Source organism: Bidens hawaiensis, unplaced genomic scaffold (assembly GCF_021521415.1).
Source record: "Bidens hawaiensis isolate Kalapana, Puna unplaced genomic scaffold, B.hawaiensis_p1.1 tig00056705_1, whole genome shotgun sequence".
Classification (NCBI taxonomy): Eukaryota; Viridiplantae; Streptophyta; class Magnoliopsida; order Asterales; family Asteraceae; genus Bidens; species Bidens hawaiensis.
In genome coordinates, this window is record NW_027500205.1 from 15,462 (window position 1) to 87,550 (window position 72,089).

Below are 72,089 nucleotides of genomic sequence, written 5' to 3' on the forward strand. Positions count from 1 at the left end.
TATGTGCAACAACTCGGAACTTAGAACAATTTTGGAAAACAGGACAAATACGGTAAGAAAAAGGCATCGTGAATAACCGATGGTACATACTATATATAAGTATCCTTGCCATACATCCCATTTTGTGGCGTTTTTCGGTTTATTCCAATACCTGTGTTATTTATTTTCTTATTTATTTATTTTTCATATATATAAAATTTGTCAAAACCTTTAAAAAGTCCATATTGTGGTTTTCTTTTTTAAAATTTTATTTTTATTTTAATTTATGGACGAAATTACTAAAAGTTGTGGATCTTGTAACATTCGTTGATTTTCAAAACCGAAAACCCGATCCGTTTTAAATTTTCGGATTTGTTTTTATTTATAGATATATTTTTTATAATGTTTTGATTATCTTGGTTATGACTCCATTAACATCTCTTAATCAGTTTTCTATGTTACAACTTTTAATTTATGATTTTATTCAAAGTTTTAAAAACATGTTTAATTCTATTAACTTCTTTGACTAATTTAACCAAGTTGAAACATCCTCGACTATTTCTCCTATAAATTGAGCTTCATATTTTGCCTTTCACCAATTTTGGTTAAAGATCATTCAATTGCATTCATTTTTGCTAGTCTTATGCTTTTTGACTAGCCACTTGACTAGCCATCAAATTAACTTATTTTCACTTTGTTTTTAACGATTTTTTGTCTATATAAACACCACTTCACTTCTACAAATCTTGCACCGCAACTCATTCACTCCCAATTATGTTCTACCTCTCTAATTTGTGTAAAGTCCAAGTATGACCAAGAAAAGTCAAACCGCCCAAGTTCAAGTTTATTCATTTTGCCTTGTGTTCACTACTCGGGTTAGTATGTTGATTTTTTCTGCGAGTTTAGTTTGTTTAGGATGTTATGCTATATTAAAATATTTTTCAAACAACATTCGTCCGACTAAAAACGAACGCAGCTCGCTTATGTTATTTGGGAAAAAGTTTGGTTATTTTACTACATAAAACTTTTGAAACATAAACTACTAAATTTTGAACCTACGGAAAATATTTTTACCATGACGGAAACAAATCCGACATAAAAACCGGGTTTGGGTCTAACTAAAAATGAACCACTCGCTTAAACTATTTTCTTACTTCTTACGCCGTTTAACTTTCTTGAACGGCCAAACTCATAAAATTTGATTAACAAATATCGCAGCCTAAATTCTTAATAAATTTTACCAACTTGGGTATTTTTATGTCAAAAATACTACTAAACCAATTATAGAGGGAATAATATATTTTTCGTTCTAAACTCTAAAAAAGTCAAACTTTGAACAAAACCTATCGCCGTCTTTGATATTTTATGTCCATTATTTTGAATCTAGAATTTACTTTCTATGACCACTCGATGAACCGAACTTGTCCCCGTTCAGCTCGCTTGAACACTCAGTTCTCTTTCACTCGCTCACTTTAACAAGTGAATTTTCATAATCCATTTTTCATCTTTAACATTTTGGGGTGTAATACGTCACAAATGTTCATTGTTATTTCATGTTTCATATTGTAAATCAAAATTCACATATGTGTCTCGTATGTATTTGTTTCATATCATAATGCTTGTAAATTATGTGATTACATGCTAGTTGTTTACTATTTTTGTTGGTGGAAGTGACTCAAACGCATACACATACTCATAGTGGGAGGGTCTTACGGGACGTACCTGCGCCGCCTATTTATTCAACTTATGTTGGAATGCATGTTAGTTTTAATCTAATACTCCTAGTAGGTTGGCGAACAGGGTTCCCTAATAGATTTGGCTTATGTCAAGTAAACAGGAATATCATCTATTTATTATATTTTACTTTATGGTTGAGACGTTATATCTTGACTTGTGAATTTTCTACTTTTCATATATATACATATGCAAAACTTTATGAAAACTCACCAACATTATTGTTGAAAAAATGTATTATTTTAAAACGTGTTGCAGTTTGAAGTTTAATTTAAGGATTGAAGACGAGATAGTTGGACCATTAGGTTATTAAAAACATATCATAATGAAATTCAAAGTTATTGTATTGTTATTTGATTAATGCCAAATTATGTACTTGTGATTTAATGAAATAAAGTAATTATATTTGTCACGTTAATAGTGTCATGAGCTTATAAGCAATCATTATGTATCGCCCCTACATATTCGGCCCTGCCATATTACACCCATGGTTGGGGTGTTACAACAGAACCGGTCTACCAACACATGTTCTTGAAGTGAAAGTAAATTCTCCTATTATATTACCAAGAAACCTCAACCCTAATGATGGACTTTGTAATGGCACACGACTAATAGTGACTCAGTTGTTACCTGCAATCGTGGAAGCCCAGATAATGACAGGAGAGTTTATAGGTCATAAGGTACATATTCCAAAAATATCGATAACGTATAAGAGCAAAGCACTACCATTTGAATTCAAGAGGAAACAATTCCCATTACGACTATGCTACGCAATGACGATAAACAAAAGCCAAGGTCAATCTCTAGACAAGATAGGAATCTACCTACCACAACTAGTATTTAGCCATGGCCAATTATACACGTCGTACTATAAAAAGCAACAACACCACACTCCCGAAAAATTTTTATTGTACCACATGGTGACGATGATCCGGCTTCAACAAGAAATATTGTATACTCAAGGAAATAGATAGTACAGCAAACTAGACTAGCAGATAACACAGCTATGGCACTTAACATATACTAATTATACACAAAAATATATGTTTACTTCATACATAACTGGCCAATGTTGTATACTCATAAATACACATAATATTCACTTTGCTTCTATTGCTTATACCTATGACTTACATTACAGCATGACAGACAATCCAATTTCGTTGTGTAACAACTCGGTTTTCCACGTACTGATTCAAACCCGTTACTCGACCTGTTTTATATTCGGAAATTTTATCACTGAAAATAATCATGTTTATCAAGAAATTTTATTATTATTTATATTTGTTTATTATATCTATTTAATATAATTTAATTTTGGAAAATATACGTTTTTAGCCCAAAAATAAACTTTAATCCCTTATTGTTCCCATCTCCAATCTATAACGACTTAAATTGCAATTGCTGTAGAATATCTTTATAACTCGTTTAACCAGACCCGTAACCCGTTAAACCATGACCCGTATACCCAATCCACGACCCATTTAACTTGCTTGAGCCTCAATTTTCATTATAAACAGGGAATTAAATTAGGTTTGGGTTGGTTATTGCTATAATCGGCCAAAACAACTCAATGAATTAGGAAACCAAATCATCTATAATGCGTATTGATATGTTAAGTTGGACTGACTCAACCTCGAACCAACTATATAACCTAGGGTTAATCATAATTCAATTAATCTTGTCTGCACATCTATAGTCTCAACGCCAACTGAAGCCCCATGTTTAATTGAATTATCGTCGTCTTCGTATATCCTGTTCGTCATCCTCATCGCCGGTTCTGTCAATCTCAATTTGATCTGCGTTTAAACATCAACCAAGGTAATTAAGATTTGCAACAGGTTCGTATCACAGTCGTAAACGCTAACACTAACATTAATTAAACAAAAGTTACACCGGTTGAGCAATTGCAGGATTAGGGTTTTTATTCAAACTTGGTTTTGTTAAGTTTCTGTATATAATGAATTGTTTACAACTCTTCACCAACTGACACCCTAGCACAGTTGGCTAGGGTGTGTGTGTTCAATCTAGTGAGCCGGTCGTCCACGCGGATTCGAGTCTCGGCCAGCGCTGTTTTTGGGTATTTTTACTTTTTATTGTTTTTAAATTGTTTTAATGATTTATAATATATTATAATTTAATATTGAATATTAAATAAAAATATTTTATTTAAACCGACTTCATGAAGTTAACGTTTCGTGTCAATTAGTATCATTACAAGTTTTTGTGTATATGTGTGTGTGTGTATATATTATTAATAATAAATCATCATTATTTTATTAAAAACTGACACTAATATGGATGTTTCTCGTTGTAAAATGTCTTTATGAATTTGCTCATATTTATTAGGTATATATTATATGTATATGTATATATATATATATGTGTGTATTATTTTTAAAACAAAACAATAATAAACGTATTAAATGTATTACACGTGTTAACTATATTTTTACCATCAAAATCCGTTAAGATTTCCAAAAATATAAATTTTATGATAATTATATTATTAAGTCTTTATCATTATAGGACATCGCAATTCCTGTTTATTCAAACTAATTATTTGGAAGTTCGATTATACGATAAACAATGATTTTTATAATTAAATGATTACAATAATCCATAGAGATCAATCGTTCAATCAATAACGTACCAATCATAATTGTAACTCAATCCTCATCGAAATCTTAAATTCATTATACGTATTATATCCTTTATAATTCATTCATAATATTATTAGGATTCTTGTCGGTACTTCGAGAAAGAGTGTGATTATCGCTTTCTTGTCGTAGTCATTCTGTTTGGATTATTCGATCAGGTGAGTTTATCATTCCCCTATTTTACAACTTTTCTAAACGTTTTGGGGACATATGCGTACGTATCCATATTTCATACTATATATATATATTCAACCAAATGCATAAGTGTTGTTGTGAGTGAATTTAATCAAACATACGTGCTACTTGCTTACTTGTTTTGCCATTCAATCAATCGCATATTGGGATTACTATTCAATCAATCATATAGCGGGTGTTCCTGCCGGTGACCAATGCCCGATTCGCTTGGCGGCGGTCTACATACTTGTTTATGGTATGATTTTATTTACCACACTTATCACGTCATGCTTATTTATATTGTTGTGTCAAAACTGGTGATATTTTCACTCAACTTTACGTTGACAAAACTCCATTTTATACGCATATGCAGGTTGCTTGTAATGAAGATTGAAGTTTGGACACGTAGACAAGACTTTAGGATATAATCAAGTTAACCTTTATTTGAGCTTATGTTTGTATATTTAAATTGTGTATTGTATTTGGAAATTGTGTGTGTAATTGAAATCAAATAATTAATTAGATATTGTCACATTTATATTATGATAATATCTTCGAGCTGTGAGCAATCGGATCACGTCCTGACATTTCCGCCTTAGGGTGGGGTGTGACAGATTGGTATCAGAGACGAAGGTTATAAAATAGGTCGTTAGAAATTGTCCTAGACATATGCATAGGACCCTATACGTGCTTATCTAAATTGCCTTATATGCTATTTAATAAATTCTTTACAGCTTGCTTAGATTAATTATTTAATCGTATTTATCTTATTTATTTATTGCACACACACACACAAATTCCGAGGCTATGCCTCACAATCAAAAAGTTTTTCTAAAATTTTTATTTTGGTATATTATCTTTTGTTGTGGGAAATTTCATAAGAATTCCTGTGTTTTGTTGTTCTCTTTCACCTTGAAGCATGGGAGTATAACAAATTTCCTACAACCATAACTTTAAGTGGTACCCGTAATCGGCTAAACGGTTGCGTGGTAAACATAACCGGCTAAACGGTTATACTTCCAAATTGTTGTTTTATTTATTTTAAATTTACTTGATTCGTTGATTCGATATTTAGTTGGGTCGGTTAAATGAATGTAACACTCATGGTCCGAACAACTCCATTGATTCGATAATTCATTAATTAGTTTGGTCATTTAAATGCCATGTAACGCTCATGGGCTGACCAACTTAATTGTTTATTACTCGTTAATTGAATTGGGCCAGCAAATTGCCATGGAACGCTCATGGGAGGCCAATTCACAAACTTTATGTTATTTTATTTAGTTGGGTCATTCAAATTGCCATGGAACATGGGAGGTCAACTAGTTTGATATGCTTGATTATTTTATTCTTGGAAAATCTTATAAACGTTGTTCATTTACTTAAATGCTTCGAACTCATATATATTATTTTAAGTCATGACTCGTCCTCGAGTCTTCAAAAAGCACTAATTCATATGCATACGTATACATATACATATACATACGCATCCCTATTATTTCATATCAACTCATTCCTACAACTCACCTGTCATCTTATACATTTTCATTGTTGATCCTCGTAGAATGTCTTCTCACTCTCATCATCGTAATCACCGTCGTTCATCGACCCTTCATGATCGTCGTCTGGCTGCTAGAATCACTAAGGAGTTCACTGCTACTTTACCCGTGGTCGTGGCCCAACTGAAAAATATCAACTTCCAATGGATCCGCTACTTCGGAGACACCAAACCACGATCACTACAAGAACTTCACGAGTGCTAAATGGCCTCCTTATCTGGCCGAGGAGAATGCTACTAAGCTCTTCTGCTGGTTTGAACAAATGGAGAACAAGTTTCCACTACGAATGTCCAGAAGATAAGCGTACTAGGTTCGCATCGAGCGTCTTTGAAGAGCGAGCTCTCACTTGGTGGAACTCTTATAAAGCCCTATGCGGTGTTGAAGAAGTTTTGGCTATGTCCTGGGAGGAACTCAAGGACACAATGAAGAGAGAGTTTTGTCCCGAGCATGAACTGCAAAGGCTCGAGACGGAGTTTTGGGAGCTCAAACAAATTGGTGGTGACAATTCAACTTACTCGAACCGTTTTAAGGAACTTAGCCTGATAGTACCTCACCTTGTAACCCCTTTGGCTTGTGGTATTCGCAAGTACATTCGTGGATTGCTGACGATCTTCCGTGATGTTGTGGTTAGTCGAGACCCTCTCTCCATCGAGGAAGCTATTACTCTTGCTGCTTCACTGTCTGATGACCATGTTAGAGATGGAACCCTGCCTAGTAAGGATGCTAAATCTACCCATGACAACTCTAAAACTGATTCCTTAACCGATGCTAAGGCCGAACCCAAATCCACTAGTAATCCTTCTCACCACAAACGTAAAGCCAACCACCACAACTATGATGTTAACAAAACCAACTCACAACTCTCCAACCAAGATGCTCCTAACAAGAAGAACTATACTGGACCTTTTCCGTTATGCTCTGTTTGCAACTACCATCACCCGCCTCAAACTCCATGTCGTTTGTGCACCAATTGCAACCGTTATAGTCACCTTGCTAACATTTGCCGTGCATCGTCCGATACTCAAACTACCCCATCTGCCCAACCCGGTGTTCCTAAAACCCGTACTTGCTATAATTGTGGAGATCCTAGTCATCTTTGAAATGTGTGCCCTCGAATTGTCCATGCACATCAAGCTCAAGTTATGCCTGTCCCCTACTACTCCACCAATGTTCCTCAAGCCCCGACCCATCAACCATATCCATTGTAAGCTCCTATCACCAACATGACCCAGCCTTATCCAACTCTATACCCGCAAGCTCAAGTCTTCCCAATTCATTACAACCCAGCCTCACTTATACAAGCTATCCAAGTTTAACCTATCCAAGCTATCCCAAATCCATCTACCACTGCTGCTCAAGTCATCATGGATCCAAGTACCTCAAGTATTCAAGTCAAGGAAATCAAGCCAACCGTAACTGAAGATCTTTGAAGAATTTGAAGTTTTTATTGCTTTATTTATTTCCATTTAAAGAGTATCTTATCTTTTCTGTTTTTTGGTATCGTATAGACTCTTTGGTTATTTGTGACGTTGAGTGATTTTAAGTTTAACTATGTTGCATGTTTCATTTTCTGAATGACGTTCCTTCTATACTTTGTTAGGCTTTTGTACTCTTACCTTAATCTCTCATTCATATCCATCATATTTCGTTATAGCGTTTGTCTCAAGAAACCTATTTTCTTTCGATCTTCCAAACCTTACTCTTAATAATCAAAGGATATAACAAGAATTACATGGTTTTATTAATCAAACTCGAACCTTTATCACCTTTTGAATTTTAAATTATCAAAATGTTTGTTTCTTTCAAAATAAGGATTTTAAATATCTTATAACCCACATGATGAAACGAGTTATGTGGACCATCCGACGATAAGAGTAATTATGGTCCAGAACATAATTATTCAATTCCTCGCATGGAAATCATAATGCGTAAAATCGTGTGTCATGATTTAGAATCTAAGGTAACTTAGGTAACCGCCGCTGGTACATCCTATATACAAGTGTCCTTATCGGATTGTCATTTGAAGCGTTGCTTTGGCTATTAGAACTTCTATGTTATGATATTTTCGTTAAAAATATAATTGTTTTCAAAACGATAATGTTGTGGTTTTCCTTACTTTCGGGACGAAATTCCCTAAAGTATGAGAGACTGTAACAACTTGGTTTTCCACGTACTGATTCAAAACCCGTTACTCGACCCGTTTTATATTCGGGAAATTTATCACTGAAAAAAGTCACGTTTATCAAGAAATTTTATTATTTTTTATATTTGTTTATTATATTTATTTAATATATATTTAACTTTGAAAAATGTACGTTTTTAGCCCAAAAATAAACTTTAATCCCTTATTGTTCCCATCTCCAATCTGTAAGGACTAAAATTGCAATTGTTGTAGAATATATTTATAACCCATTTAACCAGACCCGTAACCCGTTAACCCATGACCCGTATACCCAATCCGCGACCCGTTTAGCTTGCTTGAGCCTCAAAATTTTCGTTATAAACAGGGAATTAAATCAGGTTTGGGTTGGCTATTGCTATAATCGGCCTAAACAACTTAATGAATTAGGAAACCAAATCATCTATAATGCGTATTGATATGTTAAGTTGGACCGACTCAACCTCGAACCAAATATATAACCTAGGGTTAATCATAATTCAATTAATCTTATCTGCACATCTATAGTCTCAGCAGCGCCAACTGAAGCCCCATGTTTAACTGAATTATTGTCGTCTTCGTATATCTTGTTTGTCATCCTCATTGCCGGTTATGTCGATCTCAATTGATTTGCATTTAAACATCAATCAAGGTAATTAAGATATGCAACAGGTTCGTATCACAGCCGTAAACGATAACCCTAACATTAATTATAAAAAGTTACACCGATTAAGCGATTGCAGGATTAGGGTTTTTATTCAAACTTGGTTTTGTTAAGTTTCTGTATATAATGAATTGTTTACAACTTTTAACCAACTGACACCCTAGCACAGTTGGCTAGGGTGTGCGTGTTCGATTCCTGACCAGCGCTGTTTTTGGGTATTTTTACTTTTTATTGTTTTTAAATTGTTTTAATGATTTATAATATATTATAATTAATATTAATATTAAATAAACAATATTTTATTTAAACCGACATCATGAAGTTAACGTTTCGTGTCAAATAGTCTCATTACAAGTTTTCGTGTATCTATGTGTGTGTGTTTATATATATACATATATATATATATATATATAATACTAATAATAAATCATCATTATTTTATTAAAAACTGTAACATCTCGGATTTTTCGTATCAGTTTAAATCGATTCGAGAAGGTAATTCGGATCTTTGGAACTATTTAAAACTTGTGTTTATTGGTTTTTAACTTGGTTTAACTTATTTTATAATTTCATAACTTTTAATAATGCCAAATAGTCCTAAAAAACCTTTAAAATCGCTTAAAACGGCTAAAATCGCATTTTCGGGAACTACAGGGACTAGTTTTGCCAATTGTTTTTTTTTCTGATTAAATTAACGAAACTTAAGCTCCAAGACATGTTAACTAATATTATAAAAATTACAATTTCGTTTTATTGCTGTCCAAACCGAAATCATTAAATTATTATACCCGATTTTGTCATTAATTGATTTTTCGGTTTCCTAAAATAGTTATTTCCTAATAAACAAGCCTTAAACCTTAATATTTAAACAAGCCATATCATAAAACCCTAAATCACCATCCCTATATCCCATAAAATTCCTTTCCCCATTGTCGGTTTCTTCAAGAATTTATCAAGTTCGTATTGCTTCGTTGACTTTCAAGCTTCAAGACCCTTTAATCTTGATTATCTCATGTTCCATTCATCTTTCGGGTAAGTTGTCTTCTTCAATATTGTAGATTTTTATTTGTAGACCAAATGCCCTCAAATCAATTTTGCTGATTGAGGGAGTCTCGGTGATTAATTGGACTCAAACCCGTTTAAGGCATACTAGTCAACAAGTTTGACTACATGTTTTCTCATAATTCTGTTCGGATTCAACGTTCGGTCCATAAGACTTTTATTCTCGTAACGAAATTTTAAGGCTACTGACCAAAATCCTACTTTCGACTCGCTGTTCGGATTCTGGTCAGTACCAGCTCGCTTAAATCTTAAAACAAACATAACTTGAATTCTAAACGTCCGTTTGGATTGATTATAGCGGCAACAAGTTCGTTTTTATTTATATTATCATATCCTAAAATCTCATATTCTGAATTATATATATCGTTTGACATGTAGTGGACGACTCGCTTATTCATTAGCTCGTTTAATTGCATTTAATAATCGCTTCAAGTGAATTTATCATTCCCCTATTTTACTCAATTTTATAAATGTTTTGGGGACATATGCGTACGTATCCGTATTTCATACTATATATATATTCAAACAAATGCATACGTGTTATTGTGAGTGATTTAATCAAACATACGTGCTACTTTCTAACTTGTGTTACCATTCAATCAATCGCATATTGAGATTACTATTCAATCAATCGCGTAGTGGGTGTTCTTGCTAGTGACCAATACCCGATTCGCTTGGAAACGGTCTGCATACTTGTTTATAGTTTGATTCTGTTTACCGCACTTATCACATTATGCTTATTTATGTTGTTGTGTCAAAACTGGTGATATTCTCACTCAACTTTATGTTGACAAACTCCATTTTATACACATATGCAGGTTACTTGTATTGAAGATTGATGTTTGAACACGTAGACAAGACCTTAGGATATAATCAAGATAAACATTATTTGAGCTTATATTCATATTTGTAAATTGCTTGTTATAATTGGATAATGTGTGTATTATTTGAATAAAATAATTAATTAGATATTATCACATTTTATATATGATAGTACCTTCGAGCTGTGAGCAATCGGATCACGCCCCGGCATTTCCGCCTTAGGTCGGGGTGTGACAGATTGGTATTTGAGCCGAAGGTTATAAGATAGGTCATTAGAAGTTGTCCTAGACATATGCATAGGACCCGATACGTGCTTATCTGAACTGACTTATGTGCTATTTAATAAATTGTTTACAGCTTGCTTATATTAATTACTTTGTTGTACATATCTTACTTATTTATTGCACACACACACAAATTCCGAGGCTATGCCTCACATTCAAAATATTTTTTCTAAATCTTTTATTTTGGTAAATTATCTTTTATTGTGGGAAATTCCTTAAGAAATCCCGTGTTTTGTTGTGGTCCTTCACCTTGAAGCATGGGGGTATGACAAATGTCGTACAACCATAAATTTAAGTGGTACCCGTAATCGGCTAAACGGTTGCGTGGTAAACATATCTAGCTAAACGGTTATACTTTCAAATTGTGTTTTTATTTATTTTAAAATTATTTGATTCGTTGATTCGATATTTAGTTGGGTCGGTTAAATGCCATGTAACGCTCATGGTCCGAACAACTGCATTGATTCGATAATTCGTTAATTAGTTGGGTCAGTTAAATGCCATGTACACGCTCATGGGCTGAACAACTCACTTGTTTGCTACTCGTTATTTTAATTGGGCCAATAAATTGCCATGGAACGCTCATGGGAGGCCCAATTCACAAAATTTATGTTGCTTTATTTAGTTTGGCCATTCAAATTGCCATGGAAAACTCATAGGAGGTCAACACATTTGATATATTTGGTTATTTTATTCTTGGAAAATTTTATAAACATTATTTATTTACTTAAATGCCTCAAACTTATACACATTATTTTAAATTCCGACTCGTCCTCGAGTCATCACTTGCACAATTCTATTACACTTCTCTATTATTCCTCATTAACTTATTTCCACAACTTACCCATCATCTTATAAAGTTTCATCTTTGGTCCTCATAGAATGTCTTTCCTAAGAATCAATCATCGTAATCAACGTCGTTCGCCTGTTCGTCGTGATTGTTGTTCGACTACTAGAATCGACAAAGAGTTTGCTGTTGGATTCCGTGAACCAAACGACCACCAATCTCGACAAAACTAAAATACCTCGAACAAGAAAATCTTATACTAACTCATATCCATTAAAATATTATTTGAATCATCTTTTCTATTTATTTCCGTATTCTCAAACTATAAATTACTAAGTGCATTTAAATCCTTCCTCAACTTTAAACTATAAATATTATTATCTATTGTTTTTCCTCATGTTACTTTTCACAACTTACTTTCCATAAATCGTTATTAATAAAATTCAAATATTATAAATTTTATCGATATTAAACTAAAATTTTCATCATCCAAATTTAATTCTCATTATTAAATTAAATCTTCCATTAATTAAATTACCATTAAAATTGACTTTTTGATAAATCTCCAATAAAAACCATCACTCACTTTATTTATTGGTTAAGTTCGTTAATTAGTTGACACTAAACGTTGACTCGTAAATACTTCAACCCCCTACTTTGATTTTGATACTTTAAAAAGTTTGAACGTTTTAAATGATAAATTCGTAGTTGTTAGAATAGTTATGGTGGTTCATGCATATCTAGCCTTGCATTTATCTTATTTTATTATACTATTTTACACTTATTTTTGGTATCACGATTAATTTAAAATTTGTTATTTACTTGAAATTCCATTATAAACCATCGATAATTCAATTTACATATTTCCTAATATTTATAACGATTTTGTGAAAAAGGAAAAATCCACGAATTTCTAAGTTAATCTAATTTAATATCTTCAATTACCCACTTTATATTTTTATCTACTTTTAAAATATTTAATTGGAACAGGACTATTTCGGTGATTCAGGAATATCCGCTTCCCAATTTAATCTATTAACGATTTATTCAAATACGTATATTTTCGCATTATCATTAATATTTAAATTATTAATTACTAATTATAATATTTTAGAATATCTTAATCGAATTAATCTCATCTCGAAATCACAAACTTTAAAAGTTATAACTTTATATTAACTTCTCTTCAACCTCATAAGTACTCAAATTAACCAAACTCGACTCATCAATATTTTCCTTAACTATGTTTAAACATATATTCTTGACTTAAAAATTCTATTCCTAATGATTTCGATCTTTAAAAATTTCACATGTTATTAACTATTTTAAGATTTGTTATAAATTAAACTTTTGCATATATTATCTCATGAATCAAGTTCCTTTACCTATCAAGGTTAACTTCATATAATATTCCACTCTTAGCTTATTCTCGATCATCATAATTCATTTCAAATGTCTGTTTTAAGAAATCCATTTCAATCTCCGAAGTTCATATCTTTGCCATAAAAGACGTTTTAGAAATTACGCGGTTTTAATAATTCAACTCGAACATTTAAGTATCTCCTAAGTTATATTTAAATTTGTCAAAACGTTTGTTTCTTTCAAAATAATGGTTTTAAATGTTTTATAACCCACATGATGAAGCGAGTTATGCGAACCATCCGACGATAAGAGTAACGGAAAATAATTATTCAAGTCCTCGCATTGAAATCATAATACGTACAATTGTGTGTCATGATTTAGAACCTAAGGTAGCTTGGGTAACGGTACGAATGATGAGATGATAAGGACATGGTGACGCCGCTGCTACATCCTATATATCGCCGCTGCTACATCCTATATATAAGTGCCCTTATCGGATTGTCATTTGAAGCGTTACTTCGGTTATTAGAAGTTCTATATTATGATATTTTCCTTAAAATTTTAAATTATTTTCAAAAAGATTATGTTTTAGTTTTTCTTAATTTTGGGACGAAATTCTCTAAAGTAGGGGAGACTGTAACATCTCGGATTTTTCGTATCTGTTTACATCGATTCGAGAATGCAATTCGGATCTTTCGAACTATTTAAAACTTGTATTTATTGATTTTTAACTTGGTTTAACTTATTTTATAATTTCATAATTTTTAATAATGCCAAATATTCCTTAACAACCTTTAAAATCATTTAAAACAGCTAAAAATCACATTTTCGGAACTACAGGGACTAGTTTTGCCAATTGTTTTATTTTTCGATTAAATTAACGAAAATTAAGCTCCAAGACATGTCAACTAATATTATAAACATTACAATTTCGTTTTATTGATGTCCAAACCGAAATCTTTAAGTTATTATACCCGATTTTGTCATTAATTGATTATTTGGTTTTCTAAAATAGTTATTTCCTAATAAACAAGCCTTAACCCTTAATATTTAAACAAGCCATATCATAAAACCCTAAATTGTTAAATCAATATCAGCCACCATTTTATATCCCACGAAATTCCTTTTCCCATTGTCGGTTTCTTCAAGAATTTATCAAGTTCGTAATGCTTCGTTGAGTTTCAAGCTTCAAGACCCTTTGACCTTGATTATCTCTTGTTCCATTCATCATTCGGGTAAGTTGTCTTCTTCAATAGTGTAGATTTTATTTGTAGAACAAAAGCCCTCAATCAATTTTGCTGATTGAGGGAGTATCGATGGTCAATTGGACTCAAACCCGTTTAAGGGCATAATAGTCAACAAGTTTGACTACAAGTTTTCTCATACTTCTGGTCAGATTCAACGTTCCGTCCAGAAGACTTTTATTCTCGTAACAAAATTTTAAGGCTATTGACCAAAACCCGACTTCCGAATCGCTGTTCGGATTCTGGTCAGTACCATCTCGCTTAAATCTTAAAACAAACATAACTTGAATTCTAAACGTCCGTTTGGATTGATTCCAGGGGAAACGAGTTCGTTTTTATTTATATTATCATATGCTAAAATATCAGATTCTGAATTGTTTATATCGTTTGACATGTAGTGGACGACTCGCTTATTCGTTAGCTCGTTTAATTGCATTTAGTAATCGCTTAAGGTGAGTTTATCATTCCCCTACTTTACTCAATTTTCTAAATGTTTTGGGGACATATGCGTACGTATCCGTATTTCATACTATATATATATATATATTCAAACAAATGCATACGTGTTATGGTGAGTGATTTAATCAAACATACATGCCACTTGCTTACTTGTGTTACCATTCAATTAATCGCATATTGGGATTACTATTCAATCAATCGCATAGCGGGTGTTCCTGCTGGTGACCAATGCCCGATTCGCTTGGCAACGGTCTACATACTTCTTTATGGTTTGATTTTTTTTACCGCACTTATCACGTTATGATTGTTGTGTCAAAATTAGTGATATTCTCACTCAACTTTATGTTGACAAAACTCCATTTTATACGCATATGCGGGTTGTTTGTATTGAATATTGAAGTTTGGACTCGTAAACAAGACCTTAGGATATAATCAAGATAAACATTATTTGAGCTTATATTCATATTTGTAAATTGCTTGTTATAATTGGATAATGTGTGTATTATTTGAATAAAATAATTAATTAGATATTATTACATTTTATATATGACAGCATTGTGACATCTGACCCGATCCGACCCGACCCAGGTACCCGTTTCTCCGATCCGATCTCTTTCTTTTATGATTTAATATTTATTTATACTTATACTTTATTTTTAATAATAATATTTTCCTTCCCGCCTCTTCCTCTCTTTTCCTTCCCGCCGTCCCGTCCCTCTTCTTCTCTCTTTCCGCCTTCTTTTCCCTCTTGTTGCCGTCCCGCCCTTAAGCCTTGAACCCCTTCTCTTTTTTTTGTGTCTTGTTTCTTCCCGCCTAAGGTTGTCTGCGCAGCTCCACGCGCCAGACTCCTTACAAGGAAGCCTGCGCGAAGACCAGTTGTTCCTGCGATACGCGAGGCGATCTGTTCTCGCAACGCGCTAAGAATTGTAGTTCTTCTCGCAGCGCGCTAAGAACGGTAGTTCTTCCCGCGACGCGCTAAGAATTGTAGTTCTTCTCGCAGCGAGCTAAGAACGGAAGTTCTTCCCGCGGCGCGCTAAGGATAATAGTTCTTCCCGCGGCGCGCTAAGGTTTGTTCTGTCAGCCTTCGCCCTCGCGCGTGCGCTCGAGCCTTCTCGCGCTAAACCCTTTGAGTTTCCTTCTGTTTAATCTAGCCGTTTGCTCTTGTGTTGTCTTATCTTCTGTGCTGTTGACCTAACCTGCCTTATGTCTGAAAAGTTACTTTCGGCGCAGCATGCGCACCAACCCCATTGGTTGACAGAAAAAGTGACTGACATTATCTTTTGAGATCTGCTTTTTCCATGCTTGACCAGTACCTTTATCTGAATCGCCCATGCTTTTACTGTTACCTGTCAGCTTTTCCCTTGTCCCCTGCAGCTGCCATATCTTTCCATATCTTTTGATATCTTTTGCTTTTGGGAATCTTTTGCTTTTTGAGATCTTTTCCCCTTTTCTAGGGATTGTGTTCCCTAGGGTTTCCCTATAAATAATAATGTTATTTTCTTAACACATCACACATAAACACTTAATTTAACTTGCTCTCTCTGCCACCTCCCTCTCTGCCTCCGTCTTCCTCCCTGTTCTGCCCTGCTTTTCCGGTAATATATATATATTATATATAATAATTTACTTATTAATTATGCTAACTTATAATCAAGACTTAAATCAAATCATTAAAACAATAATCTTATTTATAGGTTAACTTGTGCTTGTTTAAAGTTGGTTCTTGCTTTATCTTTCACCGCATCGTTTATCAAGTGAGTAATCTCGTACCTAATCCCTTTTTATTTTTAATGTTTTGGGATGTTCATGTGTTCATACAAACTTAGAGTCTTAAACTATTTATGAACTTTAGTCGCGCAGTATCCCATGTGTTGAGGACGTAGACTTGGCTGTTTATTTGTATGTGTGGATCATTAACCGTCTTGTCGGTCTATTCCGCAGTTTTCATGGTACCATTAGATGAACACGGGAGAACAATCGTTTATGATTTCTCTTTTGTTTACACTTGCACAGTTTTCTTGTTTTATGCTCAATTGGGAGCACAGATTGACTATGAGCTATGAATCTTAGACTTGATCCCGATCTGATTACACCCTTGTTGAAAACCAGACATACACATGTTGCGCGCAGATTTATTGTTATCTATGTATTGTATTAAACTTGATTTCTCACCAACACGCAAGTGTTTGACGTTTTATTTTAACACATGTTCAGGTTTGCTGTAGCTACATTTGGAGCTTGTGGACACGTAGGACGTTTTTACTTTTGGACCTAGATTAAAATGTATCAAGACAAGTTATTGTTGTTCGAATATTTTGCCTTATAATATAATGAATTATGTTGCTTTATGTTATCCTGTGTTTACTTTGCGCGTGCGCGAATGAATGTATTTATTAAATATTGACACCCAATAGTGTCACGAGTAATGAAACAATATGTGGCGCCCCGATGTATAATCCGCCTTTGGTCGGGGTGTTACAGATTGGTATCAGAGCTCGTTGACTTTAGGATAGGTGGTTAGACGTAACGGCCTAGAATACCTAAGAGTCCCCTCTCGCGCATGAGAGAAATCTCATGTTTGCGCGCTTATTGTTAATTACTCGTTATTTATGAATATGCTCGCGCCTGCGCAGTATATGATTTTATGTTTTATTCCGCGATATTTCGATTTTTGTTGAATTTCGATTTTTATTGATTTTTCTTACATATTCGTTTGTTGGGAGTTGAAAATCCGAAAAGTTATGGTGATACATGAATAGTTGATTTTCAATTTCCATTTACGATTATGTTCTGAGGTTGGAGACTTGAAAAGTCATGGTGATACATGAATTGTCACCTCCAATACTCATTTTCTTGTATATTTTGTATTGAGGATTGAAAAGTCATGGTGATACATGAATCGTCAATCTCCAATACTCGTTTGCTCGTATATTTTAAATTGAGAATTCGGAAAGTCATGGTGATACATGAATTGTCGATTCTTGATTCGAATTTGTTACCTTTATTAAGTCTGCATTTAGGGTCATTTATTTTACTTTAACTTTTGACAGTAACTGACTCCGCGAAACCAAGCTTTATAAGATTATACTTTGCGCTAAGACATTAACCAAAACTAAAACTTTTATAGAATGCCTCCACTATCTCGCCGAGAAGCCTCGCGCAGACGTTCGCAACAACGTTCCCAGGAAATGGCCGCCGCAATAGCCCAAGCCTTAAACCAAAACAATGCTAATACCTCCAGTTATAACATTAAGTCCTTTAACGCGGGTAACCCTCCAAAGTTCACAGGTCTTGAAGGAGCCACCGTGATGCTCCAATGGCTCGAGAAGATTGAAAACACTTTCCTCCATACCCAATGCCCCTCAGACAGACGAACCCTATATGCTTCCAGTGTCCTGGAATCCAGAGCGCTTACATGGTGGAATGGAGTAGCTCATGCGCGTGGCGCAGAGGCTGCTACCAGCATGCTCTGGGAGGAATTTAAGGATCTCTTAACGCGAGAATTCTGCCCTCCCAACGAAGTTAAGCGCCTGGAGGAAGAATTTTGGAATCTTAAGCAATACAGCGGTGAAGCGCGCGAGTACGCGACGCGCTTCCATGAACTAAGCCTGCTTGTCCCTCACCTTGTTACCCCTTCTCGCCGAGCCATCGAGAAATTCCTTGGGGGTCTCCCCATGGAAATTCAAGATTCTGTATGGGCCAGAAACCCAGCAACCCTCTCTGACGCCATTGAGTTGGCCGCTGTGCTCAGCGACAACCATGTCAGAGCAGGAACCCTGTTCCTGCGGGGAACTGAGAAGACCAAACCCACCAAGACTACCCCTGAACCAACAGAAACCAAACCAGAACCCTCAAACCGTAAAAACCTCAAGCGCAGGCGCAAAGCCTATGCGCTTACCAACCCGCCCATTGTCCAGCAACCCACCTACCAACCTCCAGTTTACGCGCCTAACCCACTGTCAACCTACCCAACACCTCCTGTAGTCCATAACTATGCTTTAACCAATCCGGCACTCCTTGCCCCGCCAACTAAGAAACCTTACACAGGAAACCAACCCTTTTGCCCAACCTGTAGATTTCACCACCCAACCCAAACCCCGTGTCGACTTTGTCACCGATGTGGCCGCGCTGGTCACATGGCGGAAAACTGTAGAGTTCTTCCCGCCAATCCAATTGTACCAACACCACCAGTCTACCCGCAGAACCCACAACCAACCTACCAAAACCCACGACCCAGATCGTGCTTTAACTGCGGTGATCCCAGTCATTTCCGGAACGCGTGCCCGAGACTACAAGTTCAGATTACGCAAGCGAATCCGGTGAACCAGATTTCGAACCAAGTGACGCGCGGACGAGCTTTTAACATAACCGCGCACCAAGCGCAAGCGAATAATGACGTAGTTAATGGTACATTTTTGCTTAACGGATTTTATGCTTCTGTACTTTTTGATACTGGCGCCGATCGGAGTTTTATTTCTCGCGCGTTTGAGCAAAAGCTTGCGCGACCGCGCAGCGATTTAAAAGAAAATTTTTCAGTTGAATTGGCTAATGGCGAAACTGTTTTAATTAACTCAGTGATTAAAGATTGCACGCTTAACCTTAACGAAAACGATTTTCTGATCGACCTCATTCCCATGCCTCTTGGAAGCTTTGACGTTATTATTGGTATGGACTGGCTCTCGAATAATCGCGCCGAAGTTATTTGCGCCAAGAAGTTGATTCGCATACCTCGAGAAAACGGTGATCTTCACATCTATGGCGAAAAACCCTCCAGTGGTCTTAAACTTATGTCTTGCGCCGAAGCCCAAAGACTCATGCGGAAGAAGTGTATTGCATTCTTAGCCCATGTGGTTAAACCCGATGAAGGAAAGAAGAAGCTTCGCGATATCCCTGTTGTGCGTGATTTCCCTGAAGTTTTTCCTGATGATCTTCCTGGTATCCCTCCCGCTCGTGAAGTCGAGTTCCGTATTGATCTTGTCCCTGGTGCTTCCCCCGTAGCCAAATCTCCTTACCGTCTTGCGCCCGCTGAGATGCAAGAATTGGCAAGTCAACTTCAAGAGTTGGCCGCTAAAGGATTCATTCGCCCTAGCTCTTCGCCCTGGGGTGCTCCGGTGTTGTTCGTTAAAAAGAAAGATGGTTCGTTTCGCATGTGTATCGATTACCGCGAGTTGAACAAACTCACCATTAAGAACCGGTATCCCTTACCGCGTATTGATGACCTCTTTGATCAACTCCAAGGTGCCTCTTGTTTCTCCAAGATTGATCTCCGCTCTGGCTATCACCAGTTGCGCATCCGCGATGAAGATGTTCCGAAGACTGCTTTTCGAACTCGTTATGGCCATTTTGAATTCTTGGTCATGTCCTTCGGTTTAACCAACGCACCCGCCGTTTTCATGGATCTAATGAATCGGGTGTGTAGGCCTTTCTTGGATAAATTCGTGATTGTGTTTATCGATGACGTTCTGATTTATTCTAAGACCAAGGCCGAGCATAAGCAACATCTTCGGTTGGTGTTGCAAAAGCTTCGAACCGAGCAGCTCTTTGCCAAGCTCTCCAAGTGTGAATTTTGGTCGGATGAAGTACAGTTTCTTGGCCATGTTGTTAACAAGATGGGTATCCATGTCGACCCATCCAAGATTGAAGCAATCAAGAACTGGATTACGCCATCCACTCCTACCGAGATCCGTTCCTTTCTGGGCTTAGCTGGTTATTACCGGCGATTTATTTCGAACTTCTCAAAGATCGCATTGCCTTTAACAGCTCTAACGCACAAAGGTAAACCGTATATTTGGGGCTCGAAGCAAGAAGAAGCCTTTCTGACGCTCAAGCGTTTGTTGTGTGAAGCTCCTGTTCTTGCGCTACCTGAGGGTAATGAAGATTTTGTCGTGTATTGCGATGCATCCAACCAAGGTCTCGGTTGTGTTCTTATGCAACGAGGCAAGGTTATCGCTTACGCATCAAGGCAACTCAAGGTTCATCAAAGGAATTATACAACTCACGACCTCGAACTAGGCGCAGTTGGTTTTGCCTTGAAAATCTGGAGACACTACCTTTATGGTACTAAGTGTATCCTCTACACTGACCATAAAAGCCTTCAGCATATCTTTGATCAAAAGGAACTCAACATGAGGCAACGCCGATGGAACGAACTCATCAGCGATTACGATTGTGAGATCCGGTATCATCCTTGTAAGGCTAATGTGGTAGCCGATGCGCTCAGCCGAAAACCCAGCCAGCTTAACTGTATTTTGCCGCGCACGCAGCTTCACTTTGCGCCGATTCAGAGCAACCTTGAATCGCGCATTCGTGACGCGCAGCGCGCATCCATCAGTAATGGTAACCTTCGCGCCGAGTTAGCGTGTGGCGCGGAAGCGCACTTTGTCTCTAATCTGAGTGGAATTCTCTGTTATCTTAACCGCATCTGGATTCCCTTTGATGAGAATCTTCGCGCTGATATCCTGAGTGAAGCGCATAAATCTCGATATTCCGTTCATCCTGGCGCCGATAAAATGTACAAGGATTTGCGCATTACTTATTGGTGGCCCGGTATGAAGAAGGATATTGCTGTGTTCGTAGCTAGATGCCTGACTTGTTCTAAGGTAAAAGCTGAACACCAACGCCCATCTGGTTTGCTCGAACAACCAGAAATTCCTACGTGGAAATGGGAAGGTATAGCAATGGACTTTATTACCAAGTTACCTTTGACAGCAAGCAAACATGGTAGCATTTGGGTAATAGTGGATCGTTTGACTAAGTCTGCTCACTTTCTGCCCATTCGTGAAAACTACCGTGTTGAGCAACTCGCGCAGCTTTATGTCAAGGAAATTGTCTGCCGCCATGGTACTCCTTTGAGCATCATATCCGATCGCGATGGCCGTTTTATATCTCGCTTTTGGAAATCTCTCCAATCTGCGCTAGGAACTCGCTTGGACATGAGTACTGCATATCATCCTCAGACTGACGGACAGTCTGAGCGAACTATTCAAACTCTTGAGGATATGCCCCGATCTTGTGTTCTTGATTTTGGAGGTAATTGGGATTCGCACCTGCCTTTGATCGAGTTCTCTTATAATAACAGCTATCATTCCAGTATTGGTATGGCCCCATTTGAAGCACTTTACGGTCGTAAGTGCCGCTCCCCCGATTTGTTGGAGCGAAGTGGGTGAAACTCAAATCACAGGACCCGAACTTGTTCAAGAGACAACCGATAAAATCGCCAAGATCCGTGATCATCTGCTGACTGCCAGAAGCCGACAGAAGAGTTACGCAGATCGTAGGCGAAAGCCTCTCGAATTTCAAGTTGGTGATCTTGTTCTCCTCAAAGTGTCGCCTTGGAAAGGTGTTGTCCGCTTTGGGAAGAAAGGTAAGCTTGCTCCTCGATATGTTGGTCCATTCAAGATTCTCGCGCGTATAGGAAAAGTTGCCTACAGACTTGACCTGCCGCCCGCGCTCAGTAATGTGCATCCAACGTTCCATGTATCCAATCTCAAGAAGTGTTTAGCTGACGAGAACCTTCACATTCCACTTGATGAAGTTCAAGTTGATGAATCCATGCATTTCGTTGAGAAGCCTGTTGAGATTATGGATCGCGAGGTTAAGCAAACCAAGCGCAGTCGCATCCCTATCGTGAAAGTTCGCTGGGAGTCCAAGCGCGGAGCCGAGTTTACATGGGAAAGGGAAGATCAAATGAAGATCAAGTACCCGCACCTGTTCTCTGCGCAACCTACTTCGAGATAAATTTCGGGACGAAATTTCTTAAAGTAGGGGAGACTGTGACATCTGACCCGATCCGACCCGACCCAGGTACCCGTTTCTCCGATCCGATCTCTTTCTTTTATGATTTAATATTTATTTATACTTATACTTTATTTTTAATAATAATATTTTCCTTCCCGCCTCTTCCTCTCTTTTCCTTCCCGCCGTCCCGTCCCTCTTCTTCTCTCTTTCCGCCTTCTTTTCCCTCTTGTTGCCGTCCCGCCCTTAAGCCTTGAACCCCTTCTCTTATTTTTGTGTCTTGTTTCTTCCCGCCTAAGGTTGTCTGCGCAGCTCCACGCGCCAGACTCCTTACAAGGAAGCCTGCGCGAAGACCAGTTGTTCCTGCGATACGCGAGGCGATCTGTTCTCGCAACGCGCTAAGAATTGTAGTTCTTCTCGCAGCGCGCTAAGAACGGTAGTTCTTCCCGCGACGCGCTAAGAATTGTAGTTCTTCTCGCAGCGCGCTAAGAACGGAAGTTCTTCCCGCGGTACGCTAAGAATGGTAATTCTTCCCGCGGCGCGCTAAGGATAATAGTTCTTCCCGCGGCGCGCTAAGGTTTGTTCTGTCAGCCTTCGCCCTCGCGCGTGCGCTCGAGCCTTCTCGCGCTAAACCCTTTGAGTTTCCTTCTGTTTAATCTAGCCGTTTGCTCTTGTGTTGTCTTATCTTCTGTGCTGTTGACCTAACCTGCCTTATGTCTGAAAAGTTACTTTCGGCGCAGCATGCGCACCAACCCCATTGGTTGACAGAAAAAGTGACTGACATTATCTTTTGAGATCTGCTTTTTCCATGCTTGACCAGTACCTTTATCTGAACCGCCCATGCTTTTACTGTTACCTGTCAGCTTTTCCCTTGTCCCCTGCAGCTGCCATATCTTTCCATATCTTTTGATATCTTTTGCTTTTGGGAATCTTTTGCTTTTTGAGATCTTTTCCCCTTTTCTAGGGATTGTGTTCCCTAGGGTTTCCCTATAAATAATAATGTTATTTTCTTAACACATCACACACAAACACTTAATTTAACTTGCTCTCTCTGCCGCCTCCCTCTCTGCCTCCGTCTTCCTCCCTGTTCTGCCCTGCTTTTCCGGTAATATATATATATTATATATAATAATTTACTTATTAATTATGCTAACTTATAATCAAGACTTAAATCAAATCATTAAAACAATAATCTTATTTATAGGTTAACTTGTGCTTGTTTAAAGTTGGTTCTTGCTTTATCTTTCACCGCATCGTTTATCAAGTGAGTAATCTCGTACCTAATCCCTTTTTATTTTTAATGTTTTGGGATGTTCATGTGTTCATACAAACTTAGAGTCTTAAACTATTTATGAACTTTAGTCGCGCAGTATCCCATGTGTTGAGGACGTAGACTTGGCTGTTTATTTGTATGTGTGGATCATTAACCGTCTTGTCGGTCTATTCCGCAGTTTTCATGGTACCATTAGATGAACACGGGAGAACAATCGTTTATGATTTCTCTTTTGTTTACACTTGCACAGTTTTCTTGTTTTATGCTCAATTGGGAGCACAGATTGACTATGAGCTATGAATCTTAGACTTGATCCCGATCTGATTACACCCTTGTTGAAAACCAGACATACACATGTTGCGCGCAGATTTATTGTTATCTATGTATTGTATTAAACTTGATTTCTCACCAACACGCAAGTGTTTGACGTTTTATTTTAACACATGTTCAGGTTTGCTGTAGCTACATTTGGAGCTTGTGGACACGTAGGACGTTTTTACTTTTGGACCTAGATTAAAATGTATCAAGACAAGTTATTGTTGTTCGAATATTTTGCCTTATAATATAATGAATTATGTTGCTTTATGTTATCATGTGTTTACTTTGCGCGTGCGCGAATGAATGTATTTATTAAATATTGACACCCAATAGTGTCACGAGTAATGAAACAATATGTGGCGCCCCGATGTATAATCCGCCTTTGGTCGGGGTGTTACAGATTGGTATCAGAGCTCGTTGACTTTAGGATAGGTGGTTAGACGTAACGGCCTAGAATACCTAAGAGTCCCCTCTCGTGCATGAGAAAAATCTCATGTTTGCGCGCTTATTGTTAATTACTCGTTATTTATGAATATGCTCGCGCCTGCGCAGTATATGATTTTATGTTTTATTCCGCGATATTTCGATTTTTGTTGAATTTCGATTTTTATTGATTTTTCTTACATATTCGTTTGTTGGGAGTTGAAAATCCGAAAAGTTATGGTGATACATGAATAGTTGATTTTCAATTTCCATTTACGATTATGTTCTGAGGTTGGAGACTTGAAAAGTCATGGTGATACATGAATTGTCAACCTCCAATACTCATTTTCTTGTATATTTTGTATTGAGGATTGAAAAGTCATGGTGATACATGAATCGTCAATCTCCAATACTCGTTTGCTCGTATATTTTAAATTGAGAATTCGGAAAGTCATGGTGATACATGAATTGTCGATTCTTGATTCGAATTTGTTACCTTTATTAAGTCTGCATTTAGGGTCATTTATTTTACTTTAACTTTTGACAGTAACTGACTCCGCGAAACCAAGCTTTATAAGATTATACTTTGCGCTAAGACATTAACCAAAACTAAAACTTTTATAGAATGCCTCCACTATCTCGCCGAGAAGCCTCGCGCAGACGTCCGCAACAACGTTCCCAGGAAATGGCCGCTGCAATAGCCCAAGCCTTAAACCAAAACAATGCTAATACCTCCAGTTATAACATTAAGTCCTTTAACGCGGGTAACCCTCCAAAGTTCACAGGTCTTGAAGGAGCCACCGTGATGCTCCAATGGCTCGAGAAGATTGAAAACACTTTCCTCCATACCCAATGCCCCTCAGACAGACGAACCCTATATGCTTCCAGTGTCCTGGAATCCAGAGCGCTTACATGGTGGAATGGAGTAGCTCAGCGCGTGGCGCAGAGGCTGCTACCAGCATGCTCCGGGAGGAATTTAAGGATCTCTTAACGCGAGAATTCTGCCCTCCCAACGAAGTTAAGCGCCTGGAGGAAGAATTTTGGAATCTTAAGCAATACAGCGGTGAAGCGCACGAGTACGCGACGCGCTTCCATGAACTAAGCCTGCTTGTCCCTCACCTTGTTACCCCTTCTCGCCGAGCCATCGAGAAATTCCTTGGGGGTCTCCCCATGGAAATTCAAGATTCTGTATGGGCCAGAAACCCAGCAACCCTCTCTGACGCCATTGAGTTGGCCGCTGTGCTCAGCGACAACCATGTCAGAGCAGGAACCCTGTTCCTGCGGGGAACTGAGAAGACCAAACCCACCAAGACTACCCCTGAACCAACAGAAACCAAACCAGAACCCTCAAACCGTAACAACCTCAAGCGCAGGCGCAAAGCCTATGCGCTTACCAACCCGCCCATTGTCCAGCAACCCACCTACCAACCTCCAGTTTACGCGCCTAACCCACTGTCAACCTACCCAACACCTCCTGTAGTCCATAACTATGCTTTAACCAATCCGGCACTCCTTGCCCCGCCAACTAAGAAACCTTACACAGGAAACCAACCCTTTTGCCCAACCTGTAGATTTCACCACCCAACCCAAACCCCGTGTCGACTTTGTCACCGATGTGGCCGCGCTGGTCACATGGCGGAAAACTGTAGAGTTCTTCCCGCCAATCCAATTGTACCAACACCACCAGTCTACCCGCAGAACCCACAACCAACCTACCAAAACCCACGACCCAGATCGTGCTTTAACTGCGGTGATCCCAGTCATTTCCGGAACGCGTGCCCGAGACTACAAGTTCAGATTACGCAAGCGAATCCGGTGAACCAGATTTCGAACCAAGTGACGCGCGGACGAGCTTTTAACATAACCGCGCACCAAGCGCAAGCGAATAATGACGTAGTTAATGGTACATTTTTGCTTAACGGATTTTATGCTTCTGTACTTTTTGATACTGGCGCCGATCGGAGTTTTATTTCTCGCGCGTTTGAGCAAAAGCTTGCGCGACCGCGCAGCGATTTAAAAGAAAATTTTTCAGTTGAATTGGCTAATGGCGAAACTGTTTTAATTAACTCAGTGATTAAAGATTGCACGCTTAACCTTAACGAAAACGATTTTCTGATCGACCTCATTCCCATGCCTCTTGGAAGCTTTGACGTTATTATTGGTATGGACTGGCTCTCGAATAATCGCGCCGAAGTTATTTGCGCCAAGAAGTTGATTCGCATACCTCGAGAAAACGGTGATCTTCACATCTATGGCGAAAAACCCTCCAGTGGTCTTAAACTTATGTCTTGCGCCGAAGCCCAAAGACTCATGCGGAAGAAGTGTATTGCATTCTTAGCCCATGTGGTTAAACCCGATGAAGGAAAGAAGAAGCTTCGCGATATCCCTGTTGTGCGTGATTTCCCTGAAGTTTTTCCTGATGATCTTCCTGGTATCCCTCCCGCTCGTGAAGTCGAGTTCCGTATTGATCTTGTCCCTGGTGCTTCCCCCGTAGCCAAATCTCCTTACCGTCTTGCGCCCGCTGAGATGCAAGAAATGGCAAGTCAACTTCAAGAGTTGGCCGCTAAAGGATTCATTCGCCCTAGCTCTTCGCCCTGGGGTGCTCCGGTGTTGTTCGTTAAAAAGAAAGATGGTTCGTTTCGCATGTGTATCGATTACCGCGAGTTGAACAAACTCACCATTAAGAACCGGTATCCCTTACCGCGTATTGACGACCTCTTTGATCAACTCCAAGGTGCCTCTTGTTTCTCCAAGATTGATCTCCGCTCTGGCTATCACCAGTTGCGCATCCGCGATGAAGATGTTCCGAAGACTGCTTTTCGAACTCGTTATGGCCATTTTGAATTCTTGGTCATGTCCTTCGGTTTAACCAACGCACCCGCCGTTTTCATGGATCTAATGAATCGGGTGTGTAGGCCTTTCTTGGATAAATTCGTGATTGTGTTTATCGATGACGTTCTGATTTATTCTAAGACCAAGGCCGAGCATAAGCAACATCTTCGGTTGGTGTTGCAAAAGCTTCGAACCGAGCAGCTCTTTGCCAAGCTCTCCAAGTGTGAATTTTGGTCGGATGAAGTACAGTTTCTTGGCCATGTTGTTAACAAGATGGGTATCCATGTCGACCCATCCAAGATTGAAGCAATCAAGAACTGGATTACGCCATCCACTCCTACCGAGATCCGTTCCTTTCTGGGCTTAGCTGGTTATTACCGGCGATTTATTTCGAACTTCTCAAAGATCGCATTGCCTTTAACAGCTCTAACGCACAAAGGTAAACCGTATATTTGGGGCTCGAAGCAAGAAGAAGCCTTTCTGACGCTCAAGCGTTTGTTGTGTGAAGCTCCTGTTCTTGCGCTACCTGAGGGTAATGAAGATTTTGTCGTGTATTGCGATGCATCCAACCAAGGTCTCGGTTGTGTTCTTATGCAACGAGGCAAGGTTATCGCTTACGCATCAAGGCAACTCAAGGTTCATGAAAAGAATTATACAACTCACGACCTCGAACTAGGCGCAGTTGGTTTTGCCTTGAAGATCTGGAGACACTACCTTTATGGTACTAAGTGTATCCTCTACACTGACCATAAAAGCCTTCAGCATATCTTTGATCAAAAGGAACTCAACATGAGGCAACGCCGATGGAACGAACTCATCAGCGATTACGATTGTGAGAACCGGTATCATCCTGGTAAGGCTAATGTGGTAGCCGATGCGCTCAGCCGAAAACCCAGCCAGCTTAACTGTATTTTGCCGCGCACGCAGCTTCACTTTGCGCCGATTCAGAGCAACCTTGAATCGCGCATTCGTGACGCGCAGCGCGCATCCATCAGTAATGGTAACCTTCGCGCCGAGTTAGCGTGTGGCGCGGAAGCGCACTTTGTCCCTAATCTGAGTGGAATTCTCTGTTATCTTAACCGCATCTGGATTCCCTTTGATGAGAATCTTCGCGCTGATATCCTGAGTGAAGCGCATAAATCTCGATATTCCGTTCATCCTGGCGCCGATAAAATGTACAAGGATTTGCGCATTACTTATTGGTGGCCCGGTATGAAGAAGGATATTGCTGTGTTCGTAGCTAGATGCCTGACTTGTTCTAAGGTAAAAGCTGAACACCAACGCCCATCTGGTTTGCTCGAACAACCAGAAATTCCTACGTGGAAATGGGAAGGTATAGCAATGGACTTTATTACCAAGTTACCTTTGACAGCAAGCAAACATGATAGCATTTGGGTAATAGTGGATCGTTTGACTAAGTCTGCTCACTTTCTGCCCATTCGTGAAAACTACCGTGTTGAGCAACTCGCGCAGCTTTATGTCAAGGAAATTGTCTGCCGCCATGGTACTCCTTTGAGCATCATATCCGATCGCGATGGCCGTTTTATATCTCGCTTTTGAAAATCTCTCCAATCTGCGCTAGGAACTCGCTTGGACATGAGTACTGCATATCATCCTCAGACTGACGGACAGTCTGAGCGAACTATTCAAACTCTTGAGGATATGCTCCGATCTTGTGTTCTTGATTTTGGAGGTAATTGGGATTCGCACCTGCCTTTGATCGAGTTCTCTTATAATAACAGCTATCATTCCAGTATTGGTATGGCCCCATTTGAAGCACTTTACGGTCGTAAGTGCCGCTCCCCGATTTGTTGGAGCGAAGTGGGTGAAACTCAAATCACAGGACCCGAACTTGTTCAAGAGACAACCGATAAAATCGCCAAGATCCGTGATCATCTGCTGACTGCCAGAAGCCGACAGAAGAGTTACGCAGATCGTAGGCGAAAGCCTCTCGAATTTCAAGTTGGTGATCTTGTTCTCCTCAAAGTGTCGCCTTGGAAAGGTGTTGTCCGCTTTGGGAAGAAAGGTAAGCTTGCTCCTCGATATGTTGGTCCATTCAAGATTCTCGCGCGTATAGGAAAAGTTGCCTACAGACTTGACCTGCCGCCCGCGCTCAGTAATGTGCATCCAACGTTCCATGTATCCAATCTCAAGAAGTGTTTAGCTGACGAGAACCTTCACATTCCACTTGATGAAGTTCAAGTTGATGAATCCATGCATTTCGTTGAGAAGCCTGTTGAGATTATGGATCGCGAGGTTAAGCAAACCAAGCGCAGTCGCATCCCTATCGTGAAAGTTCGCTGGGAGTCCAAGCGCGGAGCCGAGTTTACATGGGAAAGGGAAGATCAAATGAAGATCAAGTACCCGCACCTGTTCTCTGCGCAACCTACTTCGAGATAAATTTCGGGACGAAATTTCTTAAAGTAGGGGAGACTGTGACATCTGACCCGATCCGACCCGACCCAGGTACCCGTTTCTCCGATCCGATCTCTTTCTTTTATGATTTAATATTTATTTATACTTATACTTTATTTTTAATAATAATATTTTCCTTCCCGCCTCTTCCTCTCTTTTCCTTCCCGCCGTCCCGTCCCTCTTCTTCTCTCTTTCCGCCTTCTTTTCCCTCTTGTTGCCGTCCCGCCCTTAAGCCTTGAACCCCTTCTCTTATTTTTGTGTCTTGTTTCTTCCCGCCTAAGGTTGTCTGCGCAGCTCCACGCGCCAGACTCCTTACAAGGAAGCCTGCGCGAAGACCAGTTGTTCCTGCGATACGCGAGGCGATCTGTTCTCGCAACGCGCTAAGAATTGTAGTTCTTCTCGCAGCGCGCTAAGAACGGTAGTTCTTCCCGCGACGCGCTAAGAATTGTAGTTCTTCTCGCCGCGCGCTAAGAACGGAAGTTCTTCCCGCGGCGCGCTAAGAATGGTAATTCTTCCCGCGGCGCGCTAAGGATAATAGTTCTTCCCGCGGCGCGCTAAGGTTTGTTCTGTCAGCCTTCGCCCTCGCGCGTGCGCTCGAGCCTTCTCGCGCTAAACCCTTTGAGTTTCCTTCTGTTTAATCTAGCCGTTTGCTCTTGTGTTGTCTTATCTTCTGTGCTGTTGACCTAACCTGCCTTATGTCTGAAAAGTTACTTTCGGCGCAGCATGCGCACCAACCCCATTGGTTGACAGAAAAAGTGACTGACATTATCTTTTGAGATCTGCTTTTTCCATGCTTGACCAGTACCTTTATCTGAACCGCCCATGCTTTTACTGTTACCTGTCAGCTTTTCCCTTGTCCCCTGCAGCTGCCATATCTTTCCATATCTTTTGATATCTTTTGCTTTTGGGAATCTTTTGCTTTTTGAGATCTTTTCCCCTTTTCTAGGGATTGTGTTCCCTAGGGTTTCCCTATAAATAATAATGTTATTTTCTTAACACATCACACACAAACACTTAATTTAACTTGCTCTCTCTGCCGCCTCCCTCTCTGCCTCAGTCTTCCTCCCTGTTCTGCCCTGCTTTTCCGGTAATATATATATATATTATATATAATAATTTACTTATTAATTATGCTAACTTATAATCAAGACTTAAATCAAATCATTAAAACAATAATCTTATTTATAGGTTAACTTGTGCTTGTTTAAAGTTGGTTCTTGCTTTATCTTTCACCGCATCGTTTATCAAGTGAGTAATCTCGTACCTAATCCCTTTTTATTTTTAATGTTTTGGGATGTTCATGTGTTCATACAAACTTAGAGTCTTAAACTATTTATGAACTTTAGTCGCGCAGTATCCCATGTGTTGAGGACGTAGACTTGGCTGTTTATTTGTATGTGTGGATCATTAACCGTCTTGTCGGTCTATTCCGCAGTTTTCATGGTACCATTAGATGAACACGGGAGAACAATCGTTTATGATTTCTCTTTTGTTTACACTTGCACAGTTTTCTTGTTTTATGCTCAATTGGGAGCACAGATTGACTATGAGCTATGAATCTTAGACTTGATCCCGATCTGATTACACCCTTGTTGAAAACCAGACATACACATGTTGCGCGCAGATTTATTGTTATCTATGTATTGTATTAAACTTGATTTCTCACCAACACGCAAGTGTTTGACGTTTTATTTTAACACATGTTCAGGTTTGCTGTAGCTACATTTGGAGCTTGTGGACACGTAGGACGTTTTTACTTTTGGACCTAGATTAAAATGTATCAAGACAAGTTATTGTTGTTCGAATATTTTGCCTTATAATATAATGAATTATGTTGCTTTATGTTATCCTGTGTTTACTTTGCGTGTGCGCGAATGAATGTATTTATTAAATATTGACACCCAATAGTGTCACGAGTAATGAAACAATATGTGGCGCCCCGATGTATAATCCGCCTTTGGTCGGGGTGTTACAAGCATCTTCGAGCTGTGAGTAATCAGATCACGCCCCGACATTTCCGTCTTAGGTTGGGGTGTGACAAAAACCGACACTAATATGGATGTTTCTCGTCGTAAAACGTCTTTATGAATTTGCTCATATTTATTAGGTATATATTATATGTATATAAATATATATATATATATATATGTATGTATGTATGTATTATTTTTAAAACAAAACTATAGTAATCGTATTAAACGTATTACATGTGTTAACTATATTTTTACCATCAAAATCCATTAAGATTTCCAAAAATATAAATTTTATGATAATTATATAATTAAGTGTTTATCATTATAGGACATTGCAATTCCTGTTTATTCAAACTAATTATTTGTAAGTTCGATTATACGATAAACAATGATATTTATAATTAAATGATAACAATAATCCGTAGAGATCAATCGTTCATTCCATAACGTACCAACCATAATTGTAACTCAATCCTCATCGAAATCCTAAATTCATTATACGTATTATATCCTTTATAATTCATTAATAATATTATTAGGATTCTTGTCGGTACTTCTCAAAGAGTGTGATTATCGCTTTCTTGTCGTAGTCATTCCGTTTGGATTATTCGATCTGGTGAGTTTATCATTCCCCTATTTTACAACTTTTCTAAACGTTTTGGGGATATATGCGTACGTATCTGTATTTCGTACTATATATATTCAAACAAATGCATACGTGTTGTTGTGAGTGAATTTAATTAAACATACGTGCTACTTGTTTACTTGTGTTGCCATTCAATTAATTGCATATTGGGATTACTATTCAATCAATCATATAGCGGGTGTTCATGCTGGTGACCAATGCCCGATTCGCTTGGCAACGGTCTACATACTTGTTTATGGTTTGATTTTATTTACTACACTTATCACGTCACGCTTATTTATATTGTTGTGTCAAAACTCGTGATATTCTCACTCAACTTTATGTTGACAAAACTCCATTTTATACGTATATGCAGGTTGCTTGTATTGAAGATTGAAGTTTAGACACGTAGACAAGACTTTAGGATATAATCAAGTTAACTTTTATTTGAGCATATGTTTGTATATTTAAATTGTGTATTCTATTTGGATATTATGTGTGTAATTGAAATCAAATAATTAATTAGATATTGTCACATTTATATTATGATAGTATCTTCGAGCTGTGAGCAATCGGATCACGCCCCGACATTTCCGCCTTAGGTTGGGGTGTGACACGTTGAATGCAATCCGTGTCCATGACATCAAGCTATGATCAAAACCTCAGATGATACAAATAAGGGTTATAAAGAAATAGATACCAAAATACCAAAAAGACCTCTGCTATCTCTGATTGTCGACCGTCATGTAAGTGGTCAACTTTAATCTCAATCTATGAGTGTTACCTTTATTGTCAGTAAGTTGGACAACGTGTTTGAATCCAACGAAAACTTTTTTACACAGCGTGATGCTATTGAAGTCCTTGCTACACGGCCACAAATTATGTAACAATACTTGCAAGGGACATAAACAAGGTAGTGGACCACAAGGCTTGGTTATGCATTAGGCTGAAGGCTAGCTTCATACCTCTTAGTGCTGTGCTACTACTTAAGGTTCGCAACACATGAGATGCTAAAGACATGTCGAGAGTACCCAAGGCCATTAGCAGGTAAATAAATTCATTTAATGAACTAAAATGCGTGCCGCCTTAGGTGTGTGTATCTTCTTTTAGCAGCGTTTCCATCAGCATTATTCGGTTACAAATTTCAATAGGGCTTTACCAAAAAAATGAACCAACTTTAGTAATCATGTAATCGTTTTCATATAGACGCGGTGGGAATTCCATTAGTATAGGTTCTGTTCATTATGGTATTTTTTGTCGAAATTATTTAAATATCATTATTTAAGAATCAAAGTTACTTATTATTCTTATTATATAGTTAATTCATGTTTGGAAAATATTAACTAAACTATTAGACCTAAGGCCTGAAATTTCAAATAAGCCAGGTTGTAAACAAAACAAAGTAAAAGAGAGGGGGGGGGGGGGAGGGGGGCAAAATCTGAGTTTACATTTTCTTTGTTGTAACAATTATATTTAATCAAATACACCAATTCATTTTAACTAATTTAAGTTATTACATAAACTCATTCTTTAAAGGTAAAACAGATTAGCTAAATGGGTCAATAGTGAACCCGTCAAATTGACACGAAGGAGACTGTTCTAGTTAAGCGTATTTACTGTTTGACCAGAATCTATTTAGACTAAGCACAAATTGTAATTTTTATATTGACTTATATTGATTTTCATGTCTATGTTAGAAACTTGATGTTAATTCTAAATAATAATATAAATAAATGTAAGTGTTGCTAACGTAGAAACATGATGATGTAAGTCTTTTTGGTTCAGTTTCAGTTTCCAAATTATGCAAATTGGCCAGTGTAATACTTCAGGTCCGAGATGCCTGACTTGAAAGTGGACTGGTGTCAAACTTTTAAGTTGTCTGGCCACTGAACTATACATAAACATAATTCGCCCTCAAACTCTTAACCGCTTTGTATGGTTAGCACGAGCTACACAATATAAAACTGGTAAACAAATTAGAAAACAAATACGTAATTTGATTTTGACTACAACCCGAACCAAAACAGAAATGATTATTTGGCCATATTTAATCTCGACTTTTATTAATGTTATTATTATTTTTTATCGAACCAAAAAAAACTAAAACAAAGACGATAAGGTCATGTTTGGTCCTCTATTTATATCATATATCATATTTTTTTTTTAAATATTAAATATTGGATTACATCGAAACAGAAGGCAAGCGGGCAACAAGCTACGCCGCTACTCCTTTTTGAATCGCAAAACCCAATCTTTTAAAAACTATATTTGCTGATCTTGGAGTCATAACATTACTATGCATGACCCGCTGAACACGGGTAAGTAGCTCCACAGCTTCAGGCGCGAGGAAACTAAAAGTGTCAAAAGCAAAAGGAATAAATACATGTTGGTTGTCAAGACACGCCTTTTCATGTTTTGCCACCTTACCTGAAGCAGCTTTTAATACGGCTTGACCGACCGCGAAACCACTACTCCCTAAGCCCACCAAAGGAGAAACCCCTGTTAAATCCACACACACGTGTTTCCCTCCATCCATCCAAACACCAAAATGTCAGCCGGTCGAAGAGATGATCTTCCCTCCGACGGGTCAGTCAGGAAATTCACAGGTGCTTCTTTCTTAACCAGCTCGCCTGAATATATCAAAGAGCACATCCCTAACCAGATCGTGTCGGTACTTGAACCCCGGGAGCTCTTTACAGTGCACCGCGTGCTCCCCATATGAGTCTAAACACGCTTTACGACAAACAGGACATATCTCATCAACCGGAAATAGAGGAATCATAAGGCGATACTTAAGGATACTACGATACTCCACTGGAGACATATGCTGGCCTAACCCATCTATAGGGATAGCAAGAAGAAAATCTTGAGCATGTGGTGCTTGTAGACACTCAAAAATGGCTTTTTGTCTGCTTGTCATGTTAAAGTGTGACTCCATGTCGTGAACAATTTTACTAAAAAGAGTGCTCGCCAATGCATGTTGGGCTTTAGAGGGGGTGGTCTCTTTGTTAGAGAAACTGCTAAAATCGAAGCTTGGAATCATATCACGAAGACAAGCCAGAGCACAAGAATAATCAGAATCCATCCCACATATACCACTGTCTCGCAAAATGTGATCCTGAAGCACCCATGATTGGGCTCTCGAGGCCACAAACGCATAAGAGGAAGCCTCTACTGCCGAATACAACCCCAAACCCCCATTCTTAATGGGTAAGGAAGCAAGTCGCCAATCGAATTGTAAATGTGATCCTCTATTTACAATTCTAAACCACAAATATATAAACTACAAATGAGAAAACAAAGGGGGGGGGGGGTAGGGTGTGCGAACGGGTCTTACATTTAATATCCGACTCAAACCCGGTAATGTTATTTTCAGGACCCGCAGACCGATGCTGTTGTAAATAACCGAGTGTACTGGATGTTGTGGGTCTTACGTGTCATACCCCACAGAACCTCATTAATGGTATTCTCAGGACTTGTGGACCGGGTCTCGCGGGTCATTGTTTATGCTCATCTCTACACTTTTCTTTGGATATATAAAAAAAAATATATGTTTTTAATTTAACAACCCTGAATCTAATTTACCGACCTTTTGGTGTGGTGGTAACGTTTCTCATCTCTATTTTAGAAGCAGGTGGTTTAAATCCTAAAAAGAGTTGATATTTTTAGTTTGAATTTGAATTTAAGAGGTTTTGCTTCTGATCGCATTTGATTTTTTTATTAGTTCATTTGTTTTGGGTTTTAAAAGAATACTAAAATAGCAAAAGTAGTAACTAAATGGAGTTGTAATTGTCAAAATTAATTATTTTTGGTATAGCATATTTTATTATTCTTGTTATTACACATTACACATACATTATTCCCGACCAATCTCTTTCATTAAGTCATTAATGAGGGATGTGTACATTATACATCTATTATGCTAATCATACGGTTGTATATTGTGATCTATACTTATTTTATTGTTTAATATTTTTACAAATTGTCTGACATTCTGCAGATTAGATAGGATGACTCGAGAATATTTTTCACAAGCAAGGATGAAAGGCTTAAGAAAATTTCTCATACAAGATGAATGGTAAGAGTTAACATATTTGAATCACAAACCAAAACCAAAATCTATGTCAATACAGGTACACAAACATACGTTATTGCAACAGGAAAAAAGGAGGATGAGATAACTTTCTGGAAAGATATGGAATAGCTTGCAACTGATGGCATACGCGAATGTGACATGATTGCTATAACATCAACAACTTCATCGAAATATAGACCTTTAAAGATTACAAATCATATTATAACAACATACCACAACATATACATATTTAAATCTAACATCCATCTACATTGGAACAGCTAGAAACTGTAACACCTTGGCTTTAAGCGGAATACGCCCGCGTGTAACGTACAGATCACTCATAACACTATTAAAGTGGCAATAATTATATTTATTCATTTCATAGCATAGTAAGTACACAAATTATTCATAAAATAAAAGAGACAATATACAATTCATTGAATCACAAATAAGTTCTGTATTTAAATAACCTAAGTTATACTAATTATCATCATCCTTAGCACGCCATCGATTTAACCTGTAGCACGTTGAAAATAATATATTTTTGTCAACATTTAAGTTTGTGAGAATTCATAATTTAAGTATATACATAATATGAAATTTCTCGATTCATGTGTCTCTTGCAATAATATCAACCATACGTAAATGATAACAAGTATGTAAATAATGCCCCAACCTAGGGGAATGATAACCATCATTTAGTCCAACCGGGACATAGAATAGGCGGCGCAGGTATGTCCCGTCGGACCCTCCCGTTTCAAAATTTTGATATAATTCGATTGGCATTTATTAATGAAGGTATTGAATTTCATGTCATTCGTAACTCATGTTTAAGATTTTATTGTTATGATGTCTACGATGTTACGGAACCGACCGTAAACTCTTTTTCATGTATTTTATTCCCAAAATTTATTTTATCAAAATCCATTTATTTAAACTTCTCAAAAATCAAACTTTCTTTCATTTGACTCTTTTTTAATATACTTCATGAACCTAGATATGTCTCCATCATCAATTCATCATTTGACTCATTCAATTGAGTCAATTCCATGATTTTCTCCATAAGACTAGCCTTATGACTAGCCTTATGACTAGCCATCAATTTAATTCATTTTGACCTTTTTTTAATGATATTTGGCCTATATATACTAGCCTCTACTTCTACAAATCTTGCATCACACCCATTTCACTCCCAATTATGTTCTAGCTTTCTAATTTGTGCAAAGTCTAAGTTTGACCAAGGAAAGCCAAACCGCCCAAGTTCAAGTTTATTCTTTTTTGTCTTGTGCTCACTCCTCGGGTTAGTATGTTGATTTTTCTGCGATTTTAGTTTGTTTAGGATATTATGATAATAAAAATATTTCTAACGGCATTCGTCCGACTAAAATCGAACTCAACTCGCTTATGTTTATTTTAGACAAAGTTTGGTTATTTTTCTACATATAAATTTTGAAACATAAACTACTAAAGTTCTAACCAATGAATAATATTTTTACCATGACGGAAACAAACCCGACATAAAAACGGATTCGGGTCCGACTGTAAACGAACCAATCGCTTAAACCGTTTTCTTACTCTTTAGGCCTTTCTAACTTTCTTGAACGGCCGAACTCATAAAAATTGATTAACAAATATCGCAACCCAATTTCTTAATAAATTTTACCAACTTTGGTATTTTTAAGTCAAAAACATTACTAAATCAATTATAAAGGGAAAAATATATGTTTCGTTATAAACTCTAAAAATCCAAACTTTGAACAAAACCTATTGCCGCCTTTGATATTTTATTTCATGTCCGTTATTTTGAATCTAGTTTATTTCGTAGGACCATTTGCCAAACCGAACTTGTCTGGTTTAGCTCGCTTAAATGGTTACTTCGCTTCACTCGCTTACTTTAACAAGTGAGTTTTCATAACCCCCTTTTTCATCTTTTAACGTTTTTGGGTGTAGTACGTCCAAACTTGGTTGGTAGCATCCTTATTTTCAGAATAATAAATAACATAAAGTTTTGTTAAATTGTGTGTCGTTAGTTTGATCGTGTGATAGTGATTAGATTATGTTGGGTTGGGCTTGGGAAAGGTTATGGGCCCTAGGGCCCATGGAACCTCTATATAAACCCCAAACTCGACTCCCTTTCTTTTCTTTCACAACACACACACACACACACACACATTTTCTCTCTACTACCCCGGATCCAAATCCGTGCAAAAGGAAGAACGAATCTTGGGTGTAAACACTATAAAACAACAAGAAACATCACCAAGATCCTCGGATCTGTCCCGATCCGAACCTGAGACCAAAAAGGTGAGTTTTGGCCTACAAGGTTAAGTTTTTGGGGTTGATTTCGACATGCAAACTTATAGAACGATAGATCGGGTTGTATAACGTAAGAAAAAACATAAACTTGGTGAGTTATAACCTCACGGGGGTGTTATAGGACAAAAAGGTGATATCCGGACCTTGAAAACATGGGTATACAAAGTTGGTATGACCCAAAACCCATAAAAAGGGTAAAATCGGGCCCTAAGGAAGAGTCACGGAGGAAAATGACTTTAAAATGGTAAAAACGAAGAAAAGGAAAAGATTTCAGTTCGCACAGAAAGATTTCGCGTCGCATGTCATGTGAAGCGAAATGGACCATGCGAAGCGAACCTTCCCATGCGAAGCGAAACTTCCCATGCGAAAAGAAACTTCCATGCGAAGCGAAACTTCCCTGGAATAATATAAGTAAAAACGAACTTAATTCCGCTGGAATCGATCCAAACGAACGTCTAGAACTCAAGTTATGTTATATTTAAAATTTAAGCGAGCTGGTACTAACCAGAATTTGAACAGCGAGTCGGAAGTCGGGTTTTGGTCAATAGCCTTAAATTTCGTTACGAGAATAAAAGTCTTCCGGACCGAACGTTGATCCGACCCGAAGTATGAGAAAATGTAAAGTCAAACTTGTTGACTGTTTTTCCCTTTACCGGGTTTTAAGCGAATTGACCAGTCCACCACCCTTCAACCACCAAAATTGATTGAAGGTTATTGACCAGGGAATACATATGAACGATTTTACAGTTTACAACTTACCCGGATAGTGAAAGGATCGATCAAGAAGATGAGTCAAAGGTCCAATTATAAGCAAAGTCAAATGAACAAACTTGTATATTCAACAAATAGGCAAAAACCAAAGAGTTTATGATGAGCAGAGACAAGTGACGGCTAGGGATGTTTATTTAGGGTTTATGGAAAATTTATGGCAGAGATTAGATTATTTGTTTATATAGAAAACACTAAAACGAACTAATTAAGGTTAATTTACTCGTTTAGGAAACCGAATATGTATTTAATGACTAAATCAATGATATAAGCTGTAGATTTCTTGATCAAGGGGTTATGTATATGGACATGTATTTTAGTTATATTAGTTTTCTTGGCCCTTAATTCACTCGATTTATGTATAAAATAAGTGATTCGGATGCTATAAACGAATTAGAAAACAATCAAAGTTAAACGATCTGTGCAGACACCCTGTCGCGCCACGCGACCACCTAGGGTGGTTCCTGTCGTGCAGCACCCCGGGCCTCATAGGGGAGAATTTTCATTTTTGTCATATTTAGTCCCTAAAGTTTGATAATTGGTCATTTATTGAATCTTTTATGAAGTAATTAAGGAATAAGCAGTATATAGAACATGAAGGGCCTAAAGTGAACATTATAAACTTAATTACTTATAAACACTTGATTTTTGATAAATAACAAAGATCAAAAATGTTTCCAGGTCGGGTTATACGCAAACGAATACGGTTTGGAATACCTGAGATGTTACAGACCATGACAACATCGACCCAAAGTTAAGGAAATAACACACAACATACAACAACCAAGTCTACTATATCTCACTAACAACTTTATAACCCACTTGTTAATAGCTATTGTGTAACGCCTCCATCATAGACGATACATCAACAACAAAAGTCGGTTTCTTCAATGAATCCATGATAGACATGCTCTAGATCTCCTGCAAGAAATTAGTCGTCGAAGGTGCAAACAACAATACACGCATCATCAACATGCGCTCGCAGCACATGTCGGTCAAATCAAGCAATTTGACCTAACAATGAAAGCAAATGGTGGTATCATTGTCAACAACGCATAAACATAGGAAACAACCAGCCGCCCAATACACAGGGACCAATTCAAAGACCCCTCAAAAAATCACACCAGCAACACCCCGTCTCAAAAAACCAGCTTGAAAATATATGAACCTGATACCTACCCCAGGTGATCCTCTTATATTTCCTCCGGTTAAATTAATACACAATATGTGCACTAACTACAACGTTATATGGCAATGGCAAGTGCAAGTAAAAAAAAACCCGGAAATGAAAAAGACTAGCAACTGAAACAAGGGAAAAACTCTTTTTGGTATCACCATCTTCTAATTAGGCAATAACTAAGTTGACTTTTGTAAACTTTTGTTGCCTTTAATATGGTAGAAATATGAAGTAGCTATGATTATGTAAACTAACTTATACAACAATTACTTTGATTCCCCTTCACTAGGGTAACAATTTTGTCAATTACTAATATTATAACCCTGTCATATGACATAAATTTGCGGCTTTTGTTGTAGAACCTGTCATTAGCAAAACACAAACTACAATTATGTTCCACTAGAACTATTTGACGAATAATAAAATCAACACAACTACTTCTTTAAAAGCTCCTCTACAAATATACACAACCCCGTCGCGTTTTGTAGTAGAACCTTTCTTTAGCAAAATACAAACTACAAATTTATGCTCCATTAGAACTACTTGATGAATAATAAAATCAGCATAACTACTTCTTTAACAACAACTCTACAAGTATTCAGTGAAGAAGCTTGGACTAAGACACCGGGGGGCCGGACTCAAATTTTCGACCGAAAACGCCTAGATTTACACTACGCATAAAAAATTTCAGGCGAAAACAGGTAAATTTACACTACTACGCGAAAAAACCGGAGAGGGGGGGGGGGGTGGGGCCTCCCCCGGCCCCAATAAAGCTTCGCCAATGCAAATATTCACAACCCCGCAGCGTCTATAACTAGTTTTAATTAATTTCAAGTGTATATTTTGTTTTTCTCTAACAACTTTTAGCATATATGTTTCTTTTTAAGTTCCGAGTATAACGTTGCGACGTGCTTGTAAAATGGGTGAGATATAATCAAATTTTGTTTTGTTCTTTGTTGTGACAAACCAGAATCGATATTCCTTTTTATGATTCCCAATTGATATAGAATAGGTGCTGATTTCCTAATGGGCATTTTCTTTTGGTTTCTATGCTGGGTGTCGATATCATACACATATTGTAAGAAACAACCGGACGTCCACCGCATTGTGTGGGAAAACCCTTAGTTTTACGTAAAATAGGATGATATGACTACACACATGTTCAAAACTGATGCGTAATTTGTTCACAATCACGATGACCCCCTTCGATCGGAAATTCCTTCCTTTAGGCACCATAAAATTATCGAGTTAAATTTTACTGACCTGACATACGTGTTAAGAGAGCATCGAAGTCAGAGGCATGATCAGTATCTAGAATTCATCCATCTCATAGGAACATCATATGTATCTTTAGTTTATAAATGCATACCAAATGAAGAAAGAAAATAAACATAGGAGTGAAATGAAATTTCCAGAACTAACAGCATCTTCAAACCTTCAATCTCACAACTTCATGTTGAAGAAAATGAAAGACAAACTACATTGGAAATCTGATAGAGCCGAATGAGTCTTATTTGTTCATGTAACGCTTCTACTTCCTTCTAGTCGTCGTATCTTTGTCCAAGAGAGAAGACATGGAGAAAATGAAAAGTTACATAATAATAAGTGCTTTTATTTATTTATCAATATTCCCATCTTTTTATTCTATAGCAACCTAACTATTAGCATGGTACCCAATGGCCACACCTCTTATTGGTACTAAATATATTTGGTTTTCCATCCTTTCCTGTTAAGAAGAGAGAAACATGACATTATTCACCATATCCATTGATCCCCATCTCTCTAACGAGCCAACTACACACATCATACATTTCCTGTGGGGTAGTGTAATGACCAACCCTATATATATGAAAAACCGAGTCAATGACACTATTAACGATCTGTAAATGGTACCATTAGTCATTACAGAGCATATATGTTACTAAAATCTACAGGAATTAAGAATACCCGTTGTAGGTACAAAACGTTATGTTTTGAAATCCGGAAGAACGTAAAATCTCTGCACATTTCTCCCCATGTTTGTGTTCAACTACATCATCAGCTGAAACAAGGAAACTTAAACTACTTACATGGATCAACGAAAACATCCTTTTGGTCCTTTTTATGTTTGAATACAATTGAGCACTTATAATTTAGGATGTTATTATAAGCATAACATGAGTTTCCTTGGTTTTGAAGGGAATGAGTTTGAGAGAACTCGGCCTCTTAAATACGATGCTGTCGATCTTACTTCGAGTTTTTATCCGCCAATAACTTCATTTACTTCAAATATCAAGCCATTAGGCTTCTAGTCAGGTGACCAGGAGGTTATCCCTTAGACTAGGCTTTGTGTTTGTCTACTTAAAACGTTACTCAGTGTCACGTAAAAAATATTGGGCGTTAACTAACCCATCCTTTGACAAGCGCATTATAATTTACTTAGAAAATAAAAAAACACACACAAGAAAAAAAAAAGAACAACAAACAAAAAGTGATTGGCTGAAATGGGGAGACCCAACCATCTGAGCCCTCTTCAGCGTTAAAGGGATGACGAGAGGAGGTGGTTGGTTTGGCGTCGATATGGTGTTGTGTTTTGGCAATGGGTTAAAGTTTGAGGTGGATGGCGTCACCCTCTTTGGCGCCTCTACAATGAAAAGTCTTAGGGGTTCCTCCTGGGAGGTCCTAAGTTAGAATCTCTAGTGCGTCAAATCAATAATGGACGTTCGAAATGCTGTCTTAGGGCTCGAACCCGGTGTTGGTAATTGTTAGGCCTAAAGACTTGACACGAAGTTAAAAAGCTGTTGACGAAAGGAAAAAAAATTCAAATCAAATATACGAACACGTAATTATATCATATTCTTTTTCTTTATTTCCTTTTCAGTTCTCTTTCATTTCTTTCCTCTCTTTAAACATAACTTAAAAGATTTGTTTTGAAACGTCACTTTTTTCGAAATAGAGCTGAAAAACAGGCAAGCGAAATTTTAACAAAAAACAAATATTCCCATTTATTATATGTATTTTTAATTAAATTTAGATAAGTTTGCATATGTAAAATTAACAAATTGCATATATGTGTACCAATTTACAAATAAGTAATAAAAAATACACATGAAAAAAGACAAAAGTATTCTCAAATAATATTTAGTATTAAATACATAAACAAAATATATACTTGCTAAAAGTTTTCAAAGTTTTATTTAAATCCAGTGCTGAAATAATTTTGAGCTTGTTTTGTATTTGCGTTAAAGAACCTTTGTTTGTCAAAACGGAAAAACAAAAAGTTAGTAGAAAGTTTGTTTAACAAAATGATGGTGATTTAAGTAATACTAGTATAGAGCCGTGTGATACACAGATGGTTAAAAAAAAGTTAAATTTAATAATATACATACTAACATATCTTGTAGATTCATAAGATATAAATAATTTTATGAAACTCATAGATTACTAAAAATAATTTGTATTTTATAAGAAATCAAAATGGAAGGTTGTGAATCTATACCAATTAAGAAAAAAGAAAGCTACCATCAATTCATTCTAGTTGAGTTGGTAATCCACACATTTTAAAATCAAGTTATTGAGTTCAATTCACACTAACAACATATTTTTTATTTTAACATATAGAAACTTATACAAAATAAATTTACTTTAATATATTAGTTAGATTCATCAAAAGTAACGCTTTTTGACAACTTTTTTATTCTTACACTTAATCTTATTAGATGAAAAGAACTTTTTGTTTTAAAAAAGTGTTCTTTAAAAAATTAAAGATTAAAATTTCTTTTAAAATGAAAAAATGATTTTATTATGATGATATTTTACAAAATGTTTTGTTAAATATATATTTATGTCTTTTATAAATGGTTTCATTTAACTTTTTTCCAAAGCCCATTTTTATTAATATAAACATATTTACTATACATATATATATATATATATATATATATATAAATATATATTTTTTAATTTTCTTACCAAAAAAAAAAAAGAAGTTTAAGCCTATGTGTTAATTTGTTGCAATATCCTCACATATGGCCTAATGGTAGGAGACTTGGGTTCTTCAGTGGAGACTAAAGTTTGAATGCCACTTGTGTCACTTTTCGGTAGATATTGACAATGAAGGATCTGAGCTAAGCCTTATGCAAAAGTTGTCAGTTTGAACCATGAGCCCACTCGAATTTTCGTCCCACCGTTTGTTATGCCACAAAGTTTTGCTCTTGTGGTGGCACAACGACTGTCAAGTGTCAGTCAGTGATATGGTTTCCCGAGAGACACCCAAGCCAAACTCTGAAGCCAGCGTGGTCCCGGTTAAGACAACATAGTCTGGCCAGAGTGGGAGGGCTCTCCAGATTTGAAAAATGCGGTAGCCTAAATACAAGAAAGTCGTCGTTTTAAAAAAATTAATTGCAATACTTTTTGATATATTTTCTACAAATGTTTTTTTCAATCAAATGTTTTCCTATTTAAAAAGAATTTTTGGAAAAAAAATATATAATACTTTAAAGACGATTTTTAAAAATAGATTTTTTTTTATTCTGATAAGATTAGGACTGAATGAAAGACGTGTTCAAAGAACACTTACTTTTAGTAAAAGAAATTTAAATCTTCAATATACACACGTCTTTTTTAAGAGAAAAAAAAAGAAGAAAATAGAATCTTGATTAAGATCTCATATTTAAATCTTCAATATAGAACCGTGCTTCTAGCCTCTATGTGATTTCAAAAACTACAAGAATCTCTAAGAAGCGTGCTAATAAGACAAGCGTGCTTAAATCGTTTGTGATGAGGTGAATAACTAGATCATAAGCTCTCTTCTTTGGCAAACTAGGTTTATTTGAAATATTTTTTACTTTTCTTTTTCTACAATTTATTTCACATTTAATTTGATTTTTCTCGAATAATTTTAATATTTTTTCCTAAAATCTAAGTACATATTTTTTCATAAAAAAATCGAAATTCCAATATAAGCATTAAAAAATAATATGAGTTTATTCAAAATAAAATATATTTTATGTCTTGAAAAATACATTTATCTTAAAAGAACTCTCTTTTTTTTAATAAAATTTATATCAAAATTTTGAAAAAACCTCAAGTAAAACTGTATATATATATATATATTTTAAAATATAGTTAAATATTATAAAATCAATGTCATTTGTAGACTACCTAGAAAGTAAAATATTATCAAACATACTTATCTCAAGAAGTAAACCTGTGCCAACACAAGAAAGTAAAATCAAAGTTCAAATCATATATCAGGGAAGAAAATCAAGACTACATCTTACAAAATACCAAACCAACATGGTTACTCCTTCGGAATAAATTCATTAATTTTCTATGCCAATCAATATCTACAAATCATCATACATTTATTTTCTGAGAATCACCAAACATAAGAATTTTACTTAGTGATTCACATTACACAACTTTTGGAAAAGATCAAGGTGGAGTACCCAATTTAAATAAAATTTCCATGTCAAGGTAATTGTTTACAGACCTCATTGAGGGTATGGGCTTGTATATGCTATCAAACTTTAAAAATTCCTCTTTGATGTGAGATCATGCTCACACACCGATCGAGGAGGTTAAGCCGGTAGGAAAGGGCATAACAATAGTAACACAATCGATCGAGCATCAACATTTTCACTTGTGACACACAAAGGTTATCACTAAGCGCAAAGGTAATTAGTTCACTGAACCCATAACTTTTCAAAACCTGAGCTGTGATACAATGTCAAGTCACCAACATCTAGAAGCTGAATTGAAGCTGGTAGATAAAGTGGCCCAACAATAATATCAAGCTTCAACAACCTCCAACTAGGTCTAGTGTTCTCTACTCAACTGCAAAACAAGTGAGTAGGCACGACTAAATAGTGTGAAGATTAAGGAACTGTAGACCAACAAGAAAATGATAAAAATTTTAATTAGGAAAGTTATTGCCATCAAGTTATCGAAACAGAAAAAAGGATGATTACTGTATATTAACTGCAAAAAAAACTATTAAGCTAGGAATTGCTACAAATAGTACTTCTAGCATTAAGCTCACAAATTATAGAAAGGGTCTTAACACAATTTATCAGGATAAAACGGCCATAAGTGTTACTAACCAATTAATAGTTTAATCTTGAGCTTTGAATCATTAGAAAGGGTATGCCGAAACTAATAAACTCCTAGATATATATTTACATTTCAACCTTCTTAAAACAAAATAAAAACCTGCAAGTCTTCTTAATGTATTTGTGTTTGTAGGTTGGCGTTAGTTTTACACAATTTCTTTCCTTACTTTTCCTTATTTGGTATTATTTCTTGTTTAAGAACTTTTATGTTATAGTGAAGAATAAATCTCAGTTTGACAGTTAAGATTTGCATGTATCATGGCTTGTTTATCAGATAAAATAGAACCCTGAAAGGTATAGAGTTATGATAGTTTGATAAACTTGTTTAAATTGTTTTAGCATGTGAATTTCTAACAATTTCGTAGAATTATAAAAGTGTACTAGACATCTCTCTCTTGTAGATTAATAATATAAAGTTAGATTCCATAAAACTGTCCACTGGCATCTATTGTTTGAAGTAACCAAGTTATATGTTTTTCCTACAAATGTTCAGCTTTAAAGTAGTGTTGAAACCCTATTTCGGTAAACATGTATTCTAGCAGGAAACTATAAATATACGTCAATCAATGTATGCTAACCTCCAAGCCAAGTTCACATGAACAACCTAGTTATCTAGGATATAAAAGAAATCACTAAACATAAAACAAGTCAATCTAAACATCTAGGATATATGATACTGAACATTAAAGAAATGAATTGATAGAACTAATGCAAATAATATTTTGTTTGAAGCGCTGTAATTTTGTTCATAGCTGCTTGTAGGTAGCTAGGATTCTTACAACTATGAACAAGCCAATTGTAGATATATCTATCCGTAATATGAAAATAAATACCTTGTCCATGGCAGATTAAAACTGGCAGTGCTGCTGCACGCCTAGCAGCATATTGTGATGCATTGACTCTGCTAGTCACCATCCTAGAATAAGTTCATCTGATCAGTACAACTATATGCTTAACCATATAGATAATATATTTTTTAATAACCAAAGTTAAACCTGGAACACGGAAGCCAGCCGCTGAGAGCCACAGCCACATTGAGATTGATTGGGTATCGGTTTCCATTCCCATATTGTCCCATAGCACGACATGTAGCAGAATAGAGAGCCATCGTGGCCCCCATACTGAAGCCCGCAACGCCTAGTTTAACTGTAAAAGGAAACAAATTTTGTTACTTCCTTAATATATATAACAGCATATCAGTAATATTATAGCAAATGGTTTGCCAAGAGATACTTATTAATACTTATGGACATGAGTGACTGAAACTTACTATCATCGCGCTCGTTGGACAACATATTTGCAATATGCATAGCTGAAGCATCTAAGCCCTCCACATCATCTGTAGCATTGTCTGACAAGTCTTCAACATTAAACCCTGATAAGGTTGGACAGATCTTTAAAATAATAAAAAAAACAGTAACCATTACTATCCTTTTATAACATTGAAGACAATGAATGAGATACCAAGAATTATTGTCTATTCATTTATAACATCTTCCTATACAGACAAAATAAAAGATTTTGCACACACGAAACACACTAGACTCGACAAAGTAAAAGCCTATAAAAGATATAGATAGTTGAATGAACCTAACATAGTTGAGATACTCATGGGTGAAGGTTATAAAACAAGTAAATAGAAAGAATAGACTTACATGCAGTTGATTGGTGTCCACCAAATAAAGTTATGGGACGAGTTGGGGCAGTTGGGCAGATCCATTTAATCTATATTGTAAAAAGTGCATATTAATCATATGATAAAGTACTTGGTATAAATTATAATTGTTTGTTGATGAAAATTATGAAACATATAATTCTTACATTTGGAAGAGGCAGTGATTCTAAGAACTGGGTCCAACTGTAAAATAGAAAAAAAAAGGTAAAAAATGAAAACCGGAGTGAAGAAGATAAGAGCAGAATTCATACTACTTTCCAAAAATGGAAATGATAAATCATACAAAGTTTTCTAACACTGCTGATAGCTCAAGGGTATTGATTCTAGGGACAGACGAAGAGTATTGATTCTAATGCTAAAGCCAGTGATGCATTAATCTGTCACCACTTCTTCTGCATGCGAACTAAAAAAGATTCCATTTTTGTGATGTCCCATGAAATTATTTCCATCCCTTCACTCCTTAACAAGTTTGAAATAAGAATCACTTGGTTTGTTTAGTCAGTTTGACTGATAGTTTGTCTTGATCCACAAGACAGCGTTTCTTAGTATGTAAGGGTATTTTTGATAGACTGTTGATAGTGATCACTTGAATTTATAACTAGGAACTTACCAAAAAATTATTCCTAAACTACCAATACTAAATCCTAAACTATCCATGCATATGCCATATATAGCAGAAAACATAATATTAACGAAGTCAAAAATCAATATCAAATGTCAAAATGGTGGAATGAGCACAACTCTCTTCCGATTCTGCAATTGGAATCCAATTATTTGACTTGGCAGAATTATCACAATTCAAATCACACAATCATCATCACAATTCAAAGCACACAATCATCATCACCTTGATCCTATTTCACCAATGGCATGTAACCAAACGATAGTTGCTTGATGGGTTCCTTTGGGCATGACCACATAAGTCCTTCCAAATTCACACGTGTTCCTTCCGACATTCCTACTACCTGAAACATATTGTCATGAATTCGTATAGAGCCTTAAATCGTAGTCAAGTAATTTTTATATAGATGGACTTTTAACAATGTTAATCATTTCATTTATTGATGACTGGTTAGGTGCAGCAAGAGACTAACCGGAACCTATGTTCGATCTGTTGTAGCTCATTGTTTTAACTCTTAATTAATTATTGCACTATGTGAAAGTATATTTCCAAATTGCAACAACCAGTAAGAGCACCCAGCAATGATTGATTGAGTAAAAGGTTTACTCTTGACAGTCTATTTATAACATTATCAGGGAAGTGGAAACATTAAATTTGTTAGTGCACATGAATCTGAATCAGCTACTCTTAGCTACACTAGTTATACCGGCCTGAAGCTACCTGCCAAAGCTAAATAAGATCAGGTTCAACAAAAGAAAAGATAATAAAGTAACTTAGAGGATCAAGGATATAGTTCTGACCACTCAAAACAAGACAACAGTATAACTATCTGCTAAAACCAAGTGGTCCCTTAGGTTGCAGTGGACACTTAAAACAGAATATGTTCTTGTTGAAAGTGGTAGAAAAATGTGCTTTGACAGTGACACTCTGAGAATATATATCCGCGTAGAACAAGTGTATAAGAAGCGTACTGCCCATGTTTGTGTATAGAGAAGAATTTTGGCATCTGAACAGAAAATCTTGAAGAACACGGTGTCAATATGGGATAAAATGTTTACATATCCACTTGCATGTACATGATACATACAACCACGTAAACTTTATAAACATTTTTTTTTCAACGTGACGAGTTATAAAAATCGCTACTGAAGAATAAGCAGCAACGAGTACTAACGCAACAAACGCTTCACATCTAATTAGTGCAAATTTTAATATGATGTGCTCACAACTAAAGAATTGCAATTAGCTTATTCCAAAATTAGCCCATTAACAATGAAATACAAGCTGTGGCTAAAATTATCACTATAGAAAATGATATGAATGAAACTTGAATGTTAATAGCTAAATACGAAACCAAAGGGTGTTTAGCCCAATGATATCTTGGTGTATTAAAATGGTGCCCTCTGTCTCTCTAAGAGGATAAGGTTGAGTAACGTTGTGGACAACTGAGTAAATTAGAATTTAATTTGATGGGTGTGTAAGTAGTCATTTAAAAAAAAAATAAGGAAAGCTGAACTTGGAAAAAAAAAACAATATAATTCCTTTAATTGGAGAAGTAACATCATAGAACAATTTTTTTATATTCAGAAAAAAAGGTTTTTGTAAAAGTTGTTTCACAGTTTGTGTGAGTGTCAGATGGAATTTTAGAACAAAGAGAAGTTTGATTAAAATAATACAATCCATGGTTTCAAACCATGGATTGCACCAAAAGGAAGAGCTAATGCTTGTTAGGTATTTTGGTTTGACACTAATTCACACAAAAAACAAGGGAGCTATGTGTGAGTTAAACTTGGAGATAGAAGTCTTCTTTCGTTTCTCGACAGTGAAGTAAGACCAAGCTCATGAGCTTATTATCTCAGGTCGGAACAAGTTGATAGGATCCCCTTTTTTTCGTCCCCATGTCATCACACCGGCGGCATGGTGACGAAAAAAGGAAAGAGAGGGATGGGGTTTCTCTCGCTTGGCATAGTGGGCCCCCGGTTGGGGGCTCTCACGACGGGCTATTAGCTCAGTGGGTAGAGCGCGCCCCTGATAATTGCATCGTTATGCCTGGACTGTGAGGGTTATCATGGATAGTTCAATGTGCTCGTCAGCGCCTGACCCTGAGATGTGGATCATCCAAGGCACATTAGCATGGCGTACTCCTCCTATTTAAACTGGGGTTTGGTTTCAATATTAACCTAATACCGCTTTCATTTATGTGGTGGTTTTGCTAGTCAAGTCGTGGTTTGAAACCACGGTTTGATCTTTTTATTATTTTTTAATTGCCGAGCAATATTTATGTACTGTCACACATGATTTTTTTTAGTCGACTCGTGGTCTAAAACCAAGGTTTGATTTTTTTATAGTAATGGTCACACGTGATTGATGCTATTCGAATTACAGTTCTAAAAACACGGTTTGTCATGTTATTTAATTTTTGTACTTACTTCATATAGTAGATAGTTCTTCTAGTGAGATTTTGTTAGTGAATAATGTGTATTGCTTAGGTCTTGTAATGCATTAGACAGCAGTGTTTGGAATGTATTTGTAATGTTTAATGCATATGAGTTATATACCGGATAACTTACGTGGTGCATAACATATGCGACGTATAAGCTTGCACTGCGTATAAGCTTCAAGTTCACCTACAAATAGGTTGCTTGACATATGCATTCATATATAGATGTCCAGAGAGTACATGTTCGGGTTATAATGAAAGAACTTGTTGTGAACAATGATTAGGATCTTATAGAGTTACAGCTTGTGTCTCAAAGTGCGGAATTCAATGTGAATGAATAAAACAAGTAACATTAAGCACATACTTCATTGATAACATCAAATGTTTACAAGATATAACGCTTCATGAACTTTCTCTCTCTAGTCTCTCTCTCTAGCATATGACATGAATTACCAAAAGTCTAACTATCCATGCATAAGTCCTCTATTTATAGGAAACACATGAAAGTACTCATGGGGCACATAACTTATACGGAGCATATGTTATGCGCCGCATAACATATGCTGTCCCATGGGACTTATGCGCTAACATCATACACACATATACAAATGACATTTAAAGCCCTATACAATCAAAACTAAGATCCTAGCAATAGACATTATGCTCTAACAAACTCCCCCTTGGATGTTGCTAGGTCTTCGATCTTCAATATTCAATCTTTCATCCCAAAAACCTTTTCCATGTACTCCCTCCTCATGTCTTCCTATGAACGTTTGTTTAAGGGCTTGTAATTTGTGGGAATAGAAACTCCAACGCCCTTGTATTGATATTTCTTCAAGGAAGCAATTCTCATACTTTCCTTAATCTCCTATTCACACTCCTTCTCCTTTTGTTCTTCCTCTTCACCCATTTTAAACCATTTACTCTTCCAAACTTCACTAGAATGAATCATGTACTTTGTACTCATGACAGATCTTCACCCCTTTCTGGTATTGCATAGCCGACACATGATGTTTATCACGTGACACTTGTATCTTGCACTTATACAACGTCTCTATGTTTTTCTCCGAGCAATTCACCACCACATCGGATACATCACATGGATCACATCCCATACTCTATCTCTGTTTAGCACAATCTGAGCTTCTCCCCGGTTCTCATCATAGTACCACCATCCGAAGTATACATGGAAGTCTTGTTCCATTGGTTACATAGGAATCACTTTCAAGGTTTCATGCTGCTTGTATCTCCATGTCTTGACAAAATCATCCGTTTCAGGATCTTTCTTTACACGAGACACATGGAGAAACGGTGTTTGAGGAGTCCAACTCCTGAACCTACACTTTTCCTGCTGTTTAATAAAATCCCAGATTTCCTTTACTGACCCTCTTTTTGGACAATTTAACAACTCTTTTTCAACAATGTCCACCACATCCATCCACGGCAAAGATTTCAACTCGCAGAGGCTTTCAAAATACTACACACCGTATGTTCTTCTGACAACAATTTTTCTTATCTTTGGGAGATAAGCAATACTAACCACTTTCCTGAGCTTTACCTCTTTCTCCTTTTTATAATACTTGAGAGGATTCAAGTATATACGTTTAGGCTCGATCTTCCTTCTTTCAAACCATTCTTTTTGTTCTTGACTGTTCACCTCTGCTTCCTCAGTAGACTTTCCCTTGTCAGATTGTACATGATTTCCTTGACTATCCAACTCCTGACTCAACATTTCAATCTCTTCATCAAATTCTTCATCGAATTTAGGAAATACTTGATCTGCATTGACATAAGTCACCGGTTCTTTGTCTAATTCCTTCTCTTGTACAGATTCATTTACCAGAACAACACTTTCTTCAACCATCGATCCTAGATCTTTTTCAAAATCAAAGATAAACTCTTCTTCAGTCACATTCAAGATACGGGCTAAATCCGCTCGAGTCACCTCAATCTCCCCCTCTTCCAATTCCTGTCCAGTAGATGAAAATCTAACAGGAGGCTTATAAGCAATAGGGTCAACATCCAGTACTTCAAGCTCACCTACATTTCCTCCCGCCTGAGTTTGTTCCTGAATAGGCTCACTTTCAAAAACTGGTTCAGTAACTGGTTCAGTAACTGTTTTAATAACTGTACTTGAACTTGAACCAATCAATACTCCAAGTCCTTGCCAACCTCATGCGTCTACCCTTAGAATCCGACTCAATATCTTCCAGATCCTTCTCAGAAGTAGCAGGATACACCTCTTCTTGAGTTACAGGTGTAACAACCTCCTTCTTGATAACTTTCTTTTGTTTCTTCTTCTTTGGAGCAATTGTCTCTTCTTCCGATTCTGACTCAATCTTAGTAAACCGTTTACCCATTGGTTTATAAGTCAACATCAGCCTGATCTCCTCTTCCCGATCCGAATCACTACCTTCATTCCTCCATTTGTTCTCAGTAGGAGCAACATAATCAGGATTCTTCAGGTGCCCAAACAAACCTCTAAACTTTGAAATATCTGCTTCTTTAACATACTTGTACGAAGCCAACCTAGCTAGATTGTTTCCAGTCACATGATCCAGAAAAATCTTAGGTCCTTCCTTTTTAACTTGAGGAAACACTTCCTCAACAAACATCTGCACAAACCTAGGATATTGTAACCACTACTCATCTCCAAAGATCATCTTCATGTTATCAAGAATCATTCGGGAGAAGTTGTGCTTCATATTGAAACACAGTGCAAACATAGAACACATCTGATAATCAAGTATATCATCATATCCTCCCTTTCGGTGACCAAGACAGTGAACCACCACATGCACTAAATACTTTTACGGTCTGGATAATCCAGTCTTCTTCAACACTAACATGTTCAAAGAATCTCCATAACCCATACGCAGCATGCACCCTTTCACCATATGCTCATCAAGCTCTATCGGATCTGACGATTCATCCTCGAACTCCAAAACTTTCCTGATCAACGCTTCATCTACTACAATCTTTTGTCCTTGCACTGTAGAGTAAATATCTATCCCAAACACCTTGGCATTCTTCTAGAAATCACACACGATACTCTCGTATGGATCCACAGAATGTGTAATGGCTTTATAGATTCTGGATCTCCACAGGAATGGCATGATCACCGCAAACTTCTTTGCCTTTGGATCCTCTTCGTTCAAATACGCACAAATGTTATGCTTAGGATCAGTAACGTTTACCTTTTTAACCATCTGAAAACAGTTTCAGATTCAATTGACACATAAGACTATACATAACGTATATGTATTCACAACGCATATGTAACTTCACGCATACGTTACTTCATGTATATGTATTCTTCAACGCATAAGTCTACACTCAGTGTATATGTAGATATCAACGTATATGTATATATCAGCGTATAAGTATAGACAAGCGTATATGTCCAAGTCTACGTATAAGTACCCTCAACGCATATGTCTTTTCTTAGCGGATATGTTTAACAACGTATAGGATATTTGAACGTATATGAATGTTTGACCAAGGTCAACGTATAACATATACTCCGCATATGTCCTGACATATGCGGCGTATATGTCTCAATATTTTGACCAAAATCAAAAATCAAGATCCAAACCACTTTTGAACATCCTAACCAACTCATAGCAATCGTTATTATTCGATTAGAACAAATTCATTGTCAATTTCCAAATTTTATTCTATTGAAGTCAATTTTTGACAGTTTATATTGACGTATAAGTATTAAATCTAGATCTGATCTCATTAACAAACTGACAATTCAATTAAGTATAATCATTGAACTCGTATAGTCAATCCGAATCTTGTATGATGTTTTATGATGACCAATACTAACTAATCTAACCAGTTAAGATAGATACGTGTTCTTATTTACTGTTTATCTCAAGATCTAACAACATAGACACCATCCCCACCTTTCAAATTTGGATTGGTGTGTGAATCACCAAAACAAATATCCAGCAAGCAACACAACCGCAATATTGTGTGAAAAGAGAATCAAAGCAGAGAGAATAAAAGTATCAGGCGCTTAAGTAATGGACTTATGCGCCGTATACATCCTTTATATACCTTCTTACTTATGCGGCATATAAGTTAAAGAAACTTATGTGGCTCATAACTTATGCGTCGTATAAGTTCTAAAACTTATGCGTTGCATAAATACATGCTTTAAATTTGACATTTTGTCCAATTCACACCAATGTAATGTTCCAAGTACAACTTAATGTCCTTGTACATTAAAAGAATAACTTAAATAAGCTCATTATAAAAACACACTGTTCACTAAGTCCAAATTAATGACCTTAATTAAAACAAATAGACGTTTTGATTTCTTTTGATCTGAAATTGAAAAACACAAGTTTCATTGTTTTAGAAAAACCCCAGAGAAATAGTTCACCCGCACATCAAGATTCGAAAACTAAATCAGAAATTAAATCTTTTTGGGTTTTTTTTAAATATATATATATATATATATATATATAACGATAACAAATAAAAACTAGAAATTTAACAAGATAGAAATCACATATTTTTGTGAGTTTGAGCAGGGAATCATATTAACCAAATTGCCCTTCCATCACAGTTTTATTTTCAGCGTTTATTATGACTAGTGTTAAGTCAGTCATTGATATTGTTGTCCACCTAAACTTTCTAAACAAATGATTCAGGAATTTCTGTGATACATTTAATTTGTTCAATTCGGCACAAGATATCAGGAAATACCAGTTTTAATCTTGATTCAGGCATAATTTGATTTTTACATAGACACCCCAACTTGACTTAATCCTTAGAATCAGAAGATACAAAGACTTTCATTTTAAGTATATCAGCATATAATCCCCACTACAAGACATACACCCGTTATCAAGCAATACCCTAAGGTCCTTTCCTATGGATAAGTATGCACGATTTCATCTGTCGGCTTGCATATGTTGTGTCCCTTGTGGTCCGTTTCTTAATGATAATAAGACGCGAGCAAGGGGAAAACGTATGTCAAACAGCGGATTTTGATCAAGTCAGTAATGAATTTAGTACATAAGTACTTTGCGATCAAGTTTAATGACTTATAAAGCAGCTTAGACTGTGGGTTTGCTTTGAAAGCGTTTTTAAATATTCATCAAAATGAATACCCAGATAATAAACCGCATAAAGACCCGATGGATCCAGGAACATTAAAGCATCCCATCAATACAGGATTTAAGGCCATGAGACCATACATCGTTGAAGCGTTAACCACTTACTGATAGCTAAGTTTTAACAAATTTAACCAATTATTCTGATTAAAAGGCTTGAGTATGACCAGCTATTACATTTCTACCATCATTATCAAGACTTTTGCTATAAACTAATACCCCATCAATTTGGCAATTTTTAGTTTATATCACTTACTTTTCCTTACTTGTTTGCTTTAAAGGCCTACCAATGCACTAATACACTTAAGCACACAGCCTTTTATGCCTACTTTTTACTGGATTTGAGACCAGATGATCAATGTACTATCATCTTCTCTTTTTGCTTCAGAAACTCATTTTCTGAGGAGCAACATTTTTAAATGTTTTTGACATTTTTGAAACTTTATACTGTTTTTGGCTTTTTCAAATTTTTCAACGTTTTTGGTTTTTCAGAAAATTTCTTCCCCTAAAAACAAAAGCAATATGAAAAATATATACAGAAAACATAAAGTGACTCTGATATTTAGGATCCCTAGGTATCCGACTCATCCATAATCTCGGTAACCCTCGTATTACCACCGCCCAAATTTTTTTAACCATTTAGTTTTAATAAGTATTTAAATCGTGACTTATCAAAAGCTTTGGTGAAAATATATGCTTTTTGTTCATCGGTTTGAATTTTGTCTACAGTAATTAACTTTTTTTCATAGAAATCACGAATGAAGTGATAACGTATTTCAATATGTTTAGTTTTTAGAGTGGTTTACTGGATTTTTTGTTATCAAAATAGGAGCGGTATTATCTACAAAGATAGGGGTAGTAAGAAAAATCAAACCGTAGTCCCGCATCTATTGTTGTATCCAAAGAACCTGAGAACAACAGAGGCGGCTACATACTCAGCTTCTCAGGTAGATAGCGAAACCGTAGTCTGTTTCTTGCATTGCCAGGTGACAAGACGCTTGCCGAAGAACTAACACCCTGCCGTTGTAGATTTGGAATTCAACTTACAGCTTCCATAGTCCAAATCTAAGTATGCCCTCAGCGCAAACTCATCGTCTTTTGGATACCAGAGACCGACCCCCGGACATCTCTTGAGATAACATAGAATTCTTTTGACGATCATGAGATGTAAAACCTTCGGATTCGATTGATATCGGGCGCACAAACATGTGGCATACATGATGTCTGGCTGACAAGCAGTGAGGTACATCAATGAGCCAATCATGGATCGGTATAAAGTTTGATCAATGTAACGCCCGTAAATTATCGTTAAAAGGGTTTATGCCTTGCAAAGCTTGTATTTTTAACTGAGGCCCATTCCCGCATCCTAAAGGACCTTATGGTCGTTCCTTTAAGTTTTGTTGTTCAACTTTTGACACAAGACATCTCAATTTTCAAATTTGAGGCGCTAGAGTGTAAATTGAATTTTATAACATGAAAACCCTAACCCCCACCCCCTATTCCGATCGGTAGCTGCTAGGGGGGGGATTTCTCCTGGTTTTTCATACATATTCCGGCCATCCTCCAGCCTCCCAAGTCTAATTCAAGGTCGGTTCCATCTTAATATAACTCTTTTTCAGCTTGTTGCATCATTATACCTCGCTTATTGGCCGAAAATCGGTTGTTTTAGGCTTCACCGGTGGCTGCCCATTTGAGCATCTTTCGGGGCTGTTTTGATTAAGGTTCTTGCTCAGTCATCTTCCTAGGTATTTCGTGGGTATCATAATTCAGTATCATGAGTTATGGAATTCGTTAGATTGGTCAATTGTTGTTGGTGTGAAAACTAGGTTTCGGTTGCCTAGTTTGTCAATTGTTGCGTCTAGCGCGTTGTTTGAGGGAATTAACAACCAACTCAGATGTTGTAGCCTCGGTATGATTTGTTGGCTGTGAAAAACTATCTTTTTGAGATATTGGGGCTGAATTGGTTGTCGGTTGCTCAAACGGGCCAGTACAATGCAAATTCGCGTTTAAATTGCTAGTTTATGCGTTGTTCAAGCGAATTGCCGACCCATTCAACTCATATAGTGTCGTGTGGACTTGCTGGCTGTAATTATACTTAGTTGGCTCCACACGGGGCTGAGTTGGTTGCTAATTACATAAACAACTCGTTAACGCACGTATTCGATGCAATTAACAACTTTTGGGTATAGATTGGAACTCCTTTGTCCCGGGAATTATCTAAGAGTGGTTTTGGTAAATACATGACATCGGGGGCTGATGTAATTGAATTTTGTAAGGTCAAGGCTTTAGGCCAATCAAACCATGTTAGAACGCCTCGTAGGATAAATGAGTTGATTCGACCGTTAGTAATTGTTGTTCGTAATCTGACAGGCGTTTGATTTGTAAGAGTACTTAGGGATTCTCTAGCTTGTTGTTTGGATGTGTGCCTCGTGACTGGTGAGTTCATCATGCCCCTTTTTAACTCCTTTTACGTTTTTGGCTGGCATACACACTCAATTACAATTTTACTCGTTTAAAACTATTTGAGGGACATTGTATAGCCTTGTTGTTATTTGTACATTTATGAAACTAGGTGTGGATTATATTCTATGCCTTAGGATATCTTAGACGTGTATTTGGTCATAAATTCCATAAGGTTATGCATATATTACATATAGTCTAGGCTCGAGAATATTATAGGCCTAGTGTTAATTGAATACACATAGACTTACTTGTATTGGTTTACTGGAATGACATATATATATATATATATATATATATATATATATATAGCCTTATAGCCTACGATTGTTGATGTTATTTAGTTCTTTGCGAGTAAGATATATGTGAGTAGGCCAAATGATATGTGTGTGCATGGTGATTATGACCAGGTCAAATATATTACTCGGGCTTAACCTGTGGTGGGGAGGCCCGTGTTGCATGATCATCATTTAGACGGGTCAAATATATTACTCGAATCCTTGACTTCGTGTCTCGTGATTCGTGGTGGGGTGGCCCGTCGTTTCTAAACCGTGATCGGGTCAAATATATTACTCGAGTTTTAACTCGTGGGGGGGGGGGGCTATCACGTGTTTAGTTTTGTTAAGCCGTGACCGAGTCAAATATATTACTCGGGTTTGAATCGTGGTGGGGAGGCTCGTGTCACATGCTTATGTCTTACCGTGTCTCGGGTCAAATATATTACTCGAGTCTTGACTCGTGTTGAGGAGGCCTGTGTACGCGTGTTTGACCGATGATAAATTGTTTGGTACTTATTTATCTAATTGCTTATTATTTTTTCTATTGTTTTATATATATAGCTTTTGAAATGAATTATGAACGTTGCTTACTAAAATGAGAACTCACTTAGCTCAAGCTGACTTTGTGTGTATGTTAGCTTGATTTTAAGGTTAAGGATTTGAGATTATCGCTTGGACGTGCTAGAGACTACTCGGACGGTTGAAGGCATTCCTAGTCGAGAACTTCTAGATAAATAGAATATTTTTTTTTATTTTATTTTTGGTTTTGGGCACCTTTTCCCGGTTTTTGGGAATTTTAATACTTATTATTTCACTGTTTCATTACTATGAACTGGTTTTAAATAAGATGAACTTGTTTGGTTTTAAATTTTTGTGAATTTTGGATATGATTACCAACTGTAGGATTCCCGAGATTCGGGGTCTTACAATCAACCTTCTCCCCATTGGGATCAGGACCGATACCATGATTCAATGGTAGAGGAGTACTGATTGCCGATGCATCAGTCATGTTGAATTTCAACAAGACGTCATTAACATACTTAGTATGGTGGATAAAGATACCATCAGATAACTGTTCCACTTGAAGTCCAAGGAAAAAATTCATCTCCTCCATTGCACTCATTTCAAACTTCAGTTTCATCACTTCCTCGAACTGCTTGCACAGATCATCGTTTGTCGACCCAAATATGATATCATCGACATAAACTTGCACGATCAGTAGATGTCCGTCAACCAATTTGATGAAGAGTGTACAATCGACTGTTCCTCTGATAAACCCATTGCCCAAAAGATGTTGGAACAATGTCTCATACCAGGCTCTCGGGGCCTGATGGAGACCGTAAAGGGCTTTATCAAGGAGGTACACTTTGTCCTTGTGGTTCGCATCAGCAAACCCCGGTGGTTGTCCTACATAGACTTCTTCACTGATTTTCCCGTTCAGAAATGCGGACTTGACATCTAACTGATAAACTTTGAACCCTTTCCATGAAGCAAATGCTAGAAAAATCCGAATTGCTTCTAGCCTTGCCACAGTTGCATAAACCTCATTGTAGTCGATACCCTCTCTTTGGTTAAATCCCAAAACAACTAGTCTCGCTTTGTTTCTAACAATAATTCCATTCTCATCACGTTTACATTTAAACACCCATTTAGTGTTTATTTGCTTCTTGTTCTTAGGCAAGTCAACCAGTTTCCAAACCCCGAGCTTTTCAAATTGCAGTAACTCCTCTTGCATAGCATTGACCCAGCTCTCCTCAGATAGGGCTTCTTTGTATGTTTTTGGTTCGACCTGTCATGTGTCTAAAGGCTCCACTATCCATAATCCAACGTGAATCGTGGGATCTTGGAAGCCCTTGCACACATAGAAAACCAATTTAAAGAAACTTGTAAACCCAGGCCTTCTTGGTCTTGGGTTGTTTGAAATTCTTGTATGACACCTAACATCTTCAAGATCATAATCACTTGATAATAAATCATCGCTTGTTGCAAGGGACTCAGATTCGACTTTCTTTTTCTCAACAAATATTGGAGGCTTTTGCACAATTTTGGCCACCCAATTTTGACCTACAATTTTGGTTTTATGGGACTATAAGCATTCCACATAGGTGGAGGCACTGCATGATAATCCTCACCAGATGTTATGTGCTCATTCACATCATCCTTAGATTTTGATGAAGTTATAGGCATAATGTGATCGAGAACATAAGATGATGCAGCATAGCTTACTAATTTTAGATTGACTCTCCCTGTCTCAATCTTGAGTGTTTGCAACTCAATTTTGAGAGCTGCATTCTCATCAGTATGTCTGTTAATGGCAATTTGTTTGTCCTCAACCATGTGTTTTAACATTGAAATGGTCTTTTGATCTTGTAAAATCTTTTCCCATAAATTCTTTTCACACGTTTGAAGTTTCATATATGCCTCATTAACAATGTTAAGATCAAACAATAATTTGTCATAATGCCTCTTAAACTCTTTAATTTCAAGAGTTTTAAACTCACATTCATCGCAAGGCAATTCACATTTTTCACATATGTTTGAGTTTAGAATTACCTTATTTGCCATGAAAGCATCATCAGTTGGTGAGCACTCTTCATTTGAACTGTCAGACTCTTCATCAGTCATGTCTTTAACAATTTCATTAACCAACTTCTTATTTGATTCTTCAACCTTAATTTATTTCTTGACTTCTGATTCATCCACATTATCTTCCTCACCAAAATCAATCTTACCATGTGGTACTTCCTCGCCATTAAACCAACCTGCAAAACTTTAAATTATATCAAGCGGAAATAATGAGGTAAGATAATCAAAAGGAACCGTGTGAATTTTATCATATGTTCTTGGCAGGTCATCATCAGAATCATCTTGATCAACTTCTTAATCAACCTTGTCACCCTCTATGTTATCAACCTTCAACTCTTTATCCAAACTTTCATTTTCAACCAATTCATCCTCCGGCTTGTCTTCTTCCTGTATATCAACTATCTCAACTTTTTCTTTATCCTCAACCACTTCTGCTATATTTCCTGAAACACTGAGTTCCAGTTGAACCCCTCGTCCACCTGTGCAGTAGCAGCCTTTTGTTGTGTTGTTGATGCTTCGGATGATTTGTTTCCCTTAGAAGATTCAGCCTCATTTTGTGAAGGATGGCGATATATTGCTTGTTTGTAATAGTCCCTCCCAAATGGATTTGCAGCATTATCAACAACATTCTTGCTTGTACACTCCCGTTTGAAGTGTCCTTTTTCTTTGCATAGAAAGCATCTCACTTTGGATTTATTATATCCCAGTTTTGAATTGGATCCATCCAATACATTTCTTCCAGTAATCTCCTTAAACCTTTGAGCTCTCCTTATCACACTTGCCATACACCAACGAATATCAATCATTTCCATCTCTTCTAGGTCGATCTAATCATAATCTTCTTTGGTCATGTTGTAGTTACCAATTCTTCCAGTAACCTCCTTGATGCCATATGTTCCTTGACTGTTTCAGTGGTTAGGCACCCAGTTTTCTTCAAGTTTACAGCAATGTTGCACTATAAAACATCAGGGTCTTGTGTGTGAGAGGATTGAAATACTGGAATGGTGCCTAAGTAACTACTACTATATTGTGGAGTAGCAGGAGCAGTAGGTACACTTGTTACAAAGTGTTGGGTCGGATTTATGATAAGAAAGATTGGAATCTTCTCAACCTCCTCAGAAAATGGCTAAGTATGGACTTCGAGCAAGCCTAGACAATCGAGCATGGTTTTACTACTTCGAGCAAGGTCTTCAGAATCTTAAATGGTTAATTCTTCTAAGTGTTAAGGTTTCGAGCAAGCTACACTTCAACGAGCAAGAGTATTCTACTATCGAGCATGGATTGCCAATCGAGCAAACAACTTGATCATACAAGTTTTAACCAAGTGTTACGAGCACAGGATGATCGAGCACATGGGGACAAGCGTGGATGCAATAAGAAGATGTCAAGTGATCAAAGTAAGGACTTCGAGGACAGTTCAGTTCCCGAGAAAGATTTACATCCGAGCATGATAAAGATTGCTGAATAAGAAAAGCTGAAGACATCAAGAAGAATGAGCTTGCTCGATGGATTTGTTCGAGCAAAGCATGGACTAGTCAAGAAGAATGAAGTCTCCTGGAAGGGAATATCTTCACTGAAGATATTCTAAGTATAGTATACTCGAGGAAAGTCAACGAGCATACCTATCATAGTGAGCTTGCTCGAGCAAGTATGTTATCTTGCTCGAGGACTCAACACTTGTATAATTTTGTATTTCATTATGTAATGATTAGGAACTTCTAAAAGGAATATCAGGGTCTATAAATAAGGGTCCTAGGATACCTTTTTGGACACGGATTTCCAGACGGAATACAGGCTGGTATGCACTGAATACGAAAAACATTCCAAAGAATATTCTCTTTGTTTTCTCATACAATCGCCGCCGCCGTCACACAAAACCCTAGACATTCCTTTCACTGTTTCATTAATGACGTATTTATTACAGTGAATCTTTGTCTTTGAATGAGCTTTTATTGATTATCTATTATTGTTTTGTGTTTTCTATTTGCACTCCTTCGTTCCCACTTGTTGGATATCCTGATTCCATCGGGATATTTAACAGGCCTTTTGGGTAATCGAGTCAGTGTGTTCTTGTCAACCTATAGAAGGTTTCACCCGACTCACGGTCCTGACAAGTGGTATCAGAGCTTGAGTAAGTTCGCTGAAAGCCACGGGACAGAAGGTTGTGAAAAAGCTTGAAGCTTTACTTTGCTTTCACTACTGCAAACTCCAGATCTACTGAAATGGAAGACCAAGAAGTATCCACAAACAAGATTCCAAGGCTGCTTAGACAAGAAAACTTCATAAAATGGAAGGTGCTCTTTGAAGCAGCTGTGAACTACAATGACCCAGAGCTCTGGACTTCCATCACTGAAGGAAACTACGTTCCTTCAACAGCTCCAAACAACAACGCAACCGTTGAACTAAAGATGAAGAAGAGAGATGATAAAGCTTTGTCTATGCTGAAATTAGGGCTTTCTTGGGAAATCCTGACAACTGTAAATCATCATAAGACCGCAAAGGGTATGTATGATGCAGTTATTGAAATGTTTGAAGGGAACACTAAATTGAGAGACATCAAGAAAGACAGATTGAAACAACAGCTTGACAAATTCAAGTTTAAGGAAGAAGAAAGACTAAAGTCAGTTCTGCAAAGGTTCATGATGATTATGAATGAAATTAGAACAACAGACCTTCAGATATCTGATTTTGATCTGAACAAGAAACTTTTATCATCTCTGTCTGGTGAGTGGTACACTGCCAGCAAGTTCATCAAAGAAAAGACCAGTTTTCCAAACTTTAAATTGGATGATGTGATTGCCTTTCTCAAGGCTGCAGAACATGAGATGACTGAGAACCATATGATTCGAGAGGACAAGCCAAGTTTTCAAATGAACAATGCTCTTGTAGCACCAATGGGCAACCTCTCAATAAAGAATCAACAGCCTATTGTTGAGGAACCATCAGAAACAAGCTCATCTTGTAGTAGCCAATCAAGATTCAATGTTCAGCTGATTGAAGATGACACACCAACTCTAGCAAATGGGCAGACTACATTCTTGCAGCACAGCCCAACCCAAGGAACAAACTACTAGGCCTTGTTCTCCATGTTCACTAAGTCATACCATGCCTTTGTGGCCAAGAATCTGATAAATACAAGCATCGTGCAAGAAGATCTAGAACAAATAGATGCTGATGATTTAGAAGATATGGACATTAAATGGCAAGAAGCTATGATAGCAGTGAGGAGCAAGAGATTGTATAACAGGACAGGTAGAACAAGCTTCAATGGACCAACAGAAAGAATTGGATTTGACAAATCGAAGGCCATCTATTATAACTGTCAACAACCTGGACACTTTGCCAGAGAATGTAACATGCCAAGGCAAGCTGGAAATCAATTGAATCAAAATCAATTCTACCAGAACTAGAATCAAAATTTCCAGCAGCAAAGGAATCGGATTACCAACCAGAATCCCTACCAAAATCCAAACAGACCCCAACAGCAAACATTTCAACCTCAAAGAAACAACCAATTGCAGGCTCACACAAACCAGAACAAAACAAATCAAAACAATGTGAACCAGCAGAGAGACCGAGGAAATGTTGCAGTTACCAGGGTGCCACAGGATGGGGAATTTGATTGGAGCAATCATGTTGCTGAAATGGACAGGGCAAATGTTGCATTCATGGCAAAAGTGCGTGACCAGGCTGAATCTTCAAATACTCAGGTACAATATGATGTCTCAATTTCTGATCTTCTTATTACTATTGATCAACTTAATCAGGAGATTGGAAAATGGAAAATTGCGTGTGGGAGGAAGGAAGCCTTCTTGAATGTTTATGAAACAAGTGAAGCAATATATGAAAGTCAAATCAAAGGACTTGAAGATAACTGTATGATGGCTTACCAGACCCAATCAAGAATGACAATTGAAATTGAAGGGTTAAAGAAGATGTATGCAGAAGAGAAAATGAAGAATGCTGAATTGCAAATTAAAATGGATTTCTTGAAGAACCTTGTTTCTACTGGCAATATCGTGGGTTATGTTGATAAAATGATTGATGAAGAGAAGAATAAAAAGGTACCACCACCTTTTTGTGATAGCTACCCACTGAAAGTAGACAAGGAGAGTAGAAGTGAATACCTTGAGCAATTCAAAAATGTTTTTGATGACAAGAATGAGTTTGTGAAGAAGTATGTTGATGTGTATGTGGACAAGAATGGAGAATTTGCAGTAAAGAAGGGTGAGGAGCAAGAAAATGAGAAGAATGACAAATTGGTAAGTGAAAACAAGAAGTGGAGTGAGTACTCCAGTGAAGACAGTAATTGCAGTTGTGGAAGCTCTAAGTCATCCAAGGGCAAAAAGAAGAAAGGATCAAGTAAAAGGAAGAGTGAAAAAATTCCTCTTCTTCCAAAGATGACTCCAAAGATGAAAAGGCATTATGAGAAAATGAAAAGAGAACATGTGGTATTTGACTTCTGTGCTAGACCACAAACTGAGATCAAGAAAAGAACAAAAGAAACTGTGAAATCTACTTATGATCAGTCACATCCACCAATTTACCCAGTTTTTTCTAACCATGAGCTATTTGATATTGGGGATGTTGATTATGTGCCAATAAGAAGATATTCAAGAGAAGAAGAAGGAAGCTCATTAAGAACTCCCTCCAAGCTGAAGAAAATAGTGTTTGTCAAAGAAAAGTATCCACAGACAATTGACATCAGTGAACCAATCAAGATGGCTTTCTCAAATACCCTGTGTCCAAAGACCTCATTAGGCTTTGACTTTCCCAAACCCAGTGACAAAATCAAAGACAAACAATTTCTTGAGGATATGGGAAGCTATGCCAAGGTCTGGTGCAAGAAGTGTGATGCATAGGTCATCACACTGACTCTTGCTGGATTCTTAAGGACATCTTTGAAATTCCTGATGTGGTGAGTGGATTTGATATGAAGAGTTACAAAGAGATGTATCAGAATTACTTGAGTAGAAATAGAAAACAATCTGGTTGTATAGAACAAAAGGATATTCTTGAAAGAAAACTCAAGACCATTCTGAAAATCAAAGTAAATGAGAAAGAGCCACACAAAGCTGAGAAGAACAAAAGGTCAACTGATAAGGGAAAAACAAAGATCAGACCTGGAGTTCTTAATGGTGATGAAAAGTTTATGTTAAAACAGGGGTTTGAACCAAAAGGGTTCCAATGAAAGACAAAGAAGGAGGTAATTGAAAAGAAAACTTATGTGGTTGAGCAGACAGAAGAAGTAATCAAATCATAAGCAGTGAAGAAAGGATCAGATTCTGACACATAAGAGGATTGTGAAATTGTGTATGAAGACCCACCTCCTGCTCCACTTCCAACTCCTGATGAATCTTCCACTGACACTGAATTACAAACTGATGTAGTTTGTAAATCAAATTCAAACTAATTCTGTTTTATGTGTATGTGCAGGAACAGTCCTTGAACAAAAATGACTCATGGTATATGGACATTGGATGTTCTAGGCATATGACCTGTGACAAGAATGTGTTGATCAATTATGAAAAGAAATATGAATGGCCAGTTTCCTTTGGGAGTGATGAAAATGGAGGTAAGATTATTGGTAGAGGAACACTCACAAATGGCAAAGTATCATTTGAGAATGTACTGCATGTTGAAGGACTGCAATACAACTTGCTTAGCATTTCTCATGTCTATGGTAAAGGATACAAGGTGGCTTTCAATGATGAACACTGCCTGATATTGAAGCCTGAGTTTGTGATTCCAACTGATATGATTATGATGATGGCTCCAAAAAATGGCAACCTCTATGAACTGAGAATGAACAATGCAACTTCAAGAGGTGGTTCATGCTTTGTGTCAAAAGCAACTGGAAATGAAACTTGTCACACCCGGCCCTGAACGGCGGAAACAGCCGGGCGCGCGCGAGTGGGGATTGATACTTAAGCACGGGCCATTGCAAACATTCAAAGTAAGATTTTCATTGCGCGTGAAATGTTTAATACAAATACATTACATTGTTTAAAAATTACATAAAAACATCCAAGTGTAAAAACTGTTGAAGATTTCCACGCCATATCCCCTTGCGCGGCGGGAACAACCGCGCGCATCGAAGGGATAGAACTAAAATCTTCCAAAAAGCTAGTTTTAGATGTTCAGCGTGAGGTGCCCTAAGTGTGACTCCATGCGCTACCTAGTTATCTCCTGAAAGACACGTAAAACATTTGAATCAGTATAAACTGAGTGAGTTCACAAGTTTTAGTAACTTGATAAATCGTATTACATCATAATCTTGATAAAAATCATTCTGAAACATAATTCTGATAGCATCATTATAACACATGCTTGGTAAAACATAGTTCTATCAACATATTCTGATAAAATCGTTCCGCGGGTTGCGCGCGAACATTTCTGGGAACTGTGCTCGTCCGTGTAAGTGGCGCTGCCACTACGAGCGAAATAAGTAATACCGTCCCGTGGGTTACGCGCGGACACTTCTGAAAAATCGTGCTCGTCTGTGTAAGTGGCGCTGCCACTACGAGCGAATAATACCGTCCCGCGGGTTACGCGCGGACGTTGTGCCGGAAAACAAGGCGCTCATCTGCGTAAGAGGAGCGACCTCTACGAGCGGGCTTACTCCCATAGTACTGCCCCGTGCTAGGCACTCGTCTGTGTAAGAGGTGCGACCCCTACGAGTGGGTGGATCAAACCAGCAGTTCCTACACTTAGAGTTCCAATGGTAAAGTGATCACTTACTCGAATCTGGTGCACTAACATCGAAAACCATAGATAACCGTTTGCATTGCTCGTAAATATACCATAATGAAACATTATTTAAACACATAATTGCTTGTATTGCTTGTAAGAGTATCATGATAAAACATAATTTAGGTACGTGTCCCTCGCCCCGAAAACAGTTTAAAATAGTGAAAACAGTGAAAATAGGGGCTGTGAGACTCACCTGTGGTTCTTGTTAAGGGATTTAATCGAGATTCGGGTTTTCTTGGTGTTGGCCTTTGAATTGAAGGTCTAGAATACGATTAAATAACAAGAAGTATATATATTAAGATCAAGAAATAGGAGAATATAAGGGTTGGAAAGTAGATCTCAAGGTTATAATCTCGGCTTACCTAGTAACAGGATCGGAAATGAAAACAACGGATGCTTGAGAGATGATTAGTGCAAGTTTGCAGTTCTTAAGAGAGAAGTTTGAAGTGTGTTTGGGTGATAATTTGGGTTACATATTTATAGGCAAACTCAAGGGAACACAATCCCTTGCTTTAGGGAATTGTAATCTTTTCATAGCTAGGTGTAATGATGATAAAGTATGGAAATTATTATTATTTATTTAAAAGTGGAGGAGTAGATAAAAGATTTTGATTTGATTTGGACAGGACATGCAGGTCTGTGGTTGGTGAGAATAGGGTGCCTGACAGTTGACTTTTCATGTTACAGTATGCTTTTTCAGGTGCTTTTGTCAGTGTACAGTTAAAAAAAGTAGAAATTTCTGAAACACGCTACTGTTTCCTTTTGGGCGGGAATAATCCTCCTTAAATCTGGAGATTAGGCTAAGGGTTCTGCGCGTATAACTTTTTGCGCATAGCTTTCTGCGTGAAGGACATTTCTTTGCTGCGGGTAGGTGCGTAACCTTCTCGCAGTTAGGGACATTGAGTTTCATTTGTAGATTCTCCAGGTGGTCTTGGTATTTCAACATAGTGATCAGTCATGTTGAAGTCAATTCCATCTTGGAGCTTCAGACAAACTAGCTCTCAATGTTCCCGCCATGCGGGGAGGTTAGTTCCCTTCCGCACGCGCATAAACGATTTAGGATGCACCCGCCTTAGCATCATGCGGGACGGTCAACCCATTAGACAACATAAAGTTAAGTTTCATGAAAACATAAAGCCAAAACATTCGCGCATGGCGCATATAACATATGCCCACGCTGGTTTTTACATCGCGCGCTCGCGCAGGGCGCACATAACGTGCCCGTGCTGACTCTAACATAGCGCGCTCGCGCAGGGCGAACATAACAATTGCCCGCGCTGATTCTAATATAGCGCGCACAATATTCACAATCACCTAATTTATTAGGTTGATTACTTAGTTTATAGGATTGGGAAATTACCGGGTGTCACATTTTCCCCCTGTTAAGAGAATTTCGTCCCGAAATTTAGGAGACGTTGCTGGCAGAAGCCATGCTCTGAAAGAGGTGTGGGTATTTCATGCGCATTTGATCTTCTCTTTCCCAAGTGAATTCAGGCCCACGCCTTGAGTTCCATTGAACCTTTACTAACTTGATTCTGCTTCTGCGTAACTTTTGTTCTTTCCAATCGGTTACTGCTATAGGTTCTTCTACGAAGTGCAGTTGTTTGTCGATGTGAATCTCTTCCAACGGCAAAATCAACGTTTCGTCAGATAAGCACTTTTTGAGGTTGGATACATGGAACGTATCATGAACTCCACTGAGTTCGGCGGGTAAACGGAGTTTATAAGCAACCGGACCGATCCTTTCCAGGATCTCAAATGGTCCAATGTAGCGCGGATTCAACTTTCCTCGCTTGCCGAAACGGGGGACTCCTTTCCATGGAGAGACTTTCAAAAGTACTCTATCCCCTACTTGAAACTCCAACGGTTTCCTTCGCACATCTGCGTAGCTCTTCTGTCTGTCGCGCGCTGTCTTAAGGCGATCCCGTATCTGAAAAATCTTGTCTGTTGTTTCTTGGATCAATTCTGGACCAGTCATTTGCTTGTCACCCACTTCAGCCCAGCAGAGTGGGGATCTACACTTGCGCCCATACAAAGCTTCAAACGGCGCAGCCTTGAGGCTTGTGTGATAACTGTTGTTGTAAGAAAATTCAACCAATGGGAGGTGAGTATCCCAGCTACCTCCGAAATCGATTGCGCACGCGCGCAGCATATCTTCCAATGTCTGGATTGTTCGCATCGCTTTGCCCATCCGTTTGGGGATGATATGCCGTACTCATGTCAAGACGAGTACCTAAAGCCCCTTGTAACGATCTCTAAAACCTTGAGGTGAAACCGACTATCTCTATCAGAAATGATGGACACTGGGACTCCATGTTTTGAAACTACTTCTCGAATATACAATCGGGCTAACTTTTCCATCTTATCGGTTTCCTTGATCGGCAGGAAGTGCGCTGACTTAGTTAGCCGATCCACAATAACCCAGATCGTGTCATAACCCCCAGGTGTCCTTGGCAGTTTGGTGATGAAGTCCATAGAGATTTGTTCCCACTTCCACATGGGAATTTCTGGCTGCTGAAGCAACCCCGACGGCTTCTGGTATTCAGCCTTCACCTTCGAACACGTCAGGCATTTACTGACATACGTCGCGATGGCGCCTTTAAGATTGGGCCACCAATACAGCACTTTAACATCTTGGTACATCTTGTCTGCGCCAGGATGTACGGAATACCGCGTCTTGTGAGCTTCGTTTAATACTTGCTCGCGCAATCCTCCCTTGAGAGGGACCCATATGCGGTTAGCAAAATATCGAGTGTCGTTCTCTTTGAGCTCCAAATCCTTAATCATACCCCCAAGGGATTCGTTTTTAACAAACTCTGGTTTCAAGGCTTCTTGCTGAGCGTCTCGGATGCGGGTAGAGAGATCTGCGCGAATGGTCAACCTCAGAGCCTTGACTCGTAGCGTTTTTATTCGCCTCCTTCCTACTTAGCGCGTCTGCTACCACATTCGCCTTTCCAGGGTGGTACTTAATTTCACAATCATAATCATTCAACAACTCCACCCATCTTCGTTGCCTCATGTTTAAATCCTTTTGATCAAATATATGTTGAAGGCTCTTGTGATCCGTAAAGATTATACACTTTGTACCATAGAGGTAATGGCGCCAAATTTTTAGCGCGAAGACAACCGCTCCAAGTTCCAGATCATGCGTTGTGTAGTTCTTTTCATTGGTCT

At 37.5% G+C, this 72,089-nt stretch overlaps 1 protein-coding gene across 2 annotated transcripts; it reads right to left on the reverse strand.

Moving 5' to 3' along the window:
* Positions 1-42,421: 42,421 nt before the first annotated feature.
* Positions 42,422-50,296, reverse strand: LOC143601547 (uncharacterized). Of its 2 annotated transcripts, none has more exons than XM_077078936.1 (9): positions 49,742-50,296; positions 49,495-49,612; positions 48,794-48,830; positions 48,628-48,697; positions 48,243-48,347; positions 47,968-48,118; positions 47,806-47,888; positions 42,828-42,879; positions 42,422-42,719 (listed from the first exon to the last, which is right to left on the reverse strand). In XM_077078936.1, exons 1-9 carry the CDS (start codon positions 49,770-49,772, stop codon positions 42,632-42,634), a joined length of 735 nt encoding a protein of 244 aa, XP_076935051.1. In that variant the 5' UTR covers positions 49,773-50,296; the 3' UTR covers positions 42,422-42,631. The 2 variants fall into 2 exon arrangements, with proteins under 2 accessions (XP_076935051.1, XP_076935050.1); XM_077078935.1 differs by having other exon boundaries at positions 42,828-42,921.
* Between the last annotated feature and the right edge of the window lie 21,793 nt (positions 50,297-72,089).

What these genes read in the sequence shown, in the direction of transcription:
- LOC143601547 (XM_077078935.1), bottom strand. Translation starts at nt 49,772, where the DNA reads ATGAGCTACAACAGATCGAACATAGGTTCCG. An exon ending in CAGATCGAACATAGGTTCCG is followed by an intron (nt 49,613 to 49,741) that starts GTTAGTCTCTTG and finishes AATATGTTTCAG; the next exon opens with GTAGTAGGAATGTCGGAAGG. An exon ending in GTCCAACGAGCGCGATGATA is followed by an intron (nt 48,119 to 48,242) that starts GTAAGTTTCAGT and finishes TTCCTTTTACAG; the next exon opens with TTAAACTAGGCGTTGCGGGC.